The 71,566-nt window shown below is 43.4% G+C and overlaps 4 protein-coding genes across 4 annotated transcripts; 2 read left to right on the top strand and 2 right to left on the bottom strand.

The window, feature by feature from the left end:
- Window positions 1–3,141: 3,141 nt before the first annotated feature.
- LOC121994097 (protein GDAP2 homolog) lies at window positions 3,142–4,571 on the bottom strand. Its single transcript, XM_042548259.1, has 3 exons — window positions 4,383–4,571; window positions 4,010–4,286; window positions 3,142–3,745 (listed from the first exon to the last, which is right to left on the bottom strand). Exons 1-3 carry the CDS (start codon window positions 4,486–4,488, stop codon window positions 3,520–3,522), a joined length of 609 nt encoding a protein of 202 aa, XP_042404193.1. The 5' UTR covers window positions 4,489–4,571; the 3' UTR covers window positions 3,142–3,519.
- A 1,542-nt stretch (window positions 4,572–6,113) lies between these two features.
- On the top strand, window positions 6,114–9,886 carry LOC121996667 (probable protein phosphatase 2C 60). Its single transcript, XM_042550708.1, has 4 exons — window positions 6,114–6,937; window positions 7,431–7,798; window positions 8,309–8,545; window positions 9,405–9,886. Exons 1-4 carry the CDS (start codon window positions 6,619–6,621, stop codon window positions 9,663–9,665), a joined length of 1,185 nt encoding a protein of 394 aa, XP_042406642.1. The 5' UTR covers window positions 6,114–6,618; the 3' UTR covers window positions 9,666–9,886.
- Window positions 9,887–9,945: 59 nt separating this feature from the next.
- On the bottom strand, window positions 9,946–12,472 carry LOC121996666 (pentatricopeptide repeat-containing protein At1g20230-like). Its single transcript, XM_042550707.1, has one exon. It carries the CDS (start codon window positions 12,346–12,348, stop codon window positions 10,060–10,062), a length of 2,289 nt encoding a protein of 762 aa, XP_042406641.1. The 5' UTR covers window positions 12,349–12,472; the 3' UTR covers window positions 9,946–10,059.
- A 47,367-nt stretch (window positions 12,473–59,839) lies between these two features.
- On the top strand, window positions 59,840–67,855 carry LOC121994958 (prostaglandin E synthase 2-like). Its single transcript, XM_042548830.1, has 7 exons — window positions 59,840–60,058; window positions 62,970–63,441; window positions 63,698–63,832; window positions 63,968–64,040; window positions 64,429–64,523; window positions 67,338–67,505; window positions 67,607–67,855. The coding sequence occupies exons 1-7, from the start codon at window positions 59,840–59,842 to the stop codon at window positions 67,765–67,767; spliced, it is 1,323 nt and encodes a 440-aa protein (XP_042404764.1). The 3' UTR covers window positions 67,768–67,855.
- The last annotated feature ends 3,711 nt before the right edge of the window (window positions 67,856–71,566 follow it).

Here is a 71,566-nt window from a genome sequence, read left to right as displayed (position 1 = left end):
TTACATAAAACTTGCTTACCATCTTTGTCTAATGTATAACAAGCCTTTGGAAATCTATTGGTTGTTTCATTCTGATGCAACTCTAGTCTATTAACTAGTTCCTTTAATTCTTCACATGATTTTGCAGTGTCTTTAGTTCTTCCATGCATGTTCATTACAGTGTAAAAATATTATCGAAGAAAATTTTTCTCAATATGCATGACATCTAAATTATGTCGAATAAGTAGATATTTTCAATACGGTAACTCCCAAAAAATACTCCGTTTCTTCTAACCACACTTGCACATCCTAACAATGTATTTATTTAACTCATCGAAACCAGGTTGAGATACTGGTAGAAATCCATAACTGTCTTTTTGCTCAATGATTTCTTCACCTGAAACATGGACTAGAGGAGGTTTTCTGACTATAACATTTTTTTAAAAAAAAAATTCTTATTTCGCCTAAAAGAGTGATCAAGTGGTAAAAATTTACGGTGATTATCAAACCAAGATACTTTCCCACTGTAAGGTAATGAAAATGCATCAGAATCTGTCATGCAGTGTGGACATGCTAATTTACCAATCGTGCTTCATCCCGACAACATTGAGAATGCTGGAAAATCACTAATTATCCATAATAATGCAGCATGCAACTTAAAATTAGTTTTACTTGCAACATCATAAGTCACTGACCCTACATTCCATAATTCATTTAACTCGGCAATCAGAGGTTGTAAGAAAACATCTATCTTCTCTTTGGGATTTGTTGGACCAGGAATAAGTACTGTAAGGAACATAAATTCATCTTTTATACACATCCATGGTGGTAAATTGTACGGTGTTAATATAACTGGCCAAGATGAATATTGTTGCCCTGACTGACCAAATGGTTGAAATTCATCTGTGAAAAGTCCCAATCTCACATTACGTGGTTCCATTACAAAAGAGGAAAATAAAGCATCAAGATGTTTCCATGCAGGGGAATCACAAGGATGATACATTATACCTCCATCGTGCTCATGCTCATGATGCTACATCATGTGGCAAGTTGTAGCAGATGCATACAAACGTTGAAGTCTAGCGGTTAACAAAAAATAATACATCACTTTCCAAGCAATTTTTTTCTTTTTCCGGGCTGGTATGCGAGTACCATGCTTATAACGAGGGTGTGTACAGATTTTACATTCATGCAAATTATTGTCTTCATTCCAAAATATCATGCAATTGTTTAGACAACAATCAATCTTCTCTACAGGCAAACCTAACCCTCTGACCAATTCCTTTGTATTGTAGAAACTATCAGTCATTATGTTATCAGCAGGAAGTAATTCTGACATCAATTGACATATGTCATCGTAACATCTTTTTGTAAAATGATGTTCTGCCTTCATATTCAATAACCTTGCAGTAGCTGATAACTGAGAATGACTAGAGGGAATGCCTTCCCATAATTCTCTTTCACTAGCCTTTAACATTTCATATAGTTGTTGATATTCGGGTGTTGGTGTTTCATCTATATTGGAATCATCAACTGCAGCATTCATCGCATCGTGAACCATTGATTATATTGCAATATCATTAGTTAATAATTCAGGAGCAGTAAAAGTTGTGGCAGATGACGACCCACCAGAAGGCCCAATTGATTCATACAAATAAGGTTCTCCATGACAATACCAATTATAGTAATTTGGTACAAAACCATTTCTACATATTTGTACTTTCACGGTATCCTCATCACGAAAGGCTCTATTCCTACATTTCTTAAGATTACACGGACACCGTAACTCAGTACCATTTATACATTCTAGATGACTCTTTGCAAAGTTTACAAATTCTTCAACTGCAGCAATGAAATCATCTCTAATAAATCTATTTTCTAATCGATTGTACATCAAAGCTTTGTTCATAGACATTTTCACCTAAAACTAATAAATTGAGAATTAGAAATTAGCTTAGATTAACGTACAAATACAAAACAAACAAAAGAACTATATTATGTTACAGATTAATATACGAACATAACATATATCTAAATTAAACCATGCTAAATAATATAAAATATAATTTACTAAATTATACCTGAAGATGTGAAGGTCTATCGGAGAAGAGCAGCAAATGCTATCTATTTACAAAATAAAAATAATTTAACATAAAATTTATCAAACAAATAACAAGTAGAAAGACGATCGGCACAGGCTAGCACAACAGCATCCGGCACAGCAGTCAGCAAGTTGCTGGCGACATCCGGCACAGCTAGGGCTAGCGTTCGGCACAATAGTGTCCGGCACAACAGCGTCCGGCACAGTAACGTCTGGCATAGCCGGATCACCAGCATTCGACGCAACAACCAGTAGGTCGCTGCCAGCCGGCACAAAGGTCAACAGGGTGCTGGCGGCCACAGAGAGAGGAGGCACCGCTTCGGAAAATCGAAGAGAAAAACGAGGGGAGAGTTGTCTCTTACCGGCGAAATCGGGAAGGAGGAGAGGAGCCGTCGCGCGCGCGGAAAGAAAGGGAAGGGGCTAGGGTTTAGCTTTAGTCGGCTTTATCGACGAAATCTAGATTATGTCGATAAACCTTATATTAAAAAAAAATAGTTTACCAACGAAAGTATATACTTCCGTCTGTAATATCCAAAATTATCAACGGATAACAAATTTCGTCAGCACACCCATCAATAAAGCTATATTTTTTTTGTAGCGTACATCTAGTTCTAACTTGACCATGTACTTTTGTCTTTTTGACTTTATCATCTTATGTTTGCATATTCCGTTAAACATATGTATGTCTTTCTTTAAAACATACAAATATTTACCAGACTATTTCATTATTTTTCTTATTTTTCGGCTATTGTTTATTCATGTGCTAAATTCTAATTCTCATGCATATTAATTATAAAATGAAAATACCTTATCTAGTGATACAAATTTAATCCTTGGAGAATATATAACTGATCATCACATAAATTTTCTTTCATTAATGGAAAATATTTGAATATAGGTGGGAGCACAAACAGTATAAATTGAGCAATCATTTTCTTACTTTATTGCTGAAGCTAACTATAATTAGAATTTCATCCAGAATATATTATACCTGTAAATATTCAAGAAAGAGAAAAATTCTGCATAGATTAATATAAATTATAAAATGATTATGATAATGATAATATAAAATTTTGAGAAAAAATTTATTTAAAAATTTTATTTTATAATACTAAATACATTCGTACTGTGTTTCTAAAAACCAATACTAACATGGAACTAATACTTTTACAAAACCAACACCCCAAGTCCGTTGAGACCAAAAAAATCTATCTTTTACCGGACGGAGTACAAAAATATTCAAATTTTCTAATCGCACACTTTTTTTACCCAAACAAAAGGTGGGCCAGACTTTTTATTCTTCTCGTACCACCATCTACTAAAACGCACTGATATGTTTATGTACATTTGGGGCTTTGTTTAGATCCGCACAAAATGAAAAGGGCAGCCACCGCAGCAAAACATGGACGCCGGTGGCGACCCTGCTACGGAGGGCTAAGCTAAGAGATGCATCGGAGGGAGTGCATGGAGGCGGTGGAGTCCATGGCGGGCGCGTCGAAGATGCTATGATGGCGGTCGCTCTCAAAGAGGCCGTAGTCCATGAGCGGCCGGTGCTCGAGCTCGTCGTCGTGATCCTGCACGAACTCCGGCACTTCCATCTCCCCTCGCCGGATGTACTCCCACAGGAACTCCAGCCGGCTCACGTACTTCAACTTCCCGTACAACCTGCGTTCGAAGCGCACAGACTTTGTCATAATATATCTTTGATCATCCAAAGTTTTACACTACCAACACAAACGGCGCAATGAATCTGCTCGGCTGCGCGAGGGGACCACGTAGGGCGAAAAAGACAACGAAAGGAGATAGAAAATTTCCGGCGCATGTTAGCACTTTTGGTTTTTCTTCTTCTTCTTTATGTAAAAGTACCGTTTGCCGCTGATGTGCGCACGGTACAGGGGAGGCAGAAAGGAAAGGGGATCGAGGGTTTACCCTGCGCTGAAGAAGAAGCGGCCGACGGTGGCGAAGAAGAGGCGGGACTGAAGGCCCGGGTGGACGAAGTAGACGGCGGGGATCCGGTCGCGGACATCAGCTGGGAGCGCCTCGTAGACCGAACGAAGCGCCGCGACGCCAGGGTAGTTGTCGGCCCTCTGCACGCACGCGTGCATATACACCACCACGCACGGCGCCCCTCCGAGTTGCGGGAACACCGCCCTCTCCAGGAAGCTCCGCAGCGCATCCATCCCTCCGCCGGCCGCTAAATCCTTCGCTGCGACGCATCCGAATCCCGAATCACAACCCAAATCCATCGATCCGAAACAACAACACACACACGAATCAAGGATTAAACCCTAATCATCCTCACCTGGGAAGAACTTTCCGACGATGCGAAGGACCATGCGGCCCTTCTTGTCGCGGCCGCCGATCTTGAAGGCCTCCTCGAGGATCTGGTCCATCCGATCGCTGCACATCGCCCTGTTCGTTGGAATGCGAGAGAGATGCAAGATTAGAATTCGGAACCGAGCGAGGAAACCGGAACGGAAAGAAGGGGCGCTTTATACCGGAGTAACGGCGGGGCATAGTCACCACGGACGACGGAATTAATTTGGAATGAAGAATATTCGAGGGAATCTTCCCTTCCGTACCGACGTTGGAGCGGATCGAACCGACACGTGGCGACGTCCCGATCTGAACCAGATAAAACATTATTTGTTACCGAAACTACCCGAGTGGTCCCATTGATTTTGAACGGTCAAGCGACGGGATTATGAATTCGTTGACAGATATAAATCCATTTGTCCGTTGGCCAACCACTGGTCAAAGATCGTCGCTGTCGTCCAAGAAACTGCTATTAATAACAAACTTATTCTGAGTATTGGGGTGTTTCTTTAATATCGATCGTGTTCCACCGTGTTATAAAAATAGTAATATTTAATACCCTTGAGATAATTAAAAAATAATATTAATTAATATCAATTTCTATAATATGTTAATTTATTTAATTAATTTTAATAAAATTATATTAATTATATTAATATTGGATTGAACCACTCGAGGCCGAGGCCCCTTTGGGCCTCTATTTAGACACCCAAATAAATTAGAGGTCCAATTGGGTTATATTATTGGTGTATAAATAAATAATATTTCATTATTTAATTTTATGTTTCCTCACCCTTTAACTTAAGCATGCATCTCGAATAAAATAACATTAAATAATAATATTTCATTTAAAATTAATGTATTTTTCTTATCATTTTTCTCCCATAAAAGAGAAATTTAACTTTCCACTTTTTTGTTTTATCCTCTATCTCATGATTCACTGACATAGTTAGTCCATATAAAAATATTATTATCAATAAATCTGAAATATATTCTCAACGAGTATGAAATATCATATTAGTTATCTTAATCTCTTCTTGTATGTGCTATTGATATTGGAAGAATTTTTTCATGATTTACCCACCTTTCAAACAATAAGGGACCACCCTAAGAGGCCATCGAGATAACGATTTCATCTTTAGAGCCTATAATCGGATTGATGTTTCCATCCATAGGAACCTAACAAAACCGCCATTTTAATCACGAGCAAGTTAGTTCACCTCCGAACTAATGTCCCTCTAACTTTAGTTGGGCAGACCCTAATTCAAGCTAATCAATATCCATATCGGCTCCCATTCCCGTTCACACATCCCAATCGTGACCTAAACCACTTCCATTTTTCACTAAATGGTCCCATATCGCACCAGCATCCACATGCTCTCTTTGCATGACTATATCTATCTATATATTAAAAAAAATGGTTAGGATGACAACTAGACAGTTTAAAGATAAAATTATGACAAAAAATAAATAAATAACGTGGTAAATATGATCATGATAACATCATTACACTAACAATTATGTTAACTTTATTTTCTCATATATATATATAATATATTCCAATCTGGCGGGGCAATTTGTTTGGTTTAGTTTTTGTGTGATGGAGGTGGATCCCAGGGGTGGGTCCAGCGCCTCGCTGTCATTGAGCTCTATTTTGTTGGATTCTTATGGCTCCTCTGTCCCTGTTTTGTTTCTTTCGTCTGTTGGTTTTTTTTTTTTTTTTTTTGTTTTTCCTTTCTCTCCCTCTTCTTTTCTTCCCCTCCCCCGGATGCCTCGTCCAAATCCAGCCGATCCATCCACGACCCGAAGCTGCCTGCCTCCTCCTTCCCCATCGCTCATCCATTCCTCGATTCCCCTCTCCTCCTTCCCTGATTCCTCTCCTGCAATCCCTCGCGTCGCCTCGCTTTGCAGCTTTCTTTTGAGCTCCATCCACCGTTCGTTCCTTCGCGGCTTTTGAGATCTGAGGGAGGCACCGAGTGTGGTGGTTCTTCGTCGAGGCCACTTCGTCTCTGACGACGCGAGGTCGGCTCTTGATACGTAGGAGTTCGCGTTTTGGAGGGATTTATGCGTGAATCCGATCGCGGAGGCAGAGTTTCCGATCTGGTGGAGTTTAGCAGATTTTTGTTGTCTTCTTGTGCTTTATGATTGCGGAGAAGGGGGATTCATTGGATAGTTATTTAGCTAACGAGACGGCGTAGGCAATCTGTGAGATGACATGAAGGATGATAGAGAGGTTGATGAATTTCCTCAAGGCCTGCTTCGGGCCGCCCTCGAGCCGCTACGTTAACTCATCTGCCGACTCCTCCGGGCGGCAAGATAGGCTGCTTTGGTACAAGGATGCAGGGCGGCATGTGGGCGGGGAGTTCTCCATGGCCATCGTCCAGGCTAATAACCTAATTGAAGACCAGAGCCAGATTGAATCAGGTTCGCTGAGCTTGGACGACTGCGGTCCTTTCGGAACCTTCGTGGGCATCTATGATGGACATGGTGGTCCTGAAACTTCCCAGTACATAAACGATCATCTTTTCCATCATCTCAAGAGTAAGGTTCTGAATCTGGAAGCTATAAACTTTCTTGCCTCTCTTCCTTGGTTTATCTTGGTCGTTAATCCACATTGTTAATCCTACTGTTTAAATATTTTCTAGTTCAGTATTTTAGTAATTAAAGGTCTTTGTACGGTATATTGCACATCTTGCAATTTGTATTTCACTCGAGTTACCTTTTTCCTTGATTCATCATTTATTCAATCTGCAGACATGATTTGTGATAATTAGGATTTTGTTTGGCTCATTTCAGTAATCTCTGCCATTTTGTCTCCTATGTTGCTATATAATCATTTGTAATTTTTTGGCCAATGGATTTATTATGCTCATGTAATTACTCCAATTAATTACTCTTTCTGTATATTTCTTATAAGCTAGTGTAGAGCATTCTGCATTTGTGGATGATTCAAATGTGTTAAATAGCTAATTCTTTACACCAACAGTCATCAGAGATATGCATGTCATCTTATATTCCACATGATGTTTCGTAGGATTTACATCAGAGGAACATACAATGTCAGCTGATACAATACGAAAGGCATTCCAAGCTACAGAAGAAGGATTTTTGTCTCTTGTCACTAGACAATGGCCTGTGAAACCTCAGATCGCAGCCGTTGGCTCTTGCTGTTTGGTTGGTGTAATCACTGGAGGAATATTGTATGTTGCAAATCTTGGTGACTCCCGTGCTGTTTTAGGCAGACTTGAGAGTAACACTGGAGAAGTTCTAGCACTCCAGTTATCAGAAGAGCACAATGCAGCAATTGAGTCAGTTAGACAAGAATTGCAGTCCTTGCATCCTGATGACCCACAGATTGTTGTTCTAAGGCACAATGTTTGGCGTGTCAAAGGAATCATACAGGCAAGTGGTTTCGTTAGTTGCATCTTGCAATATGCCAAAAAGGCAAATTTTGCTGTTAACTTCGCATTTGGAACCACCTTTAGGAGCACTTAGCACCCCAATTGGTAGCACTAATCGAGCCAAAACTAAATTAGTGGGTTCAGTCACTATTTCTGAAAATCTAAAATTTGATTTTTCTTGTTCGTTTAGTTTTACATCAACCCCATAACTATTCTTTTGGCATATTACTCATACTCCAACAAGATAGAATGATTATTCTAAAAGTTTTTAAAGAAAATATTATGATTACAGACGAAGTAGTCTATGCATTAAAATAGTGGTTGTAGCGAAACAAGTGAAAAAAGAAGAAAAAGAAAGTAGCATGATGTGTTTTTACAAATAATAACAAATTCATGTTTGTATTAATACAATAAACCATCACAAGATTGTATATTATACAGTGTGCATGTACAATCTTGGGAGTTGGTTATGTTATCCTCGATTTCTCAGCCTTTATGATCTTGTTTGCAGATCTCTAGATCTATTGGAGATGTCTACCTTAAGAAAACAGAGTTTAACCGCGAGCCCTTATTTTCAAAGTTCCGCCTTAAAGAGCCATTTGCTAGACCAATTCTAGGTTCTGAGCCATCAATTCTTGTACAAACATTGCAGCTGGAAGATCAGTTTGTTATATTTGCCTCAGATGGTCTTTGGGAGCATCTAAGCAATCAGGAGGCAGTTGATATTGTTCAAAAGAATCCTCACAATGTATGTTTCTTATCATAAAGTATCGTGTATTTCTCAGTCAATCGCCATTTAAGACTTCTACATTCAGAAATAAATTGAGTTCCTCATAATTTAAAATTAATCACTGCTCGTTCTATATTGTGTTTGGAAAATTTTTTAAATGGCCATGTTCTATTTTTCATGTTAATGTGTTGACTACCTTCTTTCATGTGTATACTTACAATAGTTGTGAGCATCCAGTGCTTATCTTTCAGAAATATATAATGTTCTTCATTTGTTTATGAGGAATAATAAAATATTCTATTGCTTTAGTACATTCTCCTACAATCTTCCTGCATTTCTACTTGGACCACTAGAACTTCACGCTTTATCCTGAAACGGATTGATAGCTGCAGCTAGGTAGTTCCCACATTTCCCTTTACTTTGGATAATATATGCTCCACATTCAACACTTCATTCCATAATCCAATAGTACACTACCATATTGTATTGTGCAAGAGAAATGTCTCTAGGTTCATCCAAATGAATAACAGTTATTTGTGCGGCTGGATCCGGTGAAATATGTTAATGATGCATTTGGTTCACAGTGCGAACTAGAATCAAACAAAATATTTTTATATGGGGATGCTTTATCAATGTGAAAATTATTCCTTCTCTATTCTTTACAATATTCTGATGAACCATTATAAGAATAATTATTACATGAACCAAACTAAAGATGACTTGTTCTTATTCTATTGCTTTTTTGTTCCGTTTGCTATATTTCATTCTGTGGTATAATTTTTTGTGAGTTTTTTGTGCTCCCCGATTTATAACTTTAGTCGCAGAAGTAGTTATGGAGTAAATTATTAACTTTGTTACATGTCATCAATACTTGCAGGGAAGTGCTCGAAGGCTTGTTAAAGCTGCACTACAAGAAGCAGCAAAGAAAAGAGAGATGAGGTACTCGGATCTGAAGAAGATTGATAAAGGTGTTCGCCGACATTTCCATGATGACATTACCGTCATCATCGTGTTCCTTGATTCTAACCTCATTAGCATGGCCAGCTCTAACAGAGGTCCGAGCTTGTCACTTAGAGGTGGTACGACACTGCCTCCATCTTCTTCTTCTTCTTCGACTTATGGAAATGGTGGGTTCTAATTCGTTTAACTGAAGGCAGGCTGAGTGAGCCATATGTTATGTTCTAAAGTAAAGTGGGGTGGTCTCAATTTTGTTTGCAATCAACTACTCTCCTGCTAACAATGTCATGCTCATTAGGAGATGATATTCTTTTTATTTTCTGCACAGAAGAGAAGTCACTGAGAATAATGTAGGAACCAGTAGCACGTTTCACTTTTTGATTTTATTTTTTTTTAACGTTATTTGTTTTCTCGCGGAGTGCTTGATCACGTAGGTTGCAGGAAAAACAAGATGCACCCTCTCAAGTTAAGTTTTTTTTTTTTTAATAGTCCTTGTCGGACCATTTCAATTAAGATGTTCATCAAGCATTGAAGAATTTTCAACCAATAGAAAAAATGGCAGAAAAAGAGTTTGCTCACCAATAATCACCACAGGAGCAACTTCCATCCTCGAAGCGATGATACCGGTTCGTATCTCTCACAAGGATCTCCCTGCCCTCGAACTTGGAAATGAACTTCATCGCAGCATGGCAGTCTCCACAGATGCGAAGATTCTTGATCACCCGAAGCGGAGTCCCCGCGGGAGTGCTTATAAGTCCCAGAGCCACCGCCAACTTCTCACTGTGGCCACACAGAATGTGCTCTTTGTCCTGCTCCTCGACGTCTTGCAACACGAAGTTGGTGCTCGGGAGGTAACCCAGTCTCTTCATCTCTTCGCTGAGCTTCTCCAACTTCTCGGTGATTCGGCTCATCTGGGAATGAGACTTGTGGCCAGCCAACAACATATGAACCTTGTTCCGTATTTCGATCCAACTGCATCCTGGGTTCTTCTTCACGCCCATGGTCTTCATCGTATCCCTCACCCTGTCCACTTCATCCAGCATACCTTTTGCAGCGTAGATGTTCGACAGCAGCACGTAGTTTCCGGCATTCGCCGGCTCCAACTCGAACAGTTTCTCTGCCGCAGTCTCTGCCAGAGTGACATTGTTATGAACTCTACAGGCACTGAGCAATGCTCCCCACACACAGCCATCAGGCTCGACGTGCATCTTTCTTATCAGTTCGTAAGCCTCGTCCAACCTTCCCGCGCGGCCGAGAAGGCTCACCATGCACGCGTAATGCTCGACGCTGGCTGTGATCCCATAATCTCTCTGCATCTCGTAGAAGTACCGCTCTCCGTCCTCTGTTAGTCCAGCTTGGCTACAGGCAGAGAGCACGCAGACGAAGGTGACGGAGTCTGGCTTGTGCCGGTTTCGCTTCATGGAGAGGAGCAGCTCAATCGCATCCTTCGCCTTCCCGTGCATCGCGTACCCTCCGACGATCGCGTTCCAGGAGACGATGTTCCTTGATGGCATTGCGTCGAACACGACCCGAGCGTCGGTGATTCGGCCGCATTTGGCATACATGTCCACCAAGGAACTACCCACGTACACATCCGCCAGGATGCCCTTTCGAAGAGAGAAGCAGTGAGCAGATTTGCCCTGCAACAAGGCGGCGACATTTCCACAAGCAGGTAGCAGGCAAGGGATGGTCACTGCGTTCGGTTCCACCCCTGCACTCTGCATCCGTCTGAAGAGCTGTAGAGCATCCATGTCCTTCCCGTTCTGTGAGCAACAAGCCACAATTGACGTCCAAGACACTACATTTAGTTTGATGCCTTGTGCTTGGAACTCGGCAAACGCCTTCAAGGCGTCGTCGACGCGGCCATTCCTCGAGAGCCCGGCGAGCAGAGCATTGCAGGAACCGACGTCCGGCGTGGTCACCGTGTCAAACACTCGGATCATCTCGTCGGCGCAACCGCATTTGCCATACATGTCGAGGAGAGCGCTCACCACGGAGCTCTTGGTTTCCAACCTCGTCTTGATTACGTATCCATGAATCTGGCAACCCATCGTGAGATCCTCCACGTCGCTGGCAGCTGACAGGGTGCTTGAAACGGAGACCTCGTCCAGTTCAAAGCCCTCGGAGTGCATCCTCCGCAGCAAAGGCAGAGTCTCGTGAGGCCGCCCACAGCGGTTCAACCCCACAATCAATCCGTTGAAAGTGATCAAATTCGGTTCGACGCCGGAACTCCGCATCCTGTCGAGCATCTGGAAAGCCTCCTCTGTGCGACCGTGCGTCGCGCAGCCAGCGATCATGGAGCTCCAAACGACGACACACTTCTCGGACATTTCGTCGAACACCTGGTACGCGTCGGCCACTGCGGCACACTTGAGATACATGTCGACGAGAGCAGAGGCGACGAAGCGGTCCGAGGAGACCTCTCCTACCAGGGAAAGAGCGTGGATCTGCCGACCAATGGGGAGGGAAGGGAGTGCGGCGCAGGCCTTGAGAGCGGCGGGGAGGATGAAGGGATCGGGAGGGAGGCGAAGAGAGAGCATGCAGGGAAGAAGAGATAACGCAGCAGAGAATAGGTGCGAGCGGACGAGGACGGAGATAACGCCGGAGAAGGCGAAGGGGTCAGGACGAGTAACGGACCGTGAGAGGAATTCCACATCGGCTACGCAGCGATGGCCGGCGTAGAAAGCGAGGAGCTTGGAGGTGTGGCGGGCGTCTCCGGGGACGAGGCCGCACTTGAGGAGACCGGCGTGAGCCTGCCGCGTCGGCGACAGCGAAGGAAGCGAGCGTTGGAACAGGGATTCGACTGCTGTTAACATGCACGACGAAATGCCTTTGTGAGACAAACTACAAGAAACCATGACCATCGATCGCCTGCAACTTTTATTGCTATCATCAACAGTAGTCAAACCATTCGATTTCTGGCTAGAATTCCCTCAAAAAGTAACACCAGAACCAAAAGAGAGTATGGATCCCTGTGCACAGACCTCGGTTCCACTCTTCTAGTCTTCTTCAACATATTCTCGGCCAGTGTATGTAGGCCCAACCATAGATCAGATCAGATCCGGTCCAGAGATGTAACTGGGTCAACGGGTTGGATACTCATTGATTGGATGAGAAATCAAAATCATCGGGCATACGCATACAGTTCCAATCCAAAATAACTGCAGGCTCAGTCCGCTAGTTCAAAGTTTCTGTTTTTTTCCTTTTGAATGTTGGAACTGCCGACGAGTGGAACTTAGGTTTTAGCCATCAAGAATAAATGGGAGGGGTTATTTTTAGTTATTTCAATAGTTGAGATCATTGAACCTTTTTTTTTACCAATGACTATTGATCCTGTTTGAGTGCTTAGTCGACGGAGGTTGGGGATGTGGTGCTCTCGCTGACTGGTTGAAGATTCTGAAGACGTGGATCCTCTGCTGTCGGGAATCTGCAGACATAGCGCCAACCCGGGGAAGGGTTCCTCGGCGATGGCCCTCCGACGCTCAAGTCAAATCTCCGGCAGAAAGAAATAGACAAAGATGAAACGAGAATTGTAGCTACAATATAATAGTGTGCATACATCCGTCGAAGTCTGGGGGTCTTTATATAGGGCTCCCCAGAGGCGCATGCACGCTCCTCGAGGTGTGCACAGTTATCAAACATACATGGAATGGACATGTCAGAAAAGCGCGTCTGTCTCCATACCTCAACAGCACGAGCATATCTCTGACGTAACAATGGAAGTTTCCACCGTACGATTCTCTGTCTGACCATGCTACGGACTCTGCTGCTGGCCATGCCTCCTGTCGACGGAACTGGTCTCTAGGAGGATATTGCTAACCGCTCTTTGTCCTTTACCAGTCCGCGTGGACTGGCCGTTCCGCCAACGCCCTCCCTGGGCCGAGCGAAGGTCATCTTGGCTAGCGCCCTCCAGAGGGATGTCTGCTCAGCCGGTTGTTTTATGTCCGAGTTCACCATTTCGGACGAGTGATCTCTAACTGCAGGACTAATGCCTCGTCTACCGTCAGCCGAGCGGGATGACCGCTTGGCCATTATCCTTTCCCGTTTTGCTTTCAGAGCGTCGGAAACTCGGCGTCGAGATGCCGGGTTGACTCTTCCTCCCGCCGATCGGGGAGGTAATTCGCCCGGTCGGGCGCCTACAGGGTGTTGACCACCTTCACCTCCTGTTGGGCGGGCCCCCCCCTTTACCACCGAATCACATGTCTTCCCTTCAAGTCTAGTTGAAGGAGATTGAAAGTCCGACTGACTGGACCAATAGTCGGGTGAGAGGTTGGCCGGTCGACTAGTGGGTGAGCCAAATCCCGTTCGATTCCTGCCGAACGGGCCTTTCTTCCCCGGTCGGTGCTTCGTGCCTTTGTACTTTGGATACTTTCCCTCACTACTGTCAAGAGGGTGCAGGCCAACCAGCTAATGTTAACGTCGTCCAAATCTCCTCGTGATACGTGCAAATCCTTTCCATTAAGACCGAGCACATGCCCATTAAATGTTATCCTATCGGATGATGCCACGTGTCGATGGTGCAGTCGTCGCACGTCCAAGGTGACAGCTGCTGATGTGACGTTTGGCGATTCGAATTTAACGGTCAGATGTGTACTCTGATTCCTGTGCCTTAGATCGGACGGCTCAGCTCGGTCAGGCCCTGTCTTTATAAAGTCGCCTCACCGACTTCTGCTTCACAGTTGCTGCTCGTGTGCTCCGGCGGTTGCTTGTGTTCAGTGTTCCGACGACCCTCGACTTTCTTCTCCGGCGTCCCATTTTCCTGTAAGCTTCGCTCCCTGTTTCTTTGTCTTCCTGTCTCACCTTCTACCGTTTTCTGGCGTCCCGCTGACTTGCCTAGCGAACTTCCGCGGGTTTTCCGACGATCTTCTAAGTGAACTCCTTTGTTTCTCCGTTTCTCGTCTATGTCCAGTTCTTTCCAACCGGTTGACCTCACCCCAAATCCCTAGTATACCACTATGGAGACCAGGTTTGACGCGGATGATGCGGCACATCTTATAAATGCCTTTGACCTCCCGTCCGACCACGAGCTTGTCCTGGCCGGACCAATCGATCGGCCACACAATCCGCCAACCGGCACTATTTGTTACTTTCAAGACCAGTTCGTGGCCGGTCTCCGGTTCCCTATCCATCCATTTATAACTGAAGTTTGTAATTTTTTTTGAATCCCGCTCGCCCAGCTCATCCCTAATTTTTTCCGCCTGCTGTGCGGCGTGGTGGTGTTGTTCCGAGTGTACAACATTTCACTGACCCCACAAGTCTTCCACTACTTTTACTATTTCAAACAATTCGAGTTGGGAACGTATCTCTTCTAATCCCGAATCGGCTTAGTGTTTTTCGATAGGATGTCTTCCTCCAACAAGCACTGGAAAGACTATTTCTTCTACATCAGATTCCCCGAGCGGCCATGCTTCCGCACCCAATGACAGACCGCTCTGCCACCTCCGCCCGAACTGAAGAGGTACAAGACCCAGCCAGATTACCTCCATGCCGCTAACATGTTGGTCGGTCTAAAGTTCGATATCCACAAATTGCTTCTAGAGGGAGTAATGTACATCTTCGAGTTAAGTCCGAGCCGACTGAAGGTTCCGAGCAGCCTAGGTAAAAAATTTCTTAAACCTTTTTCCTTTGAGTCTAACTGATTCTGTTTTTCTTTTGCAGCTGACATTATGATGCGAGCCCGAGCTGCCGGTATAATGAAGGCCAAGCAGGCCGAGATCGAGGCAGCTGCAGCAAAGGAGATGGAACGTCTTGGCTTGACCCCGATCGGCTCGCAGGCGGGCACGGCTGGAGAAACTGCAACTGCGGGCAATGGAACCGCCGAACAGACGCCAAGCGTGGGAGGGACTACTGACCCAGGAGCGGCCCAAGAGGTGCCCCCCATCATTCAAGCCGAAGGATCAGGATCCTCGGGTGACGATGTGCCGCTCACCCACAAGAGACGCCGAGCAGATGTGCCCTCCCGGTCTGCCACGTCGGTTGTGCAAACTTCTGAGGGAGGTGTCCCATCTACAACCCCTACAACAGTGGAGGCTACCTCCTCCGATCGGACCCCATCTGTGGCCGAGCTGCAGGAGCCACTTCCCGTGCATCCACTCACCTCCCTTCCTCCGGTTGGGAGGAGGATAACTCGCTCAGCCATTCATCCCGTTCGTCCTGCCCAGTCCTCTGGTCCGTCTGCCTCTGCCCAATCAGTGCCGGGCGGGAGACGATTCGTCACCGCCACCCTTCATCTACCGACCGAGGATCTTCACTCGCCAAGCGACCAGCCCAAATCTCCCCAACTTCAAGTCTACATCCGGGGTCGGCTCGGCCGCGTTTGGGAGGAGGCAAGGGTGCGAGCGACCCTGAAGTCCCTAGGCGCGCTGGCAGAGAGTTATCTGGAGATGTCCACTAAGGTTAGTTCTCTCAGCTATCACTTTATAAATTGTCTCCGATCGGCACTAATATTTGTTTGCAGTACTGGGTGGAGAGCATCGCCATGTGTCAGCGGCTGGCGCAGGTGGAGGACGAGCTGAAGAAGCTCAAACTCTTCGGGGAGGCTTCTTCTTCTCAGGGACCGTCGGTTGGTCGTCTTAAGGCCGAGCTGGAAAGGTCTTAATAGCTCCTTGCCGAGGAGCAGCAGAAGTCGGCCGAGCAGACTAGCAGAATGAGCCAGATCGAGTCTCAACTGAAGACTTACGACCGGAAACTCGATCTGGCCTCTACAAGGAAACAACGCGCCATCGCCGACCTGGAAGAGAAGAACAAAGAAGCTCGACAACTGGCCGAAGATCTGAAGCAGGCCAAGGACTCCTTATCAGTCGAGTGGGAGAGTCGTTTGGCCAAGGAGACTAAGCTTCAGGGCCAAGTGAAGCGCCTTGAAGAAGAACTGGAGGCTTCGCGTGCTGCTCTGAAGACATACCAGGAAGCCGAGCCGGTTCGCTTTGTCGCCATGAAACATCAATACCTCCGCTCTGAGCCATTTTTGGAGAAGGCGACCAATCGCATCGTCCATTCGTTGGAGCTGGCCATCGACACCATGCTTGCCCAGTTAAAGGCGAACGACCACCTCCCTGAAGCTTTCTCTGACCGGGTCGTCAACTGAGTTCAGCTCCTTGAAGGTATTCTCGACGAGACCTTTGATTTTATTGAGTGAGCAAGTAGCCGCTAGTGTTTTTTGCAAACTTTGTTTTTTGTAAGCCTTAACTGCCTTCCTGCCGTTCGGCAGAGTTTAGTAATGAAATCCCTTCGCGCCCCTTTCATATGCTTGCGGAGTATTTGGTTGTGTAGTCCCGATCGGCCATGGCGTCCGTGCTATCATTGAACAATTCGCCTAGGACCACTTCTAAGGCTTACAGTCGCCGCTACGACTTCAGTTTTAGTGCCGACGCTAGATGATTTTCCGAAGCTACGGTTTAACGTCGCCGCTCGAGGGTCTTCAGAGTTGGGTATGTTGGTGCAATATTCCCTAGGTCAAGGTTGACCTTGTTGACTGAGCTTGAATTAGTTCAAGCTCGAGTCATGATGTTTAAGTTTCGATGTTTGATAATACATAGAGATTACAGGTGCAATTGTTCATGTGGTAGATTGTGAAAAAGAGTCGAGTAGGTCAAGGTTGACTGGATACTTGACTGGGAAATCCTGGTGAGTGAAGTCAGGTGAAAGACCTAGTGAGTGAAGCTAGGCAGAAGGAAAGTCCTGGTGAGTGAAGCCAGACAGTTAGTGAAAGTCCTAGTGAGTGAAGCTAGGCAGAAGGGAAATCCTGGTGAGTGAAGCTAGATGAAAGACCTAGTGAGTGAAACTATGCAGTATGGAAAGTCCTGGTAAGTGAAGCCGGGCAAATGAGAAGGAAAATCCTAATGAGTGAAACTAGGTGAAAGTCCTGGTGAGTGAAGCCAGGCACAGGAAATCCAGATGGATCAGACATCTGGTGTTAAGATAAGTCCAAGTGGGTCAAGGATGACCGGACACTTTGCACATGGAGAAAAGTCCAAGTGGGTCAAAAGGATTGACCGGACACTTGGTGAGGGGTTTCTAGCAGGTCAAGGGTGACCAGATGCTAGGCATGATGTACCAACATGTCATGACTGACCAGATGTTGGTTTAAGGGACTTTGGACTTGGTTTTGGGCAAAAACCTTGAACTGGATCGATCAGCCGATCGATTGGCTCATGCCCAATCGATCGGCTGATCGATTGGGTGAGTCCCTGCGACAAACCTCCTCCCAATCGATTAGCCGATCGATTGGGGAGAAGTGTCGCGCGCACATAATGGCTCTGGATCGATCGGCCGATCGATTCAGAGCCTCCAATCGATTAGCCGATCGATTGGGAGTCACGATTTTGTGCGATAAACCCTGGATCGATCGGCCGATCGATCCAGGCATTTCCCGAGAGCACAGAGGCACTTTGGATCGATCGGTCGATCGATCCAAAGCCTCCCCAATCGATTGGGAGCAATCCGATCAATTGGGATTTGACCGTTGGCGCAGGATATAACTGTTGGCGAGCATTTCTCTAGAAAGAACTTTTGCTACGGCTTCGATTCTTTCTCCACAGCGACACAGCAACTTCTCCACAGCTCTCACGCCAGATCTTGAAGGTTCTTGGAGGCTTGTGCTGGTGCACGTCCAAGTCAAGAGGCGAGGAAGAAACTAGGATTAGGGTTTCTTGTGCAAACTTGTAAGATATCATTGTATTTTTGTTTCCCTTCCCTTTCTTCTTGTACTGAGAGCTTATAGGGCTTGTCCGCCTTCGGTAGTTACCGAAAAGGAGTGTTTTTTTTTCATAATGGAGGGTGCGTGAGTGTGTGGATCCTTGGATTAGTCACCTCTTGTAGAGGTGGATACCAAGTAAATCCTCTTGTTAGCGTTGTGTGTTTGTTTTCTTTGTATTTCCGCTGCCTATCTTTGAAGAAACAAGCAACGAAGAGCAAGAGGAGTGCACCGAGCTATTCACCCCCCCCCCCTCTAGCTACATATTTGGTCCCAATAAGTGGTATCAGAGCGAGGTCGCTCTTCACCGGAATCATCGCCGGAAGGGGCAACAAAGCTAGAGGGTGTAGAAGTTGGAGCAAATTCTATCAAGTCAAAGACTTCATCATCAAGCTCAACTTCAAATGAAATTCCAAGATGGTCTTGGATTCGACACAAGGGTGCCTCCACCATTCACAATGATGAGCTTCGATCTTTGGAGATCAAGGATCGAGAATTTCTTAATGGTGGAGATAGAGCAATGGTTTGCTCTAATGGAAGGCTTTGAAGCCCCAAAGAATTCAAAGGGAAAAATTCTCAAGAGGAGCAAGTGGAGCCAAGACCAAATCCAAAAATGTAAGGTCAATGATAAAGTGATCGAGCTTTTGGTCAATCTATTGCCGAGCAACATCTTGGAGCAAATTGGAGATTTTGAAGATGCCAAAGAACTATGGAGCAAATTGTCCAAGATTCATGAGATCCCCTCCACTGTACCTGATCCTGTCTGGAAGCTGAGAAGACGAACCTGCCGGTATGACGTGTCTGGAGGGTTGACCGCATCCTCTTGACCCGGTGGTGAGCTGTCCTCTACGTTGACCAGATCGTCAGAAGTCCTCCTCCGGTCAATTGTACCTGCATCCAGCGACCGGGTCGCCCCGGTCTCTAGTACCTCGGTGCTCGAGGCGAATCCCACATATATATAAGCAATCGAATACTAATGATAGAATAGTTAACGAAATACAGAAAAGGTACGAGAACGTACCCTGGCCCAGGGGGCGCCCTCGGATGGACGGCTGAGCTAGCTGCGGCGTTGATCGAGTCGTAGCGGCCCGGAACAATACAGCGGCTCACAGGCCGGCACACGGCACGCAGGCCGGATAATACGAATGACTCACAAGCATAATAATGGTACGAAGAATGGAATACAACGGCACGATGGCCGGATCCACATCGTCTCACAAGCCGAACATAATCTTAGCGCGAAGGCCTGAATAAGCAAACCTGAGCCCGTCAGATGACGGCTGCTTGGAGGGTGATGACGGCTGCCCGGAGGTGTTGTTGGCCGCGACAGGGGCTGCCGGAGGTGACGGCGCTAGACGCCGGAGGCGCTGGCCGCCGGAGGCGCTGTGGCGCTGCTGGAAGAAACGGCACCTGCCGCCGGAGACGTCGCCGGGATAGGAGGTGGCGCTGGACGGCGGGAGAAGCTGCGGTGGTTGCTACACACGACGGCGGTGGTCGCCGGACTCGGCAGCGGCAAAGGCCGCTGGACGCTGCGGCTATGACCGCGATTGGAGGTAGCGGTGGCTGCCGTTGGCAGAACCCACAGCCGTTGGGGGCAGCGGTGGCGGCAGGAGGTACAGGTAACCGCTGGAAACGGCGGTAGCACCGAAGGTGTGCTCTCCCTGGCGACGACTACAGCTCCCCACGGAGCAGAGCGTGGAGTGAGCTAGAGAGAGAGAGAGAGAGAGAGAGAGAGAGAGAGGTGGCTAGCTGGTGAGGAAGGAGAAGTCGGCGGCGGCGGCGTGGAGGAGGGGTGCTGGTCGTGGCTTTCACGCGATCATGGCGGCGGAAAAACCCCTCTCCTATTCCTCCTCGGCGATGGCAGACACGCACCAAAGGAGCTCCCTCCTGTGCATAGCGGCCCCCCTTGCCCTTCTTCGTGAACCATGCTCTCCTTATACTTAAAACCCTTAGCAAGTGAGATGACAATAATGCCCTTTGTCTTCCCTATTATCACACTTCGAGCCCTCCTCATATATCTGTATCAGTACCAATCCAAGAAAAATTCAAAGAGGGTGACTCATTGGATCAAGACCAAGAGGAGGAGAATTCCGAAGGTGAGAGATGCTCATCTTCCGAAGAAGAAGTCCAAGAAGCTTTATCTTCAAAGGAATGCAATGAAGAGGGCAAGGAGAGGGCATACTCCTTGTTCTATATACAAGACGAAGATGAAGAAGCCTCCACCTCTAGGATTGAGGGGGAGTGTAGATCATTGACATTGGACCAAGAAGAAGCCTCCACATCCGGGTCAAGAGAAGAAGAGGATGAAGAAGCTTCCACCTCCACAAGTAAATCTAAATCAAATGGAGGATCAAGTGTCATCCCTACACATGAAGGTAAATGTTCCAATTAACAATAAAAGTCATATTATATATTTTGAGTGTAGGGAACATGGGCACTACAAGAGCAAGTGCCCCAAATTGGCCAAGAAGAAGGACCAAGTGGCACTAAAGGGCAAGGTGAAGCCTAAAGAGACCGCTCCCAGAACAAAGAAGAGCAAGGAGCACATTGTGTGCTTCTCTTGCAATCAAAAATGACATTACCGGAGCCAATGTCCTAAGGAGAAGAAAGCGGTCAAGGCTCAAGGAGGAGGCATGAGTCAAGGGGGAGCCTCCAAGGTAAAACGAAAGGTATCATTTGTTGAGCCTACTCCTTTAAATAATGATAAAAAGCATGTAAATTCTAATTTTTATCATTTTAATACTATTTACCACAAAAATAGGGAGCATAATAGTATTAAAGAAAAATATATGGCTCTCCATGCCAAAACCACTCAATCTAGGGCTAAGAAGGTAGATAACCAACTAGGAAGTAATCCTAAGGATTTTAGGTATTTACCTAAGAGAAAGAAAAATCAAGGTTTTAGTGGAAAATCCAAGGTTGAGGGATTATGGAGAGAAAATCAAATCTTAAGGTCAAGACTTGATAAATTGGAGAGAACTCTTAGAAAAATCACAAATAATACACAAGGATTCAAGAGTCAAAACCTAGGTCTAGGACAACAAGGGTCATCCAATGGTCTTAGAGGTTTGGGATACAAACCTAAGGCTAAGAAGGATGTACCTTCGTATCATATGGTTCCATATAATTATGGAACCAACCCTAGGTCAAAGGGTCAAGTCAAAAATACTAGGAAGGTTATTCCTAAGAGTATTTTTGCAAACAAAAGTGACTAAGACTTCTAAGAAGTCCAAGAAAGTCACAAAGAAGGTCACAAGGGAAGAAATCCCTAGGGTTGACCTAGAAAGTGTGACCAAGGCTTCTAAGAAGCCTAACAGGGTCACTAGGAAGGTATCTAGGGAAGTTATCCCTAGTGAATACCTAGAGCATCCAATGAGCACCAATAGGTTTTGGGTTCCTAGGAGCATTTTCTCTACCCCTTAGATGGGTTAGAGAGTGTCAACTCTAATTGAAAGGGTAGTTAACCCAATTATGATGAAGTTGACACTCTAAGAGCATTTTCAAGGTTATTATTAACTTTTGAAAATGAGAATGATAAGGAGTTACTCTTGGAAAGAGTAAGAGATGCCATAATTTGAGTATTTGGATATAATTATAATTGGCACAAGAAATCATGTCTAAAGAAATGTCAAGTTGGGATTTTGGCATTTCATTGGGAAGTTAAAGGCAAATCTAAGCCTTATTTTAATTTGTCACTCTTGAAAAGAGTAATATGTGTCAAAATTTGAGGAATATGCTTAATTTAAATTGGCACAAATTGGGAAAAGCAAAAGAAATATCAAAATTAGATTTTTGGCATTTTCTTGGTAAATAGTGGGTAATCTAGGTTTTAAAATCTAAGTTAGCTAACGTTTAAGGATACTTAGATAGTTATTCTATGTATTTTATTTATGCTAATTTGTCATTCTTTGTTTGCCCATCATATGCCATGACATCATGCTTATGCATTCATGCTTTATTATGAAAAATATAAAAATACCATGTCATGTCATACATACATCATGTAGTCATAAGAGATTTTCTTTTGAAAATTATTTATCTTTGATGTATGTCATAACATATCATGCATAATTTTGAACTCCTTGCAATTTAAGGATAAATGGCATTCATTAACAAGTAACATCCTTGGTGGATGTTTATATTTCAAAATGCCTAGATAGACATGCATGATCCCTAGGTTAGGGCAAAACCAAAGTTTACATCTCACTAAGAACTATAAGGTCACTTGTATGTGTTTTCATACACATTAGATGCAAGTGAGATGTTAGGATGATGAACAAAACTCAAGATGTTGATTTAGTGCATTCTTTTAAGTTTTAAGTTCATCGAACACATAGTTATGTGTTTTCCAATCATTGGGAAAGCTAATGTACAAGTCATGTGCATTGAGCCCAAAGAACATGGTTGGAAATTGGTTTTGAAAATGATTTTCAATATGTTTTGAAAAACCTTGTTGAAGACTATCTTTTGATAGTACTCATCATTGAAAAGTTAGACACAAACTAGAAGAAAACACTAAAGTTTTTACAAGTTTTCTAGTTTGTGTCAATCTTCGAAAATATGAAGTATTTTCTTAGAAAACTATTTTTCCTTGATGATATATGCCCTAAGAAATGTCTATATGAATTTTCATAATTTTTCGAATTTTATAGAATTTTCTAGTGGTTTCTGAACTTCACTGAAATTGAATTTCAGTTTTTCAGTGCTTCAATCGATCACCCGATCGATTGAAGTGCCTCAATCGATCGGGCGATCGATTGAGAGGAGTTTTCTCGCAAGCAGAAGCTCACTGGATCGATCAACCAATTGATCCACGCAGTCTGAATCGATCAGTGGATCGATTCAGCAGGGTTCAATCGATTGGAACCCAACTCCAATCGATTGGGGATGCTGATTTTGGCTGGGAAAGCCTGATTTCAGCATTTTGAACCACCTTTAGTCTAGGTAACCACTCCTAACCCCTCAAAACGCACTTGTATACATTTAGGGGGGAGTTTTCATTATGAAAACAAGGATGGATTGGTTAAGGAAGACTAAGTAGAGGTTGAGGTTTGGCTTCAATATTGAATTTTTGAACCTCTAAACTTCTAAATTTTGGGTTTCCTAAAGGTTTAGGGATTCCAAGTCATTTTGGGTGCAATGACAGAAGTTATGTGCATGTCTTTAGGGAGAGTTATTTTTTAAGGACATGAAAATATATCTTTCATACACCTTGGAAGGTGGTTAACTTTCTTTAGCGAAAATGCTCAAGGTTGGGCATTTGAATATAATGGAGAGTGGATATCTTCATTATTCAAGTGGCGTATGCTCACGGATGAGCATTTGATGGCAATGAAAGGTATGGGACCTTCATTTGAATCGTGTGTGAATATACCAAGTGGTATATGCTCAAGGATGAGCGTTAAGAATAATGAAGGGTATGAGACCTTCGTTATTATGTTGTGAACAATGGGTGAAGTTGTAAACAACGTTGGGTAACTCTTCAGGGGGAGAGTTTTTTATGTGTGTTAATAGGGAAAGAATGTAGGGTTTAAGTTAGGCATTCATTATCTAAGAGGGAGTTTGCCCTCTAGAAAAGGAGAAGAATAAAGGAAACCATCATTCTTACATTGGCATGAAGGGGAGTTGAGGCTATGAGATTAGTCTAACTTAAAGGAGGTATTGTCAAACATCAAAAAGGGGGAGATTGTTGGTGCAATATTCCCTAGGTCAAGGTTGACCTGGTTGACTGAGCTTGAATTGGTTCAAGCTCGAGTCTTGATGTTTGGGTTTCGATGTTTGACAATACATGGAGATTGGAGGTGCAATTGTTCATGTGGTAGATTGTGAAGAAGAGTCGAGTAGGTCAAGGTTGACTGGATACTTGACTGGGAAATCCTGGTGAGTGAAGCCAGGTGAAAGACCTAGTGAGTGAAGCTAGGTAGAAGGAAAGTCCTGGTGAGTGAAGTCAGGCAGTTAGTGAAAGTCCTAGTGAGTGAAGCTAGGCAGAAGGGAAATCCTGGTGAGTGAAGTCAGGTGAAAGACCTAGTGAGTGAAGCTAGGCAGTATGGAAAGTCCTGGTAAGTGAAGTCGGACAAATGAGAAGTCCTAGTGAGTGAAGCTAGGTGAAAGTCATGGTGAGTGAAGCCAGGCACAGGAAATCCAGATGGATCAAGATTAATCAGACATCTGGTGTTAAGATAAGTCCAAGTGGGTCAAGGATGACCGGACACTTGGCACATGGAGAAAAGTCCAAGTGGGTCAAAGAGATTGATCGGACACTTGGTGAGGGGTTTCTAGCAGGTCAAGGGTGACCAGATGCTAGGCATGATGTACCAACAGGTCATGGTCGACTGGATGTTGGTTTAAAGGACTTTGGACTTGGTTTTGGGCAAAAACCTTAAGCTGGATCGATCAACTGATCGATTGGGTGAGTCCCCGCAACAAACCTCCTCCCAATCAATCAACCAATCGATTGGGGAGAAGTGTCGCGCGCACAGAATGGCTCTGGATCGATCGGCCGATCGATTCAGAGCCTCCAATTGATCAGCCGATCGATTGGGAGTCGCGATTCTATGCGATAAACCCTGGATCGATCGGCCGATCGATACAGGCATTTCTCGAGAGCATAGAGGCGCTCTGGATTGATCGGTCGATTGATCCAAAGCCTCCCCAATCGATTGGGAGCAATCCGATCGATTGGGATTTGACCGTTGGCGCAGGATATAGTTGTTGGCAAGCGTTTCTCTAGAGAGAACTTCTGCTACAGCTTCGATTCTTTCTCCACAGTGACATAGCAACTTCTCCACAGCTCTCACGCCAGATCTTGAAGGTTCTTGGAGGCTTGTGTTGGTGCACATCCAAGTCAAGAGGCGAGGAAGAAACTAGGGTTAGGATTTCTTGTGCAAACTTTTAAGATATCATTATATTTTTGTTTCCCTTCCCTTTCTTCTTGTACTAAGAGCTTGTAGGGCTTCTCCGCCTTTAATAGTTACCGAAAAGGAGTGTGTTTTTTCATAGTGGAGGGTGCGTGAGTGTGTGGATCCTTGGATTAGTCACCTCTTGTAGAGGTGGATACCAAGTAAATCCTCTTGTTAGCGTTGTGTGTTTGTTTTCTTTGTATTTACGTTGCATATCTTTGAAGAAACAAGCAACGAAGAGCAAGAGGAGCGCGCCGAGCTATTCACCCCTCCCCTCTAACTATATATTTGGTCCCAACAGGGTATTTATGGTCGCCGCTTCGACCTTGGGGTTTAACGTCACCGCTCGACGGTCTTCCGAGCGGGGTATTTATAGTCGTCGCATCGACTCTAGGGTTTAACGTCGTCGCTCGACGGTCTTTCGAGGTGGGTATTTATAGTCATCGTGTTGACTCTAGGATTTAACGTCACCGCTCGACGGTCTTTCTTGACGAGCTGTCCGCTCGTCGCTAACTTTGTAAACCTTTGCTTTTTTTACTCCTGCAGTCGAACAATGCGAAAAAAATGACAATTATATGGTATTAGCTACATCAACGCACCTTTCATCCAGCTCCATACGGCTGGAGATGATTTGTGTTCCAAGGACATTCTAGCCTCCGTCCGTCTTCATCCTCTAGGTAGTAGGCGTCTGACCGGAGTTTTTCCATGACTTTGAAAGGTCCAGCCCAAGGAGCCTCTAGCTTAGCGACGTCATCGACCGGCTTCACCTTCTTCCAGACAAAATCACCAACCTGGAAAGCTCTGGGTATAACTCGTCGATTGTAATTTTGACGCATCCTCTGTCTGTATACTGTTAACCGGGCGGCGGCCTTGGCGCGTGCTTTATCCACCAGGTCCAGCTCCAGGAATCGCCGCTCGATGTTGTCCTCGTCGTAGTGATGTATCCGGTCGGACTCTACACCAACTTCCACCGAAACGACTACCTCTCCTCCATATACTAAGTGAAAGGGGGTTGCTCCCGTCCCCTCCCTAGGTGAAGTGCGGATCGCCCATAATACGCTCGAGAGCTCGTCCACCTAGGTTCCTCCTATGTGGTCGAGTCGGGCCCGCAGTATGCGAAGAATCTCACGGTTGGTGACCTCAGCTTGACCATTGCTCTGAGGGCACGCCACGGACGTGAAGGCTTGCTTGATACCATTGTTGGTTGCTACTCGGAAAACCTAGAGGTTCCACTGTACAAAAATTTTGTACAAAGGTCTGAACCTTTTCCTAGCTACCATGTGTTCTTTTAAATTAAATTTTGGATCGCCTGCGGAAATTCACACGTTTGATCCAAAACTTAATCTATTCGTTCTTTTAGGTTTTGACTTGGGTCTCCTACGGAACTTAACACGTTCGACCCAAATCACCTTAAGTTATTAATTCCATTAAATATTAATTTCCATAATTGGTTCCCAGTACTGACATGGCGAGGCACATGGCCTTCTTGGATATGGGAGCAACCACCACCGACTAGACAAAACCTTTTATGGAAAGCTAATATTTAATTTCCTAAAATAACTTTAGGTTAACCGAAAAGAACAATCAAATCACAATAAAAAAAAAAACAAAAGAACACAACATCGAAAAACATATTCGAAATACTAGAATCGCATGCCTCTTGTATTTGGTATTATTTCCAAAAATAACTAGTATGATGCGGAAAGAAAAATTACTAGTTATACCTTTTAGAAAGACCTCTTGATCTTCTACCGTATTCCTCTTCTAACCTCGGACGTTGTGTGGGCAACGATCTTCCGAGATGAGAAACCACCAAAGCACCTTCTTTTCCTTTCTTCAAATTTCGGCCAAGCACAAAGCTTCCAAAAGATGAAGATCTTTTCCACCAACCAAGCTCCAAGGGATGTAAGCTTTCTCTCCTTCTTCCTCAAGCTAGATCCGGCCACCAATTAAAACTCCATGAGCATGAAGAGGTTCGGCCACAAAGAGAAGAAGAAGAGAAGAAGAAAGGGCCGGCCACACCACCAAGGAAAAGAGGGAGAAAAATAGAATAGAGTCCTTCCCCTTGAAGCCTCCTCTACCCCCTCTTTTATAATCCTTGGTTTTGGTAAATAAGGAAAATTTAATAAAAACTTCCTTAATTCTTTTGCCATTGAAAAGGAAAATTTATTTAATTAAAAATAATTTTTCTTTTCAATTTTACAATGGCCGACCACACCAAGAAATCTCCAAGCAAATAAAATTTTAAACACCAATTAAAACTTCCTTATTTGCTTCCGGAAATTTATAAAAATTTCTCAATAATTTTTATCCCTTTATGATTGGTTTATAAAAAGGAAATTTAATAAATTAAAATCTTTCTTTTAAACATGTGGATAAAAAAAAAAGTTATCTCTATAAATTAAAATCTCTTTTAATCTACAAATAAGGAAAGATATCAAATCTTTTCTTAATCTTTTGTAGAAACTTATAAAAGAGAATATTTAATTTTAAACTCTCTTTTAAATCATGAACATGATTAAAAAGGAAAGTTTTTTTTAAATTTAAAATCCTCCTTTAATCAACAAATATGGAAAGATTTCAAATTTTAAACTCTCTTTTAAACATGTAGATGATTTACAAATAAGGAAAGTTTTTACCAAAAATTAAAATCATCCTTTTAAACTACAAATAAGGAAAGAGATTAATCTCTTCTCTTAATCTTTTGTAGAAAGCTATAAAAGGAAATTTTTAATTTTTAAACTCTCTTTTAAAATCATGATATCCACATAAGAAATAATTTTAATAAAAATCCTTTTTAATATTCTAGTGGCCGGCCACCTAAGCTTGGGACCCAAGCTTTGGCCGGCCACCTACATGACTCATCCACTTGATCTTGGCCGGCCCTAGCTTGGGTTCCAAGCTAGCTTGGCCGGCCCCATTGGATGGGTAAAAAGGTGGGTATGCGGTGGGTATAAATCTCTATATACTAGAGGTTACGATAGGGACCGAGAGGAGGAATTGGTATTGGTCTCCCGATGAAATTAAGCATCTCGTGTTCGCCCCGAACACACAACTTAATTTCATCAATAATAATTCATTCCACTAAAGAACTATTATTGAACTACCGCACCAATCCCAAATTACATTTTGGGCTCCTTCTTATTATGAGTGTGTTAGTCTCCCTGTGTTTAAGATAACAAATGTCCACTAATTAAGTAAGTTACTGACAACTCACTTAATTAATATCTAGCTCCAAGAGTAGTATCACTCAACTTCATCGTCATGTCGGACTAAGTCCACCTGCAGGGTTTAACATGACAATCCTTATGAGCTCCTCTTGGGGACATTCTCAACCTAGATTACTAGGACACAGTTTCCTTCTATAATCAACAACACACACTATAAGTGATATCGGTTCCCAACTTATCGGGCTTATTGATTCATCGAACTAAATCTCACACATTGATAAATTAAAGAAATAAATATCAAATATATGTGTTTGTTATTATATTAGGATTAAAAGCACACACTTCCATAATAACTGAGGTTTTTGTCCCTTTATAAAGTCAGTATAAAAGAAACGACCTCTAATGGTCCTACTCAATACACTCTTAGTGTACTAGTGTAATTATATAGTTAAGATAAACTAACACCTAATTACACTACGACCTTCCAATGGTTTATTCCTTTCCATCATGGTCGTGAGCTACTGTTTATAATTTATAAGGTACTGATAATATAATCTTCTGTGTGTGACACCATACACCATGTTATCTACAATATAAATTAATTGAACAACTACATTTATCACAAATGTAGACATTTGACCAATGTGATTCTTATTTCTAGATAAATATTTATACCAAAAGCTAGGCTTTTAGTATACACTCTAACAACCATATCCCCCACACCACTCCCTTAGCTGATGCCCGACGAACTGCCTCCCGTTATTCAAGACGAGCCGACGCGGGATGCCGAACTGATAGATAATGTGTTGCCAAATGAGTTTTTTGACCATCTGCTCGGTGATTCTTGCCAACGGCTCAGCCTCGACCCATTTGGAGAAGTAGTCGACTGCCACGAGCAAGAACCTCCGCTGCCTGGTGGCCATGGGAAACGGTGCCATGATATCCATGCCCCATTGGTCGAATGGACAAGAGACTGTGGAGGCTTTCATTTCTTCCGTCGGTCGGTGCGAAAGGTTATGGTATCTTTGGCAGGATAGACATGTTGCTACCATTCGTGCGGCGTCTTCCTGGAGGGTCGGCCAGAAGTAGCTTGCCAGCGACCTACCGCCCTGGTGCCCTCTGCAAGATCCTTAATGTACCTCCTTCAGAATGTAGTCAACATCTTCCGGGCCAACACACTTGAATAGATGTTGGGAGAAGGCCTTCTTGTACAATTGATCCTCTATCAGCGTAAATCCCCCCGCCCTTCTTCTCAGAGTGTGAGCTTCTTCCCGATCAGTCGGTGCGGATCCCGTTCGCAAAAATTCGATTAACGTCGTCCTCTAATCATTTGGGAATGTGAGCCCTTCCATTTGATCGACGTGTGCCATTAAGGACACCTGCTCGATCGGCTCCTGGATGACAATAGACATTATTGAGCTTGCTAACTTGGCTAGTTCGTCCGCTGCCAGATTCTCCAAGCGGGGCATTTTGTGTATAATGACTTCATGGAAACTGACCTTCAGTTTTTCGAAGGCATCAACGTAGAGTCTGAGCCGAACATTATTGATCTCGAATGTTCTGCTTAGTTGCTGAGCTGCCAGCTGAGAATCTGAGTGAATGAGGACTCTGACAGCTCCCACGTGCCGAGCTGCTTGTAGGCCGGCTATTAACGCCTCGTATTCCGCTTCATTGTTGGTCGTCCGATAATCCAGCCGAATGGATAGATGCATCCACTCCTCCTGGCGAGAGATTCGCAGTATACCTATTCTGCTTCCTTGCCGAGTAGACGACCCATCCACGAATATCTTCCAAGTGGCCTCGGGCTCGGGATTTTATACTTCGATGACGAAGTCTGCCAAGGATTACGCTTTGATGGCCTTCCAGGGCTGATACTGAATGTCAAATTCGCTGAGTTCCATGGTCCATTTTATCAGTCTCCCGGACGCCTCTGGATTGAGAAGCACTCTCCCCAATGAGATGTTAGTCATGACAATGATCGTATGTGCCAGGAAATACGGGCGGAGTCTCCGAGCGGCGAGGACCAACGCAAAGGCAAGCTTCTCGAGACCAGTATAGCGAGACTCGACATCTTTTAAAATATGGCTCAAGAAATACACTGGCTGCTCTTCGTCGTTTGGTCTTACAAGGGTCGAGCCGACCGCGTGCTTGATCGACGATAGATAGATCCTGAGAGACTCTCCGACGACTGGCTTGGCTAGCACCGGTAGTGAATTGAGATAGGCTTTGAGCTCTTCGAACGCTCGATCGCACTCCTCGTCTCACTAGAACTTGGTGGCTTAGCGCAAGATCTTGAAGAAAGGTAGACTCCGGTCAGCCATCTTGGAGATGAATCGGGATAAGGCCGTTATCCGACCGGTGAGGCACTGAACTTCCTTCAAATTTGTTGGAGGTGGCATATCTTGTAGTGATTTTACTTTGCTAGGGTTCGCCTTGATACCCCACTCGATAACTATATAGCCCAAAAAATTTTCGCTCTTCGCGCCGAACAGACACTTGCCCAGGTTCAGCTTGATCACGTACACTCGGAGTGTTCGGCGGGTTTCTTTGATGTCTGCGCAGAGGTTAGTAGCTCGGAGGGATTTAATGAGTATGTCATCAACGTATACCTCCATATTCCGTCCAATCTGCTTCCGAAAGACTTTGTTCATGAGCCGTTGATACGTGGCCCCGACGTTCATCAAGCCGAACGGCATTACGTTGTAGCAATAGGTGTCGTCCGCCATGATGAAGCTCACCTTCTCCTGATCTTCCCGGGCGAGCGATACTTGATGGTATCCTTGGTATGCATATCAGCTCGCACCCAGCAGTCGAGTCAACCATCTGATCAATTCTGGGTAGGGGATAGAAGTCCTTCGGGCACGCTTTGTTCACGTCCCGAAAGTCAATGCAGACCCTCCACTTGTTGTTCATCTTGGAGATGAGTACTACATTCGCTAGACAGCTCGGGAACTGGACTTCTCGTATGTGGTCGGCCTCCAACAGCTTCTCGACCTCTGCCTAGATAATCTGATTCTACTCAGCGCTAAAATATCTCTTTTTTTGCTTTACTGGTCGGGCATCTGATCAGACATGAAGCTCATGCTGCGCGACGCTGGGGGAGATGTCGGGCAACTCGTGTGTTGGCCACGCGAAGACATCATGGTTCTGCTGGAGGCAGCTGATCAGCTCAGCTTTCTAATCGGCTCCCAGATCAGATGCTATGAAAGTCGTCGCCTCTGGTCGGCCAGGACGTATCTGTACTTCTTCCTTTTCTTCATAAACTAAGGTAGGAGGTTTTTCGGTTATGGCGTTTACCTCGAGCTGGGGGACTTTTCGAGCGGACTTGGCTTCTGCCTTTACCATCTCGACGTAACAGCGACGAGCAGCTAACTGGTCTCCTTTGACCTTTCCAACCCGATCCTCCATGGGGAATTTGATTTTTTTTTTTACAATAGGTTGAGACAATCGCTCGGAACTCGTTGAGGGTTAGTCGACCCATGATGACGTTATAGGCCGAAGAAGCATCCACGACGATGAAGGTGGTAGTCCTGGTCCTCCGGAGCGGCTCTTCTCCGAGTGATATGGCTAACCTTGTCTGACCGAGCGATTAGACCTCGTTGCCGGTGAACTCATATAAAGGGGTCGTCATTGGCAGCAGCTCGGCTCAGTCAATCTGGAGCTGGTCGAAAGCCTTCTTGAAGATGATGTTGACTGAGCTCCCTGTGTTAATAAAGATGTGATGAATAGTGTAGTTGGCAATTACCGCACGGATGATGAGGGCGTCGTCGTGCAGTACTTCAATCCCCTCGAGCTCCCTGGGGCCGAAGTTGATTTCAGGCCCACTCGCCTTCTCCTGGCTACATCCTACAGCATGGATCTCCAATCGCCTAGCATATGACTTTCGGGCCCGGTTGGAGTCTCCACTAGTTGGTCCACCAGCTATAATGTTGATTTCGCTCCAAGCGGCATTACTTCGATTTTCCTCCTCCCGAGCGGAGTGCCCAACCTACCCACGCGAGGCTAGGGCACGGTCGTCATTCCTTGTTTGATGATGATGATGCCGCCGAAAAGGTGGCAGTCTGATCTCCTCTTACCGTCCGGTATCAGGCCGCATATATCGCAGTTCGGGGGAAGGCGACCGATGGCGATAATTCCTAGGAGTCGGCTGAGTGACTACCGGGACTCCACGGCAGTCTCGGGTGTTGTGGGTCGTGGATTAATGGAAGGAACAGAACATAGGAGTCCATACCTTCCCCTTGGGCCTCGGTCGTTCGGCTACCACGTGTTGGACAGCATGCGTCCTTATTTCTTGATGTGGTCGTGTCACCTCGGCTCAAGGTCCTCGCGGAGGCTGGTGGCTGGTCGGTGGCATGCGTTCGGCGTGCATCGATGGTTATGATGGCGCTTCTTTCCTTTGGGCTGCTTGAGCTTCCTTCACGTTGATATATTCACTGGTTTCCTCAGCATGTGATCGTAATCACAGGGCAGCTTCCTGATGAGCGAGCAAAAGAAGTCCCCGTCGATGAGCCCTTGGGTGAAGGCATGTATCATGGTCTCAGAGGAGACCGTGGGGATGTCCATGGCCACCTGGTTGAAGCCTTGAATGTAGGTCCGAAGAGTCTCTCTCGACCCTTGCTTCATAGAGAACAGGCTGACGTTGATCTTTTGATAGCGCCTGCTGCTCGCGAAGTAGTGGAGGAAGGTCGTCCGGAAGTCCTTGAAGCTTTGAATCGATCCGTCCGGCAACCTTCTAAACCAACATTGTGCTGAGCCGGACAAAGTAGTGAGGAAGACTCGGCACTTAACTCCATCCATGTACTGATGAAGGGTTGCTGCATTGTCAAACTTGCCGAGATGGTCGTCCGGATCGGTAGACCCGTTGTACTCGCCGATCGCCAAGGATGCATAGTGTCTTGGCAGAGGATCTTGTAGAATTGCCTCGAAGAACTGGCGATTGATTCATTCGGGTGATGAGTTAGCTCGGGGGTGCCTTGCCCTTTCTTGCATCCCGAGAGGGGGCTTCGTTTGAGGAAGATCGGTCTCGATTTGCTTGCGCAATCTCAGAAGGTGTCTAAAACAATGCCCGATGGAATGGGATTGGGGTGGGCGGAGCCTCTGCTTGGGTGCCGGTCGGACCTTTGTTCTGACCCCATATGGAGAGTTGTTCCGGCCGGTCCTCATGCGATGCTCGGCCTCCAGATGCTGAAGTTGCTTGTTGCGCCAGACGCTCGGCTAGCGCCTTCTGTTGCTGTTCTAGCATCTTGGTCGTTCGCGCCCATACGAGCACGTCAAGCTCCTCCCGGGAGAGCGTCATAGTGTGTTGGCGTTCATCTTCTTCCATCTCCTTGACTCGGCTTCAGGTGTGTTCCCATAGACGGCGCCAATTTGATCATGTCCGAGTGCTGAGTCGACGGAGGCTGGGGATGTGGCGCTCTCGCTGACTGGTTGAAGACTCCGAAGACATGGATCCTCTGTTGCCAGGAACATGCAGACACAGCGCCAAACTGGGGAAGAGTTCCCCAGCGATGGCTCTCCAACGCTCAAGTCAAATCTCCAGCAGAAAGAAATAGGCAAAGATGAACCGAGAACTGTAGCTACAGTATAATAGTGTGCATACCTCCGTCGAAGTCTGGGGTCTTTATATAGGGCTCCCCAGAGATGCGTGCACAGTTATCAAAGCATATCTGGAATAGACATGTCAGAAAAGCACGCCTGTCTCCATACCTCAACAGCACGAGCATATCTCTGACGTGACAGTGGAATCTTCTGTAGGACCGTTGGGCCGGCTAGAAGGGGGGTTGAATAACCCTGAATAAAACACAACCCTTTCTTAAATGATTAAGCTAACACTTGAAAAATAGATTAAGCAGAAAATAAAGCATAAAAACGAGACACCGGATTTGACTTGGTTACAACCGGGGAGGTTGTTAATCCAAAGAAAATGGTCGTGTTGGAACCCCAAGGTGTTTTGATGTGATCAAACAAGCTAAGTTAGGTCCTGCGTTTGTTTAACCCTTGTGTCTAAGTGTGCAGGAGCTTAGGAACACAAGAAGTCAAGCGGAAGACGCGACTAACGAGAAGGACAGCACGGGGAGAGAGCCGACGGACTCAGTGCGTCCAAGGGATGAGGTGACCGCGGAAGAGTACACCGGTGGACGAGAAGAACGTGTGCGGCGTTCGAGGGACGAGAAACCGAGAAGGAAGGCTGCTCGAGGAAAAGGCCGGAACTTGGGTTCGGGTGAGCCCTATTCCGAATGGACGAGATCACCCAAGCTAGCGGAGCCGGAGCGAACAAGACCCAGACCGAGATGAGCTAAACCAGAGACGAAAAAGTCAATGCTGTTAACTTTGGGCTCCGAGGCGCCCGGAGCCCTCCGGGGTGCCCGGAACTGGATTTTGACCAGGATCGCGTCAAATGCGATCTGATCGTTGGGGGATAAAATTTTATCCCCCCAGGGCGCCTGGAACCCATTCGGGGCGCCCCAACCAATGCTATAAATATAGCACTGATCTGCACAGTCAGAACATCTCACTTGTAATCAGTTTTCTCTGTGCTTTCAATTTTGTTTCTTTTATTTGTGCTGTCAACGCTGTAAAGAGGCTACTCCGCCCGAAGGAGATAAACAGATAGTGCGCTTACTTTCCTTGGATTAGCAATCCCCTAATTGCAAACCAAGTAAATCTCTTGTGTCTGCTCTTTTCCTTTAGTATCTTAGTTTTATTATTACAAGTGTCTTTTAAATTAGTTGAATATCCGAGAAGGGTTTTTGGTTTAATTCTTGTAGGACAATTCACCCCTCCCCTCTTGCCGGCCTCCAAAGGGACCTACAGGTCGCACTAAGAACTCCTTCAGGCGGAGAAGCCTCGTTTACAGTAGTGTAGGCACAGAAAGAAAGAAGCTAATCTAAGCAGTGGAAGCACACAAGTGTTGTTACAATTTCTGAATTGATGAAAAGCTTCTGGACCAAGGCTATATTTATAGCCTTGGTCGGTGTGCCCCGAAGGGGTTTCGGGCGCCCTGGGGGGATAAATTTTATCCCCCAACGATCAGATCGAGTCAAATCTCGATCCTGGTCAAAAGTCTGGTCCGGGCGCCCGGAAGGGTTCCGGGCGCCCCGGAGCCCAAAGTCAATAGATGTTGACTTTTTCGTTCGGGACCTCTTCTCTGGTTCAGTCCCGCCTCGGTCCAGTTCTTCTCCTCCGGATCCACTCGCTTGGGTGATCTCTGCTATCCAGAAAAGGGTTCACCCAAACCCAACTTCCGGTCTTCTCGAGCGGGCTTCCCTCCGGCTTCTTGTCCCTCGGAATCGCCGCGTGTTTCCTTCTCGTCCGCCGGGGTATTCATCCGCAGTCTTCGTCCCTCGAACGCACCACGTATCGTCCTTCTCGCTAGCTGTGTCTCTTGCTCCCTGAGCAATCTTCCGCTCCGGCTTTCGTCCCTCGGAACCACCGCACGCTTCCTTCTCGTCCGCCAGTGTACTCTTCCGCAACACCTCATCCCTCGGACTACCGTCCTTCTCGCTAGCTGCGTCTTCCACTGGACTACCTGTGCTCCTAAGCTCCTGCACACTTAGATACAAGGTTAGAAACACACAGGACCTAACTTAACTTGTTGATCACACCAAAACAACCTTAGGGTTCCAACAATCTCCCCTTTTTTGGTGTGATCAACCCAAGTTAAGCTAGGGTTAAAATAGACATTAAATAAAATTAAGTAAATTAACTTAATTTGTAATTTAAGTACAAAAAGATAGAAAAAATTAAATCTATCTACCTCCCCCTAGACTTATACTTTCCCTTCTCCCCCTTTGATCACAAAAAAATGGGGTTCCAAGAAAAACAATCTAAGGGTTAAAAATTTAGTAAATTTGAAAAAAAAATATTTAAAAGAAATTCTAAAATTCTAAGTTAAAAATAATTCTAAGTAAAGTTTTGAAAATCTGACTTAGGCAAATTTTTTTAAAAAAAAAATTCTAAGTAATTTGAGCATAAATTTCTAATTTTAGAAAATCTTTTAACTTAAGAAAAATATTAAAAAAAAATCCTAAGTAAAGATTATTTTTGAAAGAAAATTTTCTAACTTAATCATTTGAGAATTTTTAAGAAAAATTTTTCTAAGTAATAAATGACTTAGTCAATTTAAAAAAAAAATTAAGTGAGTAAATTTCTAAATTGAAAAAAAAATGTTTTGAATAACCTTTTTAAAGCATTAATTAATTCTTGCATTAATGCTTTATTAGTAAGTTAATTAAACATTCATTTCAATATTTTGACTCTCAGGTCGTGGCGGGACACTAGGCCTTCTTGGTTATTGGAGCAACAACCACTTTCTTAACAAAACCTCATAAAGAAATTCTTTGTTTAATTTTCTCACTTAAAGTGTTAATTTTAATTTTAAAATTAATTTAAGCATGACTTCGGAACCCAATATAGGTTCCAACCTACTGGATTAACCAAAAAATTTTTAGGGACATATTTTCTTGAAATGTTCTTAATTTGTCCCTGGTGATATTTAAAGTACCAATTTAAATTATTAAATCTTCTAAAATTAGTTTTAGATGAACATGCATAGTTTTTCAAGTTATCTACTTGAATTTTCAAATCATCATTTTCAAGTTTCAATTTTTCATTTGCTAGTTTTAATTTTTCTAATTCTTCTAAGGGATAAGACTTAGCTAGAATTACCTTTAAATTTTTATTTTCACTTTCTAATTTGCAGCAATCTTTTGTTAAAAGTTTAACAAACTTAAACATTTTATCGGGAGGAAGAGATCGTACCTGACTTACCTTGTCGATCTCGTTGTTCGTTTCTCCCCCTTCATCAATGCTCTCGATGCTCATTTCGGAAGAGCTTGAATCGCAGTCGTCTTGATGACTCGCCATCAGTGCGAGTCCGGAGAATGCTTCGACTTTTGATTTGGACGACGTATCGTCCCACGTCGCCTTCAGGGTCTTTCGTTTTTTGATAGGCTTCTTACCCTTCTCCTTGTCTTTGTTCTTCAGCTTGGGGCAGTTGTCCTTGACATGCCCTTCTTCGTCACAGTGGTAGCAGCGGATTGTCCTTTTCTTTTTCCCCTGCGGATGGTTAGTAGATCTAGATTTACAAAGTTTCTTGAATCTTCTTACCATCATTACCATTTCCTCGTCATCGAGAGAAGATTCCGACTCAGGTTCATCTCTCGAAGCTTTGAGGGCGACGTTGTTCTTGGGCTCCTTCATTCCTGCACATCTTGACTCATGAACTTCAAATGTTAAAAAAAATTCTTCTAATGAAATTTTTTCTAAATCCTTCGGAATGTAAAAAGCATCTACTAATAATGCCCATTTTGAATTTCTCGGAAATGAATTTAACGCGTACCTAAGCGAATCTCGGTTACTTACCTTTTCTCCGAGATTCGTGAGTCTAGTGATGATTTCTTTTATTCTGGAGTGGAGATGTGCGACTGTCTTGTCTTCCCCAAGTCGCAGCCTGGTGAGCTGATTGCGAAGCAGATCTCGTCTAGCGAGCTTGGCTTCGGACGTTCCTTCGTACAGCTCAAGGAACTTCTCCCAAAGCTCCTTTGCCGAGTTGTAGGTGCCGACACGGTTGAGTTCTTGTGGCGGAAGTACGCTTAGCAGATGGAATTCTGCTTTCTTGTTTGCCACGTACTCGACCTGCTCTTTCTTTGTCCATTGATTTTTCGCTTTGCCCTCGGGAGCTTCAAAACTGAGTTCCATTATTAGTAATAAATCGAAATCGGTACCAAAAATACCTCCATATGTTTTTTCCAGCTTGCAAAGTCTCCCTCGAATTTTGGCGGGTGGATGTTAGATCCGGCCATCTCGTTGCTTCGTTCGGTGGTTAGTCCTCCTGAAGCATCTTGGCTCTGATACCACTTGTAGGACCGTTGGGCCGGCTAGAAGGGGGGGTTGAATAGCCTTGAATAAAACACAACCCTTTCTCAAACGATTAAGCTAACACTTAAAAAATAGATTAAACAGAAAATAAAGCATAAAAATGAGGCACCGGATTTGACTTGGTTACAACCGGGGAGGTTGTTAATCCAAGGAAGATAGTCGCACTAAGAACTCCTTCAGGCGGAGAAGCCTCGTTTACAGTAGTGTAGGCACAGAAATAAAGAAGCTAATCTAAGCAATGGAAGCACACAAGTATTGTTACAATTTCTTAACTGATGAAAAGCTTCTGGACCAAGGTTATATTTATAGCCTTGGTTGGGGCGCACCGAAGGGGTTCCGGGCACCCTGGGGGGGATAAACTTTATCCCCCAATGATTAGATCGAGTCAAATCTCGATCCTAGTCAAAAGTCTGGTTCGGGCGCCCAGAAGGGTTCCGGTCACCCCGGAGCCCAAAGTCAACAGATGTTGACTTTTTTCCCGGGACCTCTTCTCTGGTTCAGTCCCGCCTCGGTCTGGTTCTTCTCCTCCAGATCTGCTCGCTTGGGTAATCTCTGCCATCCGGAAAAGGGCTCACCCGAACCCAACTTCCGGTCTTCTCGAGCAGGCTTCCCTCCGGCTTCTCGTCCCTCGGAATCGTCGTGTGTTTCCTTCTCGTCCGCTGGCGTACTCATCCGCAGTCTTCGTCCCTCGGAAGCACCGCATGTCGTCCTTCTCGCTAGCTGCGTCTCTTGCTCCCCGAGCAATCTTCCGCTCTGGCTTTCGTCCCTCGAAACCACCGCACGCTTTCTTCTCGTCCGCCGGTATACTCTTCCGCAGCACCTTGTCCCTCGGACTGTCGTCCTTCTCGCTAACTGCGTCTTCTGCTCGACTACCTGTGCTCCTAAGCTCCTACACACTTAGACACAAGATTAGAAACACACAGGACCTAACTTAACTTGTTGATCACACTAAAATAACCTTGGGGTTCCAACAGCTTCCACCGTACGATTCTTTGTCTGATTATGCTGCGGACTCTGCTGCTGACCATGCCTCCTGTCCACGGAACTAGTCTCTAGGAGGATATTGCTAACCGCTCTTTGTCCTTTACCAGTCCGCGCGGACGGGCCGTTCGGCCAACGCCCTCCCTGGGCCGAGCGAAGGTCACCTCTGCTAGTGCCCTCTCGAGGGATGTCCGCTCAGCCGGTTGTTTTATGTCCGAGTTCACCATTTCGGGCGAGTGATCTCTAACTGCAGGACTAATGCCTTGTCTACCGTCAGCCGAGCGGGATGACCGCTTGGCCATTATCCTTTCCCATTTTGCTTTAAGAGCGTTGGAAACTCGGTGTTTCGATGTCAGGTTGGCTATTCCTCCCGTCGATCGGGGAGGTAATTCGCCCGGTTGGGCGCCTACAGGGTGTTGACCACCTTGACCTCCTGCTGGACGGGCTCCCCTTTACCACCAGATCAACTACAATTTAATGTTCATTATTCTCCAAATTCTATAAATAAAAATGTTTATTTTAATTTTTTTCACACTCATTTTCTCAACTCTCGTTCTCAATTCCTCAATCTAGACATGCTTTCCACTTTCACTTTCAAATTTCCGACTACAATGGAATGAGTCCGAAGAGGTTCATCATCTCAATCTCAGAGGAATAAGTGAATCTAAATGAGTGCAACATTTAATTCACTGATGATGAGACTGAACAACTTTCAACACATGAAATACAAGGAAATATAAATGTAATTATTTCTAAGATTCAGAAAATTTCTTCCTTAAAATCTTCTATTTTTCTTAAATATTTTGAAAAAGTCACTTTTCCATCAAGAGAATTGTATGTAAAATACAAGTACTATAGTATTTCTCTTAAATTCCAAGCCTACAGTCCCCCACTTTCTTTGTTTAAGATCAATATTGTACCCACATGGCTCAATCATACCATAACTTTTGTGCACAGTCGATGGTTAAACCTCCTGGCAGTCCTGGCTCTGATACCAATTGTAGGATCGAAAAGAATTTATATATCTCCACAATGGCATGGTATTGTCCACTTTGGGCCTAAACCCTCATGGTTTTGCTCTTGGGCTCTACCCAAAATGTCTCATGCCAATGGAGATATCTTTCTCTTATAAACCCATGATCTTTTCCATGTGTTTTCAATATGGGACTATGTTTGCAACCCCAATACTTTTCATAAATTCCAAGCCTACAGTGCTTATGAGTCATTGAAATGACACCTATAAGTGAAACAACATACGAAATATGGAATTAACTATTTTCAAGTATAATTATTTAGATTTTCTACCAGTGGAGGTACTTATTCTTGTTTATTTTTATATTTTGATAATAAATTAAGAGAATTATTAGCTAGATTTATTTTCATATAATATTTTCATTTAGTTTTAAATCTAAATACATTTTTTAAGTTTTTATAAAAAATCTCTTAATTCATTTGTTAAATATATTTCTATAAATACAGTTATTCATACAATTAAAAAAATTTAGTAAAATAAATAAAATAGTAAAATAAAAAAAATAGTAAAATAAGGAGGGGATTAATTGAAGAAATTTAGTAAATTAAATAATATTTTTTTATGTTCTGATATTTGGAGTGATCATTGTCAAATACATTTATATATGATTTTAACTTGTCATTTGATCAAAACTTTTGAAATATCCAAAAAAATTCTTATCATATAGAGGTTTTAATGATTATCATCGTGCTCACAACATGTCATGATTATTATTTTTATTTTAAAAAAAATATGAATTTACTCATAAAATATTTTTAATATTATTTGATAATACTAGTTCTAATACCGCTAGTATTTCTTTTTGTAGTATTGATGAACTAAAATTTATATGTCCGCTTGTTATTATTGGTTTATTTTTTCATATACGTTGTGTATGTTATGTTTTAAATTTACGTGTTCAAGATGAAATTGATATTTTTTATTTATGGTCTCATCTATTATATAAACAATGAGATAAATTTTATATAAATAATAGAATGAGATCTAAAAATTTTTCATATGATGTACCAACACAAATTTAACATATCATTTGTTACAAAATTCATATCAATATAGAGAATTATTTTATGTTCATTTTTTACCAGACATTAATAATATTAATATATATTTATTTTCAAAACAATGGAATATTTATAATGGTCTTTGTAAATTTTGTAAAATATTTAATGATGTAACCGAACAATTTTTTGATTCTTGTTATCTTATTTCTCATTTAGTTTTAGGAAAATTTTTGTAGTATAGTAGTAGGGATTGTAATTTCACCTGAATCCTATAGGTAATCCGACATCCAACCCAAATGGAGGAGGATATGGAGAAAATTTTTATACCTGATTACAGTAAATGGGTATTCGAGTATGAGTATTTTCGGGTATGGGTATGGAGGCAGATATGAAAAAAATCTCACCCATGCCCTACTCGATATATATATATATATATATATATATATATATATATTATTGAAAGAGAATAAACTTTAGCTCGCTTTCCACCTTTGGAAAAAAAAAGACTTAGTTGGCCTCTTTATCCAGTCATCAACACATATATCATCTTCTTTTCCATGAAAAATGTTCACTCAATCGAAGGAGCGCGAGACAAAGAAAAGCAAACAAGTACATTGAAATAATTTTTTTTAAAAAAAACGAGAATAATAGAGAGAATAGGATAATGGGTAAGATATGGATACCCGAACCTCCAATGGGTATGGGATGGGTATGAAAGTTAAATACCAGATGAGTATGAGATGTATATGGGGATAGATATAATAAATGGGGATGGGTAAGGGGATATGAAATCCTACCCAAATCCTACTATTGCCATCCTTATATATAGTAGTAGTTTTAAATAAAAATAATACCAATAAATTTTTATATTCTTGTGTATTATGAATGAAAATGAAATGAAAATTAATTTTTAATAAAATTTAATTAGTTGCATTTGATTTAGACCTTACATATAAATTATAAGTTTTTAAAAAGAATATTAGATTTGTATTATAAGTTTTTAAAAAGAATATTAGATTTGTATTATGATGCTCTAATTCCATTTAAAATATTAAAATAATATTATATATAATATTAGAAATTATTTATATGATACTTATAAAGAATCTAGTATAAAAATTAGAATACAATTTAATATTTCTGAAATACTAGTAGTAGTAATTTAAAATATACAAAAATATAAATTTTATTAAAAAATAGATGATTTTTTTTTATTTTAATAAAGCAAATAACTTGGATATAACCCAGTTAAATAAGTGTAATTTTGATTCTCCTATATTTTAAGAGAATATGTAGGTAATTTAAATAAGTGTAAATTTTTTTATGAATTTATAATTTTATTTTTTAATATAATAATCTTAAATCACTGTGAACTATGCACAAACATAGTATCTCTTCCGAAGCAAGATTAGGTCTAGGTATATAGCCATCTGGTTGCTCAGGTAATATCTCTTCTTGCTAGACCTCGACTTGGGATCAGCTTTTTTAGGCTTAAACCTAATACGGTCTTTACTAGTTCACTATAGCTGGCTCATCAAGATGCGTGGCCCAGGACATCACGATGAAGTTGATGTGCACGTGCTCCTGTGCTGCTAGCTATTTGCACACGGAAATTACCCACGTGGTCATCTGTGCGCCAATCCATGGATAGGTGATCCCCTATCACATGTGGCATGTCCACACGTGCGCCAAAATCTTAGTATATTTTTCGTATTAAAAATATCTTTATTTTAGTATTTATCTTAGTGTCTAAGAGTAATTAGAAAAAAAAATAATTTAACTTTATATATATATATATATATATATATATATATATGATAATTCTTTATCAACCAAATTGAACTTAATTAAAAAATTGATTTACTTTACCATGTTTTAGAGTTGCAATTTGTATACACTAGTTATTCCTCTTAATTGTTATACTAATATTAAAATAAAGATATTTTTAAGTACGATAAATATAATAAAATTATTGGTTAATTTGTCTTTTTAATAATTTATTGATATGCCGATGTTGGCAGTTCTGAATAAGTCTAATTTATCTTTTTCAGAATGTATATAGACAGTTTTAGAGGAGTTACTCTTATGCCAATTTCATCTTTTTACCATCCATGGATATGCCAATGTTCATTATCATGATTCCATACATATAATAGTTTCGGAATGACCCATTAATATTATGCAAATTCCAACATTTTAGAAAAGGAAATGACCAGAGATAATTCATCAAAATTCAAGTTTTAAATATATATTAATTTCGATAAAATCAATTGAAAAATAAATTTAATTAATATTTTTTCAATTGAGGATTTTAAATCAAAACAAATAAAAAATTTTAAAAATAATTTTCCATCTCTAACTACAAATCAAACATTAATTTTGTAGAAAAATAAAAAGGACACTATGTGAAAATCGGGTATAGACTTCGCCATATGTTACTTCAGCGATGAGAATTTATGAAGTAATATATAGTAATCAACTTCGGTTATAAAAATGATGAAGTAAATACTATTTTAGACTTCATAGGTTAAAAAATATGGATCACATTCTCATTTTAATTGATATTTTACTTTGTAATATTTATTTGATGAAGTAATAGATTATAAAATAAAATTTAATTTTGTAAGTATTGAAGTAATAAATTTGATCCAGTGAAAACACTTTTCCCTTCTATCCCTAATTTTTTCACTCAATCCCCGTTTCGCAAAAACCCTACGTGCAGATTTTTCATCTCCAACATTCCATCGCTGTGAACCCTAAAAGCCATGGATCTGCCTCTCTCGGAAGCAGCCAATGGAGGATCCTCCCTCTAGTGCTGCGCCATTTGCTACCAAGCATGTTCCTTCCGTGTCTAGCATCGTTAATCCCACTCCTACCTCACAGCAGTCCAATGTGCACGGGAATGTAGAGGAGGATGGAAAGCAAGAGCGGATAGAAGGGAGGAGGCGGGTGAGTTTGTTAGGGGTCATTCTCAGGCATGGTGAGGGTTTCCGAGGATAAGGAATCCAAATCCATAGGTAATCTTCTTCTTCTTCTCTAAATCCCTAATCTTCTTTCCTCCTCCTTTTCCTTTCTTAGAACCCTCTTTTTCTCCTTCTCTAAATTTCTCAAATTGTCCCCTTCTTTACATTTGGAGTACTTCACCAGCATTGTATTATGATTTAAGATCCATCTGTGGGGTGGAAAGCACGCATATGTGTGTGAGCATGAGGCAACGCCACCAACTTGGTCTTGTCTCGCCTTTTTTTATAATTATTACTATAATGTATTTTGTGTGCTCATACTTCATTGTTTGTTTTCAGTGTTACATGTAGTAATATCTAATGGTCCTCAGTGGATTTATGTTCTTTGATATCTTGATTCATAGGAACAAGTGAAATTATATACATTCTATATTTTCCCTAGCTTGCTTATTACTACACATTTTCCCTAACTTTGCTAGATAATTAAATCATGGATGTATCTTTTTTCAATAAAACTCGACAGAATGTTGATAAGACAAACACGACAGACGCATTGATAAGAGCTATCAAAATCAATAAACTAAAGAATGAACTAAAGGATGTAAGAGATGGCTGCACTAGTAAAAGGTATTATTCATGGTGCCTTTTTTTTTTTTTGGTTTTTTGCTTAATCAATTATTGTTATACAATCTACATACTTGTGTTACTTCATTTCTGTACATGGCACACTTGAATATTCTGGAATTTAAATTTGTCCTTGTAATAGAAGACAACATGGGATACCCAAATATGAAAATGAAGTTTTCATTGACGTTCTCAATCCTACTCCGCTTAGTAATTTCCTGCCTAATTTCAAGTAAAGAAAACAAATGTAAAGATATGGTACAACTTATTTAAGGTGGTGGTTAAGATAATTTAGAAGCGCTAACTGTAAGAATGGTGATAAAGGAATGTTTTTGGACTCTTGTGGGTGTGTTTAACACTTAGATCTATTTTCATGTTGGATACTCATGCCCAAGTTAAATTAATAGCTTTTTAATACATCAACTGTAATTTGATTAGTCTGCTTTTATTTCTACTTCATGTTTGTATTTCTAATGTGCTGGTTAAATTCGTGGTTGAAATTGTTTGATATCATAGTTTATATCTATTCCACTTTTGTTTAGATTCTATTTCATAATTTGCTAGTTAGTTATGTAACACATTAATGTGCATATCATGCTAATTTTGGAAAGTGTAGAAACTCATACCACAAAACAATAAGATGAATGTTGAGTTATTTATATCCTTATTCTCAATAGTAGTAAGTTGTTGGTTATCGTGGTAATCAATAGTCTCCACTATCCCGGTATTGTTATAAGTTCCTATCTAGTAGAACTTTGAGAGCAAGGATATAAATAACATAGAGTTCCAATTTTGAGAATAAGGTTATATTTTTTGAGAACAACTATAATCTAGCAGAACTTTGAGACCAAGGTTATAAGTTCCAATTTTCTTCATAGAGTTAAAATGAACTACTGATGGACATTTAGTTCTAAAATTATTTTTGTTTTATTCACTTAAATTTGGTACCCTATCTTCTTTAGCTTTTCTATCCATATTTAAGAATCTAATTGTAGAAAGAGGAAGTATGATATAGAGAATAATTGTACTGTTTTTCTAAATTCTAGTATTGGCTCCTTTCCTTTGAAATGTTTCCTCACTACTTGTTTACCTTATTTTGTTGTTCATTATGCTAATTGAAGAGATTATTCTGAAATGGATTTACTATAGAATAGATGCTCAAATAATTTTTTTGTACATATATATGCATCTATATTCATCTTTTTTTTCAGTGTTATGGACTTATGGATGAATACATACTAAATTATCTAAGGTCCTCTATCATCCAATTGGAGAGGAAGGTGAATTTTTTTGTTTATGAAATATTTTCTTTATAAAATATTAAGTCATTTTTCATTGACCCTCAAACTTCTGTTAATGCTTCATTTTGCAGCTTCAAAAAATAAACAGTATTATAATCAATCTCAGTATGATGAAGTCAGAAGTGAATGAAGCGAATTCGTCTACTTCTATATGGATGCCTAAGTGTAGGCTATGATATAATTTTAAATTGTATTTAGAGATTTATAGATACAAAAGTTTTTGGGTTATGGTTAAACATGTCTTTTATGAATACACTTTTGGGTTGTATTTGATATATATTAGTGATATATTTGTTCAATTTTGATGGTGAAAAATATTGTGTTATAGTAAAATATTATGATATACACTTTTGTTAATTAAAATTGTATGTAGTAATATATGGTCAATTACTTCAACATGATAAATACAAATGATGGAGTAATACAACACAAAAGACTTCAATAAATTTAAATAGTGGCGTAGTTAAAGAAACTATTTACTTTGTCACTGATCAAATTTGTGAAGTCGTATACATATTTTACTTCGTCAGTCAATATAACCTATGAAGTAATATATCAACCACTTCGGTACTTTTATTGATCTCGATGAAGTAATAGAACCTTTTTACTTTAAAAATGGTTCGATTTTGAACCAGATTTGGACCGGTGATAGACTTCGGTAATTGCATGGCGAAGTAATAAATTGACCTTTTTACTTCACGTGCGTCTACTTCGGTAATTATCTGTCTATTACTTCGGATAATATCCAAAGTCTATTACTGATTTTCACATAGTGGGACGTCGATGTCCCACAAATTATGAAATGAAGGTTCTATTATATTTTTAATATCTAGAATATTTTTACTTTCAAGGTTGTTGATACAATGTTTCACTTTAATTTAAATTATTAAACATAAAACACTAGTATATTAATATTTTCTTTATCAATTTAATCAAAATTACTTAAACTACATTAAAATCATTTTAACTCAGTCAAAATCACTTAATAAATTTTATATCACCTACTTAGTATGTACTATAACACTGTTAGAGTGTTGTATCAACTGTCTAGATAACTACTATAATTGTTATACCAACTAATACAATGATGTAGTATTTACGTAGTAGTGCTAAAAAATTCATAAAATGATTTTAATAGAGTTTAAGTAATTTGATGAAATTGATAAAGAAGTTAAGTGTTTTATGTATAAATAATTTTGATTAAAAAGAAATATTATATTTTAAAATATTATTGATCCTGTCCAAGCTCTGAGTTGACGGACGCTGGGGACGTGGCGCTCTCCGCTGTCCTTTGGTGTTGACGTAGACCTCCGGCAAACCTGCAAAGAAGCCGAGCCGGGAGGGATTTCCCGGTGACGACCCTCCGACGCTCAAGTCAGGTAGCGAAGAAGAAGAGAAGCAGAGTAATGCTACTGTGGCTACAGTGATGAGAATTGCATACCTCCGTCGAAGTCTGGGGGTCCTTATATAGGACCCCGGGGAGGCGCGGGCACACTTCTCGATGCATGCACGCTTCCCCAACCATACATCAGTAAGGTTGTGTCAGAAAAGTATGTCTGACGTCATTCCGCAATCGTCCGAGCATATCCCAGATGTGACGGTGGAAGCTTCCACCGTACGATACTCTGTCCGCTCCGGCCGCCGACCATGCTGTTTGTCGGTGGCAGGTGTCTCGAGGATGAAGTTACCAGTTGTCCTTTTTGTCTCCTAGCGCTCTTACCTGTTCTCGAGCCGAGCGGACCAGCCGCTCGACGCTCATGGCCTCCGGGAAGCTCTGCTCATGTGCTCGGATGGAATTGCGCCTTATTGTCCTGCGGCTCGGTCGGGCGGCTTGTCCGCCCGGCCCATAGACCCTTTTACCTTGAGCATCGGAAACCCGACCCCTAGTCGGGCTGTCTTTCGTTCGGTCCGGGAGACCTCTGGCCAGATGTCCGGTCGGCTGGATGCTCGGTCGGCCGGCTACCCCGCTCGGCATGACCTCTGTTCGCTCAGCGCGACCTTGAGGTTGACCTTCTTGACCATTGGCCTCCACGTGTCGTCCTTCCGCCAATGAGTGTCCCCCGTCCTTACCACCGGATCACATGCCTCCCCCTCAAGTTTAGTCGAAGGAGATGCTAAGTCCAACTGACTGGACTGTGTCTGGGTGGTGTGTCTGCCGCTCATCCAGCGAGATTAGTGTCGGCCATCCTGGGACTGTGCAGGTAAGTAATGCCGCTCAGCGTGCCCCCGGTTGGTACTTGGAAAGTTTCGTTTGTCTGCCGTTGTCCCGTCGCTCCGACATCGGTCACGTTGATTATCCCTAGAAGCCTCCTCGGTCTTTGTGTAAATCACTGTCATTAATGCTGAGCACGCGGCGACGCTCGTATGATGGTGTTCATTAAATGCGACCTGTGAGCGAGCGCCACGTGGTCGCGCATTCGTCACCGTTCACTCGAGCCGTCAGGTCTGATGCGACCTTTGGCTTTTTCGAATTTGACGGTCAGATCCCCTCCTTGGATTCCGTAACCTGGATCAGACGGCTCCGGTTGATCGAGCCCAATGTTTATAAGCATATCTCCTCTTCGGCCGCTTCACGATATCGCGTGCGCATCCGAAAGCTTCTGCTTCTTCTCGTCCAGCGCTCCGTCGAATTCGTTGCTCAGCTTCCCGGTGATCTGCCGCCTCCCTCTTTGGTCCAATCTATCGTAAGGCTCCTTCGCCCTTTCCCTTTTCAGTTTTTCTGTGGTTTTCTCCGCACTTTTACCGTATTCGTGCCTTCTTAGACACTGTTTCGGCCATCCCTTCCCTTAACCTCTGCCATCTCTTCCTTTGGCCCTCACCGCCGATGGCCAGTTCTTCTCGTTAGTCCGAACTCACCCCCGGCCTCTGGTATACTACCACAGAGAGCCGTTTCGACGAGAGGGATGCGCTGAACCTTACCCGAACCTTTGAACTTCCCTCTGACCACGAACTGATACTAGCCACACCTTCCGATCAGCCACACGACCCTCCGACCGGCACTGTTTATTTTTTCCGAGACCAGTTCGTGGCCGGTTTGCGCTTCCCTATCCATCCGTTCATCCTTGAGATGTGTAACTATTTCTGCCTCCCGCTCGGCCAACTCGTCCCTAATTCCTTCAGGTTACTGTGCGACGTGGTTGTCCTCTTTAAGCTGCACGGCATACCCTTAGTCCCTAAGACCTTTCACTACTTCTACTACCCCAAACAGTCCAAGTGGGGAACCTTTCTCTTCCAATCACGGATCGGTCTAGTCTTCTTCGACAAGATGCCGACCTCGAACAAGCATTGGAAGGAAAACTATTTCTATCTTCGTTTTCCCGAGCGGTCGTCCTTTCGCACTAAATGGCAAACCACTGTGTCGAGCCCGCCGGATCTCGGTAAATATAAGAGCCAGCCAGACTACCTTCACGCAGCCAATTTGCTAGCCGGACAAAGATTCAACATCAACAAGCTGCTCTACGAGGGGGTGTTATATATATTTGGACTGAGCCCGATCAGAACGAAGCTTCCGAGCAGCATGGGTAAGCATTTTCTTCATCCTCCTTCCTTTTAGTCTAACTGATTTATTCTTCTTTTATGCAGCTGACATCATGTGGCGCGCCAAGGTTGCCGATCGACTAAAGTTGAAAGCTGCCGAGGTGGAGGCAGCAGCCGCGAAGGAGATGGTCGATCTAGGTATTGAACTGGTCGGCTCGCACGAGGGGGAAAGTGAAGAAGCTTCACCTACGGTTGAAGAGTCAGCCGCTCGGACTTATGCAACTGCACCGGTCGATTATGCTATTTCGTCCGCCGGACAGCCGGTATCAGAAGAAGCAGGGCACTCGACTGAGGACTCGCCACTGATCATACGCAAACGACGCCGGACGGATCTCCACACTCAGTCAGCTACATTTGTGGAGCCATTGACTGAGCCGACCAGCGCCCCTACTATAACAATCGCCCCGGCCCCTGCTCCAGTCGAGGCCATTTCTTCAGATCAAACTCCTTCCCAGCTTGATCTGCCAGTGGCTTCTCTCAGTGTTCCGCCCGTCAGTTCCCAGCCCCGAGCTCCTCTTCGGCTTAGGCGTTCGAGTATAATATCCGCCCCGCTCAGCGAATCATCCGGGCGCGCCACCTCAGCTCAATCTGATGCGAGCGACCGTCGAGTGGTTAAGGTCGTCCTCCACCTCCCAACAGAAGAATTTCTTCTAGCGGCTGACCGGCCAGTCGCTCCGGAGCATCATATTGTTGGTTGCTACTCGGAAAACCTATAGGTTCCACTGTACAAAAATTTTGTACAAAGGTCTGAACCTTTTCCTAGCTACCATGTGTTCTTTTAAATTAAATTTTGGATCGCCTGCGGAACTTAACACGTTTGATCCAAAACTTAATCTATTTGTTCTTTTAGGTTTTGACTTGGATCTCCTGCGGAACTTAACACGTTCGACCCAAGTCTCCTTAAGTTATTAATTCCATTAAATATTAATTTCCATAAAAGGTTCCCAGTACTGACGTGGCGAGGCACATGGCCTTCTTGGATATGGGAGCAACCACCACCGACTAGACAAAACCTTTAATAGAAAGCTAATATTTAATTTCCTAAAATAACTTTAGGTTAACCAAAGAGAACAATCAAATCACAAGGAAAAGAAAGAAACAAAAGAACACAACTTCGAAAAAACATATTCGAAATACTAGAACGTAAGCCTCTTGTATTTGGTATTATTTCCATAAATAACTAGCATGATGCGGAAATAGAAATTACTAGTTATACCTTGTAGAAAAACCTCTTGATCTTCTACCGTATTCCTCTTCTAACCTCGGACGTTGTGTGGGCAACGATCTTCCAAGATGAGAAACCACCAACCACCTTCTTCTCCTCCAAGCAAGGTTCGGCCACAAAAGAAAAGCTTTACCAAGGAGAAAAACCAAAATACTAACCAAGCTCCAAGAGATGCTAGCTTTCTCCTTCTTCCTCTTCTTCTCCAAGTAGTATCCGGCCACCACAAGAACTCCAAGGGAGAGGGAGAGGTTCGGCCACCACAAGAGGAAGAGAAGGAGATGATGGCCGGCCACACCAAGGAACAAAAGAGGGAGAGGAATAATAGATGTTGTGTCTTGTGAAGGCACCCTCACCCCTTCTTTTATATTCCTTGGCCTAGGTAAATTAAGAAATTTAATTACAATAAATTTTCCTTAATTTCCTTGACATGATTTAATTGAGAAAAATAAAATAATATTTCCCCAATTAATCAATGATGGCCGGCCAAATCAATAGGAAGCAAATTGGACAAGTTTCAATCAACAATTAAAACTTTCCTTATTTGTTTCCGGAAATTTTAAAAAATAAAATTTCTCTTTAAAATCTCTTCATGGTTAATAAAAGGAAATATCTATAATTTTAATTTTATTAACATGTGAATAATTTTAAAGAGAAAATAAAACATCTCTCCAATCTACAAATAAGGAAAGAGATCTAATCTCTTTCTTTAATCTTTTGTAAATCTTTTACAAGAGAGATATTTTAATTTTAATTCTCTTTTAAATTAAATCTTCCACATAATAATAAACATTAAAATTAAATTTTCTTTTTAATTAATTATGGCCGGCCCTACTAGCTTGGGTTCAAGTTAGGCCGCCCTAAACCAAGCTTAGGCCGGCCCTAGCTTGGTTCCCAAGCTAGCTTGGCCGGCCCCTTTAGGTGGGTATAGAAGGTGGGTATATGGGTATAGTACTCTATAAATAAGAGGCTACGATAGGGACCGAGAGGAGGAATTGGTTTTGGTCTCCGATAAAATTAAGCATCCCATGTTCGCCCAACACACAACTTAATTTTATCAATGATAATTCATTCCACTAGAGAACTATCATTGAACTACCGCACCAATCCCAAATTACATTTTGGGCTCCTTCTTATTATGAGTGTGTTAGTCTCCCGTGTTTAAGATATCGAATGTCCACTAATTAAGTGAGTTACCGACAACTCATTTAATTAATATCTAAGTCCAAGAGTAGTACCACTCAACCTTATTATCATGTCGGACTAAGTCCACGCAGGTTTAACATGACAATCTTTATGAGCTCCTCTTGAGGACATTATCAACCTAGTATCACTAGGACACGCTTCCTTCTATAATCAACAACACACACTATGAGTGATACCATTTCCCAATTTATCGGGTTTATTGATTCATCGAACTAAATCTCACCCATTGATAAATTAAAGAAATAAATATCAAACATATGTGCTTGTTATTATATTAGGATTAAGAGCACACACTTCCATAATAATTGAGGTCTTTGTTCCTTTATAAAGTCAGTATAAAAGGAACGACCTCAAATGGTCCTACTCAATACACTCTGAGTGTACTAGTGTAATTATATAGTCAAGATAAACTAATACCTAATTACACTACGACCTTCTAATGGTTTGTTCCTTTCCATTCTGGTCGTGAGCTACTGTTTATAATTTATAAGGTACTGATAACATCATCTTCTGTATGTGACACCACATACTATGTTATCTACAATATAAATTAAATGAACAACTATAAACAAATGTAGATAATTAGACCAAATGTGATTCTTTATTCATAATGAATGTTTGCAAAGCTTAGGCTTTCAGTATACACTCCAACACATATTACTATCCGCGGACCACTCGCCAGGATATGTGAGGATGCGAGGGCCCGTGTCGCTTTGATGACTCCCGGTCAGCTCGGCGATGGCCACTTGCAGCAAGCTACCGGGGTATATTTCTTAACGCCATACGTCCTTATTTGACTTGGTCCGTGATATTGTTTCCTCTATACGCAGACTTGGGTAGAGAACATCGCGGTCAGCAACCGCCTGACTGCATTGGAGGAAGAATTAAAAAAGCTTCAAATTTCCGGAGGGGCGCCAGCTCAGGGGCCCTCATATGCCACACTCCGAGCCGAACTGAGCAAATCGGAGAAATTACTGGCGGCCGAACGGCACAAGTCCTCTGGCTTGGAGACCAGGGTAGCGGGCCTTGAAACCCAGGTCAAGTCTCACGACCGGGAGATGAAGCTGGCCACCAATAAAAAAAATACAGCCATCTCCGATTTAGAGGCCAAGAATGTGCAGGCCCGAGCGCTGGAGCAACGTGTCAAGGAGTTAGCCGATCTGCTCTGTTGAGCAAGAGGGTCGATCGACCTCTGAAGCTAAACTGCAAGGAGACAAGAAATATCTCCAAGATGCTCTTGACACTTCTCGAGCAGCGCTAAAGGAATATCAAGATGGTGAATCAATCCGCTTCCAAGCGATGAAGAAAAACTATCTCCGCTCGGACGAATTTGACGAAAAGTTTAGCGATCGACTTGTTATAGCCTTCGAGGAAGCCATTCGGGCGACAACGATTTATCTGAAAGCTAAGGGCCACCTCCCGGAGACAGCCTTTATACCCCCCCAAAGACATGGCCGGCCTTTTAGAGACCATTCTCGAGCCCATCTTTGATGCACTAGAGTAAGGAACATCTTTCACTTGTCTCTGTCTATGTATTGAAGTTTTGTCTGTATGCTTGTCGTTCGGCGAGTTAACATTATCGTCTTTCAATTTAACTTTAACTTACTTATCTGCGTATTTTTTGACGATGGGTCAATAAAACTCCGCTTCTGTTGACATTACTTCTTTGACCACATTCTTCCCAAGCGGCCTTCGGTATCTAGAGTTTAACGTCGCCGCTCGACGGTCTTCGAGTCGGGGGGTTTATAGTCGCCGGTCCGACTCTAGAGTTTAACGTCGCCGCTCAACGGTCTTTGGGCCGGGGGGTTTATAGTCGCCGGTCTGACTCTAGGATTTAACGTCGCCGCTCGACGGTCTTCAAGCCGGGGGGGTTATAGTCGCCGGTCCGACTCTAGAGTTCAACGTCGCCGCTCGACGGTCTTCCAGCCGGGGGGTTTATGGTCGCCGGTCCGACTCTAGGATTTAACGTCGCCGCTCGACGGTTTTCGGACCGGGGGGTTTATAGTCGTCGATCCGATTCTAGAGTTTAACGTTGTCGCTCGACGGTCTTCAAGCCGAGGGGTTTATAGTCGCCGGTCCGACTCTAGGATTTAACGTCGCCGCTCGACGGTCTTCAGGCCGGGGGGTTTATAGTCGCCGATCTGACTCTAGAGTTTAACGTCACCACTCGACGGTCTTCAAGCCGGGGGGTTTATAGTCGTCAGTCCGACTCTAGAGTTTAAGATCGCCGCTCGACGGTCTTCCAGCCGAGGGGTTTATTGTCGCTGGTCCGACTCTAGGATTTAACATTGCCACTGGACTGTCTTCGGGCCGGGGGGTTTATAGTCGCCAGTCCGACTCTAGAGTTTAACGTCGCCGCTCGACGGTCTTCAAGACAGGGAGTTTATAGTCGCCGGTCCGACTCTAGAGTTTAACGTCGCCGCTCGACGGTCTTCCAGCCGCGGGGTTTATAGTCGCCGGTCCGACTCTAGGATTTAACGTCGTCGCTCGACGGTCTTCCAACCGGGAGATTTATAGTCGCCGGTCCGACTCTAGAATTTAATGTCACCGCTCGACTATCTTCAAGCCGGGGGGTTTATAGTCGCCGGTCCGATTCTAGAGTTTAACATCGCCGCTCGATGGTCTTCGAGCCGGAGGGTTTATAGTCGCCAGTCCAACTCTAGAGTTTAACGTACCGCTCGATGGTCTTCAAGCCGGGGGGTTTATAGTCGCCGGTCCGACTCTAGAGTTTAACGTCGCCGCTCGACGGTCTTCCAGCCGCGGGGTTTATAGTCGCCGGTCCGACTCTAGGATTTAACATCGCCGCTCGACGGTCTTCCAGCCGGGGGGTTTATAATCGTCGTTCCGACTCTAGGATTTAACGTCGCCGCTCGACTGTCTTCCAGCCGGGGGGTTTATAATCGCCGGTCCGACTCTAGAGTTTAACGTCACTGCTCGACGGTCTTCATGTAATTTGTCGTTCGGCGAATAACGCTCAGACTCTTCGCAATTTTTCTTATCTTCAATGCTGCAGCCAAATGATACAGACGAACGGAACATACATGAAATGAATTACACTGGTGCACCTTTTATCTAGCACGGTACTGCTGGAGGTGGTTTGCGCTCCATGGTCAGCCTAGCCACCGTCCTCCTCATCTTCCAGGTAGTATGCACCCGATCGGAGCTTCTCGACGACTCTGAAGAGCCTCGCCCAGGGAGTTACCATCTTGCTCACATCGCCGACCGACTTTACCTTCTTCCATACCAGATCACCGACCTGGAATGCTCTGGGAATTACACGCCTGTTGTAATTCTGCTTCATTCTCTACCTGTACGCCATCAGCCGAACGACTGTTTTAGCTCTTGCTTCGTCCACCAGGTCCAACTCCAGCTGCCTTCGCTCGGCATTATCCCCATCGTAGCTTTGGATTTGATCGGACTCCACTCCGACTTCGACTGGGATGACCGCCTCGCCTCCGTACACCAAGTGGAACGGTGTTATCCCCCGTTCCCTCCTTTGGGGTTGTGTAAATGACCCATAGCACGCCTGGCAGCTCGTCCACCCAGCTTCCTCCCATGTGATCGAGCCGAACCCGGAGTATTCGCAGGATCTCCCGATTGGCTACTTCGGCTTGACCGTTGCTCTGAGGATACGCCACAGAAGTGAAGTGTTGTTCGATGTCGTATCCTTTGCACCATTCTCTGAGCTCCTGACCAACGAATTGTCGCCCGTTATCCGAAATGAGCCGACGAGGGATGGGGATGTCGAACCGACAAATTATATGTTGTCAGATGAACTTTTTGACCATCTGCTTCGTTATTTTGGCCAGTGGTTCAGCTTCAACCCACTTGGAGAAATAGTCGAACGCCACCAATAAAAACTTCCGCTGCCCGGTCGCCATAGGGAAAGGTCTCACTATATCCATACCTCACTGGTCGAACGGGCAGGACACAGCAGACGCCTTCATCTTCTCCGTTGGCCTTTGGGAGAAGTTATGGTACTTCTGACAGGAAAGGCAGGTAGCGACGATCCGAGCAGCGTGTTCCTGTAGAGTTGGCCAGAAGTATCCGGCCAGCAAGATCTTCCTAGCCAAAGACCGACCGCCCGGATGACCTCCGCAAGATCCTTGGTGTACTTCTTGTAGTATGTACTCTGCGTCTTCCGAGCTGACGCACTTTAGCAGCGGCCGGGAGAATGCCTTCTTGTAAAGTTGATCCCCGATGAGCTTGAACCGGCCGACTCTCCTCCTCAATAGCTGGGTTTCCTCCCGATCGGACGGCGTGACCTCCGATCGTAAAAATTCTATTATGGATGTCCTCCAATCGCTCGGGAATGTGAGGCCTTCCATTCGGTCGATGTGCGCCACCAGGGACACTTGCTCGATTGGTTGCTGGATGACGACTAGCGATATCGAACTGGCGAGCTTGGCCAGTTCGTCCGCAGACTGATTCTCGGCTAAGGGGATTTTCTGTTTGACAACTTCGACGAAGTTGGTTTTGAGCTTTTCAAAGGCCTCCGCGTAGAGCCTGAGTCTCGCGTTGTTTATCTCGAAGGACCCTGAGAGCTGCTGGGCAGCCAATTGGGAGTCTGAAAATAGCGTCACCCGGCTGGCTCCCACGTGCCACGCGGCCTGCAGGCTGGCTATAAGGGCCTCATACTCTGCTTCATTATTGGTTGCTCGGTAGTCCAGCCAGACGGACAGGTGCATCCGCTCTTCTTGAGGGGAAAGTAACAGGATACCAATTTCGCTTCCAAGCTGAGTATACGATCCGTTCACAAATACTTTCCACATAGCTTCGGGCTCAGGATTTTGCACCTCGGTCATAAAATCTGCCAAGGACTGCGCCTTAATCATCGAGCGGGGTTGATACTGAATGTCGAATTCACTTAGCTTTGTTGTCCACTTGATGAGCCGCCCAGACGCTTCTAGATTCAGGAGCACCCTTCCAAGTGGGTTGTTCGTCATCACGATGATTGTATGCACCAAAAAATAAGGGCGCAATCTCCGCGCAGCGAGGATCAAGGCAAAAGCCAATTTCTCGAGACCAGTGTAGCGAGATTCAACATCCTTTAGAATGTGGCTTAAGAAGTACACGGGTTGCTCTTCGCTGTTCGACCTCCCTAATGTCGAGCCCACAGCATGCTCGGTCGAAGACAAGTAAATACGGAGCGGCTCTCCTACAGCTGGTTTGGCTAGCACGGGCAAAGAATTGAGATAAGTCTTCAGCTCCTCGAACGCCCGATCGCATTCCCCGTCCCATTGAAACTTGTAGCTTTGCGCAGAATTTTGAAAAAAAGGGAAGCTTCAGTCGGCCGTTCGGGAGATGAATCGTGATAGCGCCGTTATCCGACCGGTGAGGCGATGTACTTCTCGAAGATTTCTGGGAGGAGGCATATCTTGCAATGCTTTCACCTTGCTAGGGTTCGCCTCTATGCCCCGCTCGGTCATAATATAGCCCAAGAAACGCCCGCCTTTTGCTCCGAACAAGCACTTCTGGGGGTTCAGCTTGACCCCGTATCTCCTCAGTGTCTGGAAAGTCTCTTCCAAGTCCGCATAAAGGGTCGTCGCTCGGAAGGATTTGATAAGTATATCATCTACGTATACTTCCAAGTTGCGCCCGATTTGCTCCCGGAATACCTTATTCATCAGCCGCTGGTAGGTAGCTCCTGCATTCTTCAGCTCGAGCGGCATTACGTTGTAACAGTAAGTGTCGTCTGCAGTGACGAAACTGACCTTCTCTTGGTCTTCTCGGGCGAGCGGTACTTGATGGTAGCCATGATAAGCATCCAACATGCATATCAAGTCGCACCCGGTTGTGGAGTCTACTAGTTGATCGATCCGGGGCAAATGGTAGAAATCCTTCGGGCAGACCTTGTTCAGATCCCGGAAGTCAATGCAGACTCTCCATTTGTTGCCTGGTTTGGAGACCAGCACCACGTTTGCGAGCCAGCTCGGGAACTGCACCTCCCTTATGTGGTCGGCCTCCAAGAGCTTCTCCACCTCCGCCTGGATGATGATATTCTGTTCGGCATTGAAGTCCCTCTTCCTTTGCTTCACCGGCCGAGCATCAGGTCGAACGTGAAGCTCATGCTACGTTATGCTCGGCGAGACTCCTGGCAGCTCGTGGGTCGACCAAGCGAAAACGTCGCAATTTTTCTGGAGGCATCCGATCAGCTTCTCTTTCTGGCTTGCTTCCAGGTCGACTGCTATGAAAGTCGTGGCTGTTGGGGTTGCAAGGTTGCAAACATAGTCCCATATTGAAAACACATGGAAAAGATCATGGGTTTATAAGAGAAAGATATCTCCATTAGCATGAGGCCTTTTGGGGAGAGCCCAAGAGCAAAACCATGAGGGCTTAGGCCCAAAGTGGACAATATAATGCTATTGTGGAGATATCTAAATTCTTTTCGATCCTACAATTGGTATCAGAGCCCGGACTGCCAGAAGGTTTAACCGCCGACTGTGCACAAGAGCTATGGTCTGATTGAACCATGTGAGTACAATATTGACCTCGAACAAAGAAAGTGGGGGCTCCTATGTTCGGATCAAGAGGACCAGACACCAGGCAGGAAGTCCTAGTTGCGGCTAGGCAAGGAAGTCCTAGTAGGTTGGGTGGACCGAGGGGCAGGAAGTCCTAGTTGCGGCTAGGCAAGGAAGTCCTAGTAGGTCGGGTGAACCGAGGGGCAGGAAGTCCTATTAGGTCGGGTAGACCAAGGGGCAGGAAGACCTGGTGGGTCAAGGATCGGACGTGGGAAGCCCATGGTCCTTTGTTTGAGGGGGGAATTGTTGGGGTTGCAAGATTGCAAACATAGTCCCATATTGAAAACACATGGAAAAGATCATGGGTTTATAAGAGAAAGATATCTCCATTGGCATGAGGCCTTTTGGGGAGAGCCCAAGAGCAAAACCATGAGGGCTTAGGCCCAAAGTGGACAATATCATGCTATTGTGGAGATATCTAAATTCTTTTCGATCCTATAGTGGCCTCCGGTCGGGCAGGGTGGATCTGTACCTCCTCCTTTTCTTCATAAACTAGAGAAGGTGGCCTTTCGGTTATAGCGTTTACCTCAACTTGCGGTACTTTCCGAGCGGATTTAGCCTCGGCTCGAACCATCTCTACATAGCATTGTTGGGCGGCAAGCTGATTTCCTCGGACCTCCCCAACTTGGTCTTCCACCGGGAACTTGATCTTCTGGCAGAAGGTGGAGACGACCGCTCGGAACTCGTTGAGAGCCGGTCGCCCCAGGATAACATTGTACGTGGAGGGAGCCTCGACCACGATGAAGTTGGCAGTCCACGTTCTTCTGAGCTGCTCCTCTCCCAGCGAGATAGCCAGCCGGACCTGTCCGACCGGCAAAACTTCATTACCGGTGAACCCGTAGAGGGGGGTTGTCATCGACAGCAACTCGGCTCGGTCGATTTGCAATTGGTCGAAGGCCTTCCGAAAGATTATGTTGACCGAGCTGCCTGTATCAATAAAGATGCGGTGAATAGTGTAGTTAGCTATTACCGCTCGGATGATGAGAGCGTCATCATGCGGGACTTCGACTCCTTCGAGGTCCCTAGGCCTAAAGCTGATCTCGGGCCCGTTCGCCCGCTCCTGACTGCAGCTAACTGCATGGATCATGAGCTGCCTTGCATGCGCCTTCCGTGCCCTATTTGAATCTCCTCCGGTCGGCCCTCCGGCGATAATGTTGATTTCGCCCCTCGAGGCATTTCCTCTGTTCTCCTCCTCCCGAGCGGACGACCTAGGTCGTTCATGCGACGCCCGAGGATTAGCTTTGTGCGGCTGGTGATGATGTCGCTTGGGTGATTCTCTGGCCGCCCGCCGCCCGGCCTCTTGGTGCCGATGTCGCCTATTAGGTGATGGGGATCGGCGATGATAACTCCTGGGAGTGGGATGAGCGATCGGAGGGAGACTCCGGCAATCCCGGGTGTTGTGTGTGGTGGATTGGTGGAGCGAACAAAACATGGGAGTCCACACCTTCCCTTTTGGCTTGGGTCGGTCAGCCGCTACCTGTTGCACGGCGTGTGGTCTTGCATGCTGATGAGGGCGGGCTGCTTCTGCCCGTGGCCCTCTCGGTGGTTGGTGAGTAGTGGATGGCTTCCGCTCGGCTGAGGATGGTGGCTCGAAGGGTATTTCTTTTTTCCTTGCCATCTGAGCTTCCTCCAAATTAATGTACTCATTGGCTTTGTTCAGCATGTGGTCGTAGCTGCGAGGCGGCTTTCGGATAAGCAATCGGAAGAACTCACCGTCCACAAGCCCCTGTGTGAACGCGTTCATCATAGTTTCCGAGGTGACCGTTGGGATGTCCATGGCCACCTGGTTGAAGCGTTGGATGTAAGTTCGGAGCGACGCCTTCGCACCTTGCTTGATGACGAACAGACTGACGCTGGTTTTCTGGTAGCGTCTGCTGCTCGCGAAGTGATGGAGGAATGTCGTGCGGAACTCTCTGAAGCTTGTGATCGATCCGTCCGGCAACCTCCGGAACCATCGTTGCGTCGATCCCGAGAGGGTGGTGAGGAACACCCGGCACTTCACACTATCTGTATATTGATGCAAAGTGGCTGTGTTGTCGAACTTACCCAGATGGTCGTCCGGGTCGGTGATCCCGTTGTATTCCCCGATCGTCGGGGGCGCGTAATGTCGTGGTAGTGGTTCGCGCAGGATTGCCTCGGAGAATTGTCTATTGATCCGCTCGGGGGACGCGTCTGTCCGTGGCGCCTTGCCCTTCCTTGCATCACGGAGGGGCGCCTCATCGGACGAAGAGCCCCGGTCGAGGTTGGCCTGTGCGACTTCCGAGGGTGTTTGGAATAAAGCCCGATGGAACGGTATCGAGGCGGGCGGGGATTCCACCTGAGTGTCGGTCGACCCTTTGTTTTGGCCCCATGTTGAGAGCTGCTCCGACCGGTCATCTGGTGCCGCTCGGCCGCCTGATGCCGACGTTGCCTGTTGCGTTATCCGATCGGCTTGAGCCTTTTGTTGTTGCTCGACTATCTTGGTTGCCCGCGCTTGTATGAGCGCGTCTAATTCTTCGGGAGAGAGTGTCGCCATGAGTTGGCGTCCAGCTTCTTCCATCGTCTCTGTTCAGATTCAAGAATGTTCCCACAGACGGCGCCAATTTGATCTTGTCCGAGCTCTGAGTCGACGAACGCTGGGGACGTGGCGCTCTCCGCTGTCCTTTGGTGTTGACGTAGACCTCCGGCGAACCTGCAAAGAAGCCGAGCCAGGAGGGGTTTCCCGGCGACGACCCTCCGACACTCAAGTCAGGCAGCGAAAAAGAAGAGAAGCAGAGTAATGCTACTGTGGCTACAGTAATGAGAATTGCATACCTCCGTCGAAGTCTGGGGGGCCTTATATAGGAACCCGGGGGGACGCGAGAACGCTTCTCGATGCATGCACGCTTCCCCAAACATACCTCAGTAAGGTTATGTCAGAAAAGTATGTCTGACGTCATTCCGCAATCGTCCGAGCATATCCCGGATGTGACGGTGAAAGCTTCCACCGTACGATACTCTGTCCGCTCCGGCCACCGACCATGTTATTTGTTGGCGGCAGGTGTCTCGAGGACGAAGTTACCAGTTGTCCTTTTTGTCTCCTAGCGCTCTTACCTGTTCCCGGGCCGAGCGGACCAGCCGCTCGGTGCTCATGGCCTCCGGGAGCTCTGCTCATGTGCTCGGATGGAATTGCGCCTTATTGTCCTGCGGCTCGGTCGGGCGGCCTGTCCGCCCTACCCATAGATCCTTTTACCTTGAGCATCGGAAATCCGACCCCTAGTCGGGCTGTCTTTCGTCCGGTCCGGGAGACCTCTGGCCGGATGTCCGGTCGGCTGGATGCTCAGTCGGCCGGCTACCCCACTCGACATGACCTCTGTCCGCTCAGCGCGACCTTGAGGTTGACCTTCTTGACCATTGGTCTCCACGTATCATTCTCCTTCCGCCAACAAGGGTCTACCGTCCTTACCACCGGATCAATTATAAATGTTACAAATAATTATTATATATTTTAATAACTAGTCATAGCAGTTAAAACGAAGGACGCCTAAAATAAGTGTATTATTTATGGCTTAGAACACGGTATTATATATTCTCATGATATCTTGCCCAAAACTTTGTCCTTGGGGTTTTGGTGAAGATGGACTTTCTACATCATCAAAGTTCAAATCTTACTCATAGCATATTATACTTGCTATCATACTTTCATAGTAAAGTTGAATATTTTAATTTAAAATGAATTTGGGATATATATATATATATAGTTTATTTTGTAAAAATTTCGTCCTACCTGATAATATTGGCGTTGCTTATCATATTCATCATCATGTTGAATGTACTTTATTCCTACGTGTAAACTGTAATCGGATGCCTAAATGTGTTTTGGAGATAGGGCTATTAATAAGTCGAGTGGAGTTGAATTTTAGAGTGTTCAAATTTATTTGATAGGGTAATTAAGTCGAGCCAAGTTTAAAATAAATTAAACTTTTGAGATGAGTGTTCAAGCTTGACTTGATTTATTTTTTATAAACTTGAAATTTTTTGAAACTTGGCTTGAGTTTCTTGGTTCATTTAGATATTATCGAGCTCTCAATTCAAGTTGACTTGAGTTTGATTTGGACTTGTTTTGAGCTTGGTTCATTTAGATGTTATCAAACTCTCAATTCAAACTTGTTTAATTGTTTAAAATTTTTAGTTGTTTGATTGTTATTGAATTTGATAATTTAAACTTATTTGTTTAATTTATTTTATTATTTATTACATGTTAAAAAGAATTTTATTAATAAATATTATTTACAAATATTATTTATGAACATTGTTCATGAATATTATTACAAATATTGTTCATGAATATTATTCAGAATTGAATATATAGGTGTTCAAACTTTTTTATTTAATCTAATAAGGTGTTTAAATTTATTTATTTATTTAATTTTATATATATTAAACAAATATAAATAAATTCTTATGAAACTAAACACCAAATAGCCTCTCCGAATAGCGTATCTTAAACCTCCTTCCGAAATCGACCTCCCTCGGATTCCTCATTTTCGCCTCTTCCGCCGTTAACCGCGATCGCGGCGAGGCCTGCTCTCGAGGATTTGATTGCGTCGAGATGGAAGCGATGAGAAGGGCTGCGCGGCGTCACCTCGTCCAATCCGTCCTCCGCCGCGACTTCCCTCCTCACCCGTTATCTTCCTTCTCGGCAGTCGCTGCCCCGAGGAACGTGCCGACGGCCGCCCGTTTCGCCAGCGGATCTGATGTAACGACAGCGCACTGGTCGAGACGGTGCCCTTCACCTCCACCTGCCGCTTCAGCGAAGACCTTCCCCGTTGGCTTGGCTGGCGCACTAACCTTCTCGTTGGCTCTCGTGACCATGGCGGAGGCCAAGGAGCAACACTCTCCCGAGCGGATTCCCAAGGATGTCGTACTTTACCAGTATGAGGCTTGCCCCTTCTGCAATAAGGTCAAAGGTAATCACTTATCTTTAGGTTTTAGTATCTTTAACAAGGACCATTTTGGAACTGCAGCTACCATTTAGGATGGAAATGCTTAATTATGCGATCTACAATTACTGTTTCTTGGCTCAGGGCAATCTCCTTTTCCAATATCTAGTTAAGTTTATTCACATAACTGTCCTGTTTTGGATTCAGTTAAAGCAGGCATTCAATATTGCTTTTCCATCACAGTGTGTATTGTGTCGTTTAATTAATTACTGCTATTTTCCAGCATTTCTTGACTATCATGATATACGATACAAAATTGTGGAGGTGAATCCTTTAAGCAAGAAGGAGATAGAGTGGTCTGATTATAAGAAGGTTCCAATACTGGTTGTGAACGGGGAGCAGCTAATTAATTCATCAGGTTATTTGATCTTTCTTTCTTTTTTCTAATAAAATTACTGAATCAAATTGAAGGCTGGTTTTGTTATTTGAGACATAGGAATATGGTAGCTTGCTAGCAAGATTTACCAATGCTTCATTCGGTTCTTTTCTGCAGATATAGTGAGAAACTTAGATGCCAGGCTGCATCCTGAGAAAGTCACTGATGACGAAGAGGCCAAATGGCTTAGGTATGATTTCACCTAGTGAGCTACTCTTTAACCAACAAAATAAGAAGGGAAAAATTGGAATAAGAGTGCAACAATAACTTAATTAGATGATTCAGCTAACATTGTTTATGTGCATAGCAGCAAGAAAGACCTTTCATTTAAACATTCAATCAGAGAGAACATAATTCGACTGAATCAAGAAGGTTGATCTCACAATCCTGTTGTATGAACAAGTTCAGTCACACAGCCTATTAATCTTATTGGTGTGGTCTATATGAGACTTTGTACATACTGAGACTTGCAAGCTGTCTTGAGGTTTTGGATCATTTATTGATGCTGTTCAGTAAGAGTTCAACGACATTATATTACTTTGATTGTTTATTGTTTTTTTTTTTCCTTGTCATTTTAGGCGGGTTGATGATCACCTTGTTCATATGTTGGCACCAAACATTTACAGAACAACTTCAGAGGCGCTGGAATCTTTTGATTACATAGCTAACAATGGTAAGTTTGTACTATTAGTGTTAAATGTTCATAGATAGTGCTTCATGCAATACTTGATCCATACATAGAAAGATTCTTGTATTTTACGATCTTAGGAGATTCTCTCACTGCGTAATACATGTCAGATGACTACTTAACTTTCATAAGGTAGATAGACATTGGATTAGAAGAATTATAATCACAGCTTCACTTGCATTTCTAAAGTCTTAAATATATGCAAAAGACATATGAACAACTATGCCATTTAAAACAACTAGTTGACAGAGCATGTGCATGACACGTGAAATGGGAGAGTATTTTTAACAAGATTTTGCAAGTATAATTTATATATATATATATATATATATATATATATATATATATATATATATATATAATTTTTTAACACGACAAAAAACAATATTAGCTAGTTGTGGCACTCACTCTTGAGGCACAAATACATGGTGAATGAGTTGAGTGTTTGAAGGAAATTCTTCATCAGTAACAAATTGCAATCGTTACAGCAAAAGGTGAAACCCTCGCCCCCAGGGCCTCCACCGACCGGACCCACGGTCATTGTGAGGGAGGTAAATCGCAGCACCCAAGCTAACATGGGACGGACCGGGTGGGATACAGGGATAGGGGATTTATTCCCCCGTTGCCACTGAGTTTCGACCCGACGGCCTCCTTGCAGCAACTTTCGCCCCATGCCATCTCGGATGACCCACGGGGTCAGTAACAAATTGCAATCATGTTTGCTGAGTTGGAGGTTGTTAATTTGTGTAAGTTGGTTTCTATGGAAAACCTCAAAAGGTAAGATGGAAAATTTGAGTGACCTTAGAATTTAGGGGGTGAAGTTAAAAATTGAAAAAGTGATCAAATGAAAAAAAAAAATTGGGGTGCAAAGTGAAAAATTAGAATTTTGAGGGTTAAAATAAAATATTCAAGTTTGAAATTAAGATTCTAAAAATATAAGGATTCTAAAAATAACACAAAAATAGTTAAAAAAACACAATAGTAATCCTCCATGTGTGGCACTATGGAGAACACACTTTGAGAACACAAAGTGTCAATGATGTTTATAATTCACAATAAGTAATATTCAATAAAGAATGAAATGACGCAAGGATAATTCTCATGTAACGAGGGTTAAATTTGACGTTGGGCATTTTTGAACACCCGCAGAGTTTGAACCAATGGTGACATTGAGTGCCATCCAGGACCTACTTGCCCTTTCTCAGATTTTGGTGGCCCGTCTATGGGGTCAGATTGTTCACCTTCAGGACTAGTTGGATCGAAGGTCAAACTTGGATTAAAAAAAAATGCAAACTAATTTAACATAATAATAATTAGAACATAATTATTTATTTATTATATCTATATCATGGAAAATATTGCAAAAAAAAAAAATGGTGGTCCTCCGAGTGACACACCATGTTTTGTATGGCAGATAACCCAAAGTGTCGCATAGGTCACACATCATCCCATGGGTTTTAATTATTGATATCCTTGGGGGAGACTTGCTCGGTATATGCTCCACACGAGTGTAGGTGCTTCGTAAGTTTACACTTAAACTATCTGTTGAACACTCACATTGAGAACATTCCCGCCCGAAAACATCCCTACCAACTCAGACCCCTTCAAACTAGATTCGACCGTTCCTGACAACGTTAGCTAACAACCATTGTCCGTAATCACCTCTGACAGGCTACGACAGTGGGCCAGACTTGAGGCAGACTTCTAGACGATAGCATGTGTACAGTGACGCTGTCGCCTCTGCTACTTAACACAACTTTGTCCCTGAGTTGGTCACAGACTAAGGTGGTAGCCCACATGAGCACCAGCACCTCTGACTATATGAGAGTAGGTGAAATTGAAATTGATACGCTCTCTCGTTTTCACACACGCCTGCTCTCTCTCTCTCTCACACACACACACACATTAGCCCTGACTTGATTTGACTATCAAAGGGGTTATGTCGACCACGTTGGCGCTTGCTAACGCATGTTGACATGCAGACATAAAAGTAGCTCGAACAGAAGGGAGTAAAGGCTCCACTAGTAAGAACCCACACGGGAGCAGCAACACCATCAATTATGTTTATATAATTTTGTGTATTGCATAATTTGTCGGTTTATAAACTTTTGATGCAGTTTTTTGTATTTAGTTTGTGATCATGAGATAGCTTTAAAGGCAGCAGGAATACAATTTGGTACGAGTGCTCAAAAGTATGTCTTGGCAAAATAGATTTCCAGTAGAATTTAGGCAATGACTATACAAGTTGCAAATGCCACCTTCTGTGCGTTGTAGTTGGAGTTTGGAGTCTCTTAAACTTATTCTACATTCAACAAAGTTGTCAGCATGTGAAATACACATTTTGAAGCATCTAATGAATATTATTAGATGGAACTACTGTCTAAACATCGTACAGCATCTCTTGCATTGTCGCTCAGTTTATAAAGCTCTAACATTCACCATGCTCAGTTTATCTTCGTTAGTGATATTTTTCAACAATGCCTTTGGTAATTTGTACTGCAATACCTGTTCTCGTAATCTATCAATTGCAAATTGCAAGTTTAGGTGACGTTTAGTTAAATGATGGGAATGACTATGGATATGAGTTTGATAGTAAGATGAAATGAAAACGAGAATGGAAATGAAACTCACCTAGTTATATGAGTTTGGTTGATTCCTATAAATCTAGAAATCATTCCAAAATTTTCGTTCTCAAACTCACAATCCAAACACTATCTTTTACTATCATTCCATTCCCTCATTTTCAAACCCATCAACCAAGCATCCTCTTAACCTCCATAAGCAATGGTGCGGCTCCAGGAAATTTCACTACTACAGAGAGACTCGCGGTGAAATATGCTGGAGCAGCAATCATGTACGTGTTGTCCAAGAAACTCAAGAAGAAATATGGCATTACAGATGAACGTGCCTCATTGTATGAAGCTGCAGAAACATGGATTATAGCTCTTAATGGCAGATATTTTCTTGGTACGTTGGCCTCAAGCATTCAATTTATTTTGAAATGAAAAAAAAATCTTTATTTTTCTGATTATATTCATTCCCTACTGAAATCCATTACTTTCCACCAGGTGGATCAAGGCCGAACTTGTCAGACCTTGCTGTTTTTGGCGTTCTGAGGCCAATTAGGCACCTAAAATCCGGCAAAGATATGGTGGAGAACACTAATATCGGCGAATGGTATCAGAGAATGGAAAACATTGTTGGAGGGTCAGCAAGGATAGCAGTTTAATGTGTTAGTATTTCAACTTGTAAAGCGTTCTGTTGGTGAAAATTATGAATTATTAATCAAGACCTCTCACAGGGATTTATTTCTACCATTTTTCTTTATTTTTCTTCAAAAAGAAGAAAATATTGGCAGTGTCTATCTGTTTGACAGTTTTTTAAAATCTAATAATAAGTTTTTTAGAATTTTAGATTGTCTATTTTGTTTTAATCTATTTTAATTATATATATATATATATATATATCGAATATGTATACCATTGCATACATTAAGGAGGTTTGAAGGAATATATTGATTTTAATTTGAAGTGTTTTAAAATTTTATATGTTCATCAATCAATTTTGGTTAATGTAGTCCGGTAAATCTCTTTAATACATTGATTCTATCAAATCTAAATTTGATAGTATAGATAAAAAAAAAATGAATTTTGAAATTTATAAAGACTTGATAGAATATATCACGGAAGATCAGTGGCGGATCTAGAAGTTTAAGTATGGAGAGATGAGCGTCATCTAAACTGAGCGTGGTTAATTTTTACATGGAATAAGAGATAGTATTCTCCATCTTCATCAGTGAAACCCCATAATATTACTGGTTGCAATACCAGCAAGAGGGAGCTACCGCCGATGCCAACCCCAGGATCCGCCCCTGCGGAATGTTTAGGCCGATGCTATTTACTAACTAACTGTTGGATCGTTAATTCGATAGAGGGAGGGTGAATATCGATTAAAATTTCGAGAGTAAGCAGCGGAAAAATAATTAAGCCAAAGCGAATGACACAAGTAGTTTTACTTGGTTTGGAACCTTTGACGACTCCTACTCCAAGGCCCGCACACAAGGATGCTTTCAATGGGCAATCCCTAATAACTCGAAAGATTTATTACAAATTAAGTACAGGAATTAATTAGCGAAAAAGAAAGCCGACAAGAAATAAAAAGAAACAGAAACAGGAATAACACTTTTTGTCGGAGAGCTTTTCGCAGCGTCACAGGAGCACAGAGGAGTAGATCTTTCGTTGTTGTGTCTTGACTCCAGCCTTTACCCTCCTTATATAGGAGGTTCGGGACGACTGGATCCTTTCGGGCGCCCTGAATATGACGTAGCCGAGCCAATCACGAAGCTCCACGTGTCGACCCACAAAATGGATAAAATTTGCTTCCGGGTGCCTGGATCCATTCTGGGCACCCAGACCTCCGGGCGCTTGGATCCATTTCAGGCGCCCGGACCTTGTTTTCCAACAGCTTCCTTCCTGCAAGAAAACGTTAGTCCAGAGACAAATACAAAATATATATCCTGCAAAACAGAGTATTAGCACAGTTTAAAATCAAACAGAATATTAATTAGATTCCATCTCCTCGAGCCCGGAATCTAGTCAGGATCTCGACTTAGATATCCAAAATGGATCTAAGTCGGATCGACGCCTAATGTTTTCTTCCCGGGAACGCGTCCTCACAGTCACTCTCCTCTAGTGACTTACCTTCACTTACCTGCCAGACGTCCGATCAGCCCTTCGACCCGTCTAGACTTCGTGTCAGTTACCTGGTCAACCCGTCGACCTAGCTGAGCTTCCCTGCAACACTGGGTTAGCACAGTATTAACAAAATTCAAATATAACCTAGGGTTGCCTAGCTTCACTTATTAGGACTTCCATTGCTTGGCTTCACTCACCAGGACTTCCTCCACCTAGCTTCACTCACTATGGCCTGGATTCACTCACCAGGACTTCCTCCACCTAGCTTCACTCACTAGGGTCCGGTTTCACTCACCAGGGCTTCCACCACTTACCTTCACTCACTAGGGCCCGGTTTCACTCACCGGGACTTCCACCACCTAGCTTCACTCACTAAGGTCCAACTTCACTCACCGGAACTTCCACTTTGTCTAACCTTTTGTTAGGACTTACCTTTGTTAGTCACTTCTCTCTCCCAAATATCAAGTCTTGTTTGAGTCAACCCTTGATCATATTGTCAAACATCAAAATCCTAAAAGTCAATTGAACTAACACTAACATCATAAATGAGTTACTCTCCTAATTCAAAAAATATCAAAGTTTTTTAATTTTTGAATGATGTAAATCAATTAACTAATTTGTTTGAAATTGATTATTGATGGGAGAAAACTCCGAATCTAATTTGTTTGAAATTGATTATTGATGGGAGAAAACTCCGAATCATTTAGACCAAACCAATGTATTCTTATAAGCTTTCTTAATATATTTATACTTTTGTATCTAAATTTACCAGTGTAAATTGAGAATAACATAAATCGAGAATAATTAATTTTTGAATGGGTTAAAAAATTTTAAACGTTGAAAGAAAGAAAAGATATAACCAATATAGTATGTGTTTTAAAATTATAAAAAATTAAGTACGTTAAATATGAGTAATATTTTAGTAAGATTCAGAGCCAAGAATACTGGTTGGCCGAATGAGTTCCAACGTGTATTTTTCTTATTTACCTTTGATAAGAAACTTTTATAAAATTGGACCGGCCACACACTGGATTAGTCGAACAGGATTAGTCGAGTACACTGGTATACCAATTTAAAAATATATATATTTCAGCAAAATGCTGTTTTTTTTCTCCCTCGCCAGTAGAAACTGAAAGATTCCGTGGCGGTCCGCTCCCCCATCGAATCTCCCATTTTCATCGGGCATTCAACTGCCCATGGTACCTTCGAATCCTTCCGAGAAGCGCCTCAGCATCTCCACATAGATCAGATTTTCTAGACGACTTTTTACGATTTAGGAGATGATCCTTTATATGTATTGATAGAATGAATGATTTCCATTTATAAAATAAGTAGAGATCATTCATCCCCACCAAAGGATCTATCTTTTGGACTATAAAAATTGATCCAGAGGATACTCTCCAGCACGCCCAAGGCAAGCGCGACCCAACCACACCGACCTTTTGCGCTACGAGGCAGGAGCTGCCGCCTCCGCTGCAACTACCCTACCTCCGCCCAGGCCCCAAGCGCGACAGCTTCACGATCAACCTCCAGAACCACCTCCGCTCCAAGTACGCATGCCATGCAACGCCCAGATTCGATCGAAACGAAGCAAATTTTCTTTTCTTTTCATCGTACGACAAATTATTCGGCAGGTGGGCTTTAAATGCGGGGGGATTACCGGGAAGACAGGTCCACCAGATCAAAAACTAGTGGCACACCACAGATCGACTCACCGGCTTGGACTCCTGCAGTAAAACGAACTGTCGTCTGCTTTCCCTCATATCTCTATTGTTCTTTTTTTCTACCAGTTTGGCCTCTGATTAGTGATAACCTAAATGTTGCATCTTATCATAATATCGTAGTTCCAATTTCCAAATCAATCGATCTGGAAATAAATTGGAGCTAGATGATGAGTCTCTTTATTTCAAACAGAAATATATTGCTAATCAAAACCAAACTCAGTGTTGTTGACTGAACTAGTATGAGATAGGCCTTCAGGTGTTGAGCATATTCTAAAGAAATGATCAATAGGCCTCCATACTACTGACCAGTTTTGTCGGCATGGATGAGCCAATGCACTGTGCTCGTGCAGTCATTGTTAATGATTCACGGGTGCAACGAGACAGTTTGATGGCAGTACGACGCTGACTATTCGTTCCAATTGTGAATGGAAATAGGTGGACGAAAAGAACCCCATTGTCTATGAAAATTTTAGTTCCACGTTAATAGTTGATACACTGGTTAGTTGATTTATATTATTGCACGTGTGTATATATATATATATATAGAAATACTCTCTCACATATATGGATGCTTCCGGGTACAATTTTAAAATTAAGATTATACTTAAGT

The sequence above is a fragment of the Zingiber officinale genome, chromosome 6A (assembly GCF_018446385.1).
Source record: "Zingiber officinale cultivar Zhangliang chromosome 6A, Zo_v1.1, whole genome shotgun sequence".
Taxonomy (NCBI): domain Eukaryota; kingdom Viridiplantae; phylum Streptophyta; class Magnoliopsida; order Zingiberales; family Zingiberaceae; genus Zingiber; species Zingiber officinale.
The sequence above is the reverse complement of the archived record's forward strand: the minus strand, read 5'-3'. Positions and strand labels throughout refer to the sequence as shown.

Excerpts from the sequence above, each read along its gene's own strand:
- LOC121996666 (XM_042550707.1), bottom strand. The coding sequence starts at position 12,348 with ATGGTCATGGTTTCTTGTAGTTTGTCTCACAAAGGCATTTCGTCGTGC.
- LOC121996667 (XM_042550708.1), top strand. The coding sequence starts at position 6,619 with ATGATAGAGAGGTTGATGAATTTCCTCAAGGCCTGCTTCGGGCCGCCC. Across the intron at positions 6,938-7,430 it reads TCTTTTCCATCATCTCAAGA|GATTTACATCAGAGGAACAT; the intron begins GTAAGGTTCTGA and ends GATGTTTCGTAG. Across the intron at positions 7,799-8,308 it reads GTGTCAAAGGAATCATACAG|ATCTCTAGATCTATTGGAGA; the intron begins GCAAGTGGTTTC and ends TCTTGTTTGCAG.
- LOC121994097 (XM_042548259.1), bottom strand. The coding sequence starts at position 4,488 with ATGTGCAGCGATCGGATGGACCAGATCCTCGAGGAGGCCTTCAAGATC. Across the intron at positions 4,287-4,382 it reads CGTCGGAAAGTTCTTCCCAG|CGAAGGATTTAGCGGCCGGC; the intron begins GTGAGGATGATT and ends GATGCGTCGCAG. Across the intron at positions 3,746-4,009 it reads CGCTTCTTCTTCAGCGCAGG|GTTGTACGGGAAGTTGAAGT; the intron begins GTAAACCCTCGA and ends CTTCGAACGCAG.
- LOC121994958 (XM_042548830.1), top strand. The coding sequence starts at position 59,840 with ATGGGGATCGGCGATGATAACTCCTGGGAGTGGGATGAGCGATCGGAG. Across the intron at positions 64,524-67,337 it reads TGATTACATAGCTAACAATG|GAAATTTCACTACTACAGAG; the intron begins GTAAGTTTGTAC and ends GTGCGGCTCCAG. Across the intron at positions 67,506-67,606 it reads TAATGGCAGATATTTTCTTG|GTGGATCAAGGCCGAACTTG; the intron begins GTACGTTGGCCT and ends ACTTTCCACCAG.